The sequence below is a fragment of the Pteronotus mesoamericanus genome, unplaced genomic scaffold (assembly GCF_021234165.1).
Source record: "Pteronotus mesoamericanus isolate MK-2021 breed Mesoamerican mustached bat unplaced genomic scaffold, CSHL_Meso_final scaffold_1186, whole genome shotgun sequence".
NCBI classification, from domain to species: domain Eukaryota; kingdom Metazoa; phylum Chordata; class Mammalia; order Chiroptera; family Mormoopidae; genus Pteronotus; species Pteronotus mesoamericanus.
Window position 1 is genome coordinate 15799943 of NW_026555302.1, and position 67443 is coordinate 15867385.

The 67443-nt window shown below is 66.0% G+C and overlaps 3 protein-coding genes across 3 annotated transcripts; 1 reads left to right on the forward strand and 2 right to left on the reverse strand.

Annotated features, from left to right (window-relative positions):
- The first annotated feature begins 1625 nt into the window (after positions 1–1625).
- CCDC190 (coiled-coil domain containing 190) lies at positions 1626–3762 on the forward strand. The gene is made up of 3 exons (XM_054587605.1): positions 1626–1839; positions 2838–2946; positions 3199–3762. The coding sequence occupies exons 1-3, from the start codon at positions 1644–1646 to the stop codon at positions 3671–3673; spliced, it is 780 nt and encodes a 259-aa protein (XP_054443580.1). The 5' UTR covers positions 1626–1643; the 3' UTR covers positions 3674–3762.
- Positions 3763–4963: 1201 nt separating this feature from the next.
- On the reverse strand, positions 4964–13586 carry HSD17B7 (hydroxysteroid 17-beta dehydrogenase 7). The gene is made up of 9 exons (XM_054587578.1): positions 13491–13586; positions 13136–13339; positions 12483–12575; positions 11516–11630; positions 10772–10966; positions 10166–10270; positions 9414–9470; positions 7848–7946; positions 4964–6053 (listed from the first exon to the last, which is right to left on the reverse strand). The coding sequence occupies exons 1-9, from the start codon at positions 13523–13525 to the stop codon at positions 5961–5963; spliced, it is 996 nt and encodes a 331-aa protein (XP_054443553.1). The 5' UTR covers positions 13526–13586; the 3' UTR covers positions 4964–5960.
- Positions 13587–19034: 5448 nt separating this feature from the next.
- DDR2 (discoidin domain receptor tyrosine kinase 2) lies at positions 19035–47916 on the reverse strand. The gene is made up of 16 exons (XM_054587580.1): positions 47809–47916; positions 38764–38866; positions 37383–37614; positions 36993–37140; positions 36651–36756; positions 33772–33955; positions 32652–32895; positions 31431–31493; positions 30503–30633; positions 28936–29149; positions 27580–27803; positions 26339–26466; positions 24279–24470; positions 23831–24065; positions 22900–23049; positions 19035–20290 (listed from the first exon to the last, which is right to left on the reverse strand). The coding sequence occupies exons 1-16, from the start codon at positions 47888–47890 to the stop codon at positions 20156–20158; spliced, it is 2571 nt and encodes an 856-aa protein (XP_054443555.1). The 5' UTR covers positions 47891–47916; the 3' UTR covers positions 19035–20155.
- Between the last annotated feature and the right edge of the window lie 19527 nt (positions 47917–67443).

A 67443-nucleotide genomic window follows, 5' to 3' on the forward strand; every position in this document is an offset into this window, starting at 1 on the left:
TCCTCTGTGTGGCCCCGGGGGCCCCCGAGGTCCGCTGGCACTCGGGGCTCGGCTGCCGCCCCCCACCCAGGACCACCACGCTCAGGACATTCCTGCGGAGCACCCTGTCAGCTTCCTCTCGCGATGGCCTGGGGAGACAGGCCCTCCCGAGCCGCCCCTCGCTGTCCTCAGCCCCGGTGGCCACCAAGGTTGGAGTGGGGCTGCTCTGGCTCCCATCACCTCCCCAGATGGGGATGAGGAGCCCGCTCTGTCTGGTGACCCTGCCGGAACCCACCGTGGCCCGGGCACCGAGATTCTGGGGGAAGAGGATCCCTCACGGGAAAGAAGGAAGGGACAGGCCTGCCCTCCCCACGGGGGTCCCCTAGTAAAGCCTGTTGGCTGGTGGCGGGGTGACAGGCCGGCTGCGTCCCCCCAGGAGGCTCCAGCAACCCTCGGGGACACTAACGAGCGTTAGCACCACTTGTTCTCAGGTGAAGCCCCCGCAACAGAAAAACCCCACATACTCCTTGTTCACGGACCGGCGTGGCTGGCCCACTGCCGCCTGTTCCGAAGACCCCCCAGAGCACGTGGAGGGGGACCCCCCAGAGCACGTGGGGTGTCGCTCTGCCTGATTCCGTGGTCCCCGCTTGGGAAACCTTGACCGTTAGCGCCCAAACACAGGAGGCGCAGCTGGAAGGCTGGGACAGCCAGCCGGACAGGCCCCTCGGGTCCCGCAGAAACAGGCCCCATCGGAGGACAATAGCAACAACGTGGTGCCTTGTTCAGGGGCCTGGCCTGGTTTCTGAGAAGCCGGGGCGGGGAATGGCAAAGCGGAGGAAAGTGGGGGTGAGCGCCAGGCGCTCCCTGCTTTCACTCTTGCTCCCATGGGCACGGGGCCGGGGCGGGGCGGGTGCTGGACGCTGCCCAGAGCCACTCAGAGCCGGGAGGGCTCTGACCAGGGAGCCCGCATTCCTGAGCGGGGAGGGGCACAGCCCATACCCCAGGCAGGCGGCCTGGCGGAAACAGCTCCTTAACCCAACCTGGGGAGGACCAGGCCTCCTCGCGGCCAAGACCAGGCTTGCAGGTAAGCGCTTGCTCACCTGTCCTTGGCTCCCAGCTCCGGCTGCGCGGCAAGCGGCTTTAACAGAAACTGCCCCGGGCCCAGGGCGGGACAAGCACCACGGAGCTCACGGAGGGAGAGGTCGCCCTGGGCTTGGTCCTGGGGGCAGGAGGGCGGCCGGGCGGGGCCCAGGAGCCTTGCCAGGTCCCAGGGGGTCTCCAGGGCTCCGGGACGCCCAGTCCCGCACGGAGCCGGCACGGGGCTGGGGCCGATTTCCTGGCAGAGCCTGCAGGTCCGGGGAGCGACTCACCCTCCATCCTCCCGGTGCCCTGGGACTGCACTTCACCCAAAAGGGTCGCCGGTTCGATTCCCGGTCAGGGCCCAGGCCTGGGCTGCGGGCCAGGTCCCCAGGAGGGGGCGCACGAGGGGCAGCCACACAGGGATGTTTTCTCTCCCCCTCTGTCTCCCTCCCTTCCGCTCTCTAAAAATAAATTAAAATCTTTCAAAAAAGACAGACGCAGAATCCACACACTGACCAGGCTCCCAGCCGTGTTGCGCGGACCCGTGTGGCGCCCAGGAGCGCCCGGCCCTCTGCCTGCGGGCCATGAGGGGGACAGAGGGGCACACGGCCAGGGCACCGCTGCGTGAGCACTTGGACTCAGAGAGGACACACGCCAGGCAGGCCGAGGCCCGGCTGCGCCAGCACCTGCAGAGGCTGGAGCGGACCTGCCGGCACCAGCTGAGGCTGCTGAGCTGGGAGCAGAGGCAGCTCCAAAGAGCGCGGGAGCGGCTGCAGCAAGGTGGGCCCCCAAGGACCGGACCGGGTGGGGCGGGGAGGGCCCGCTCGGGGCCCCGCCCTCAGACCCTACAGCCCCGCCCCCCAGCACAGCCCCCCTGCCGCGGCCATGCTCAGTCCTCCCAGTCTTCCGAGGGGCTCTCCCTGGGGAAACCCTTCATTGTCTTTCCCGCTTTCTTTTTCTTCCGCTTTCCTTTCGCTGCATCTGGGGTGAGTTGGCTTCCCTGCTTTTTTACGCCTGGTCAACCGTCACTCGCCGAGCGACTGTGAGCCGGCATGAAGTCACTGTCGGGAAGAGACAGGTGGCCCCGGGCAGGCAGGGCAGGGGACACTCGAGGGCTCTAGGTGTTCCCGGTGTCGCTTACACCCTGGGATTAGTTTCTTTTGAAAACACGCTGCTCAACAAATAAAATCTGCAAGCAAAACCTCCCGGCCGGGCCGGTTCACATCTCTGATCAGGGATTTCTAAATCCTAGTTAACACGTTTTGGGTAAACACCGCGTGGCCGAGTTCCTGTTGGTGTCCGTCCGTTGTCCGGCCCGCCTGCGCACCGCGACTTGGGCCAGGCGCACGCCAGCTCCCCTTCCTCCTCGCTCCGCCTCAAGTTTTGGGGCCGTGACCACTAAAGGCAGGGACCGGGGCTCCAACAACAGAACTCACGGTCTCCGTGGCTGAAGGCAGAGACCCAAGATCACGGTGTGGCCAGGCCGGCCCCCCGAGGCCGAGAGCGGAGGCCCCACCGAGGCCCCTGTCCCCCGCCCGCAGAGGCGCCCCCTCCCGTCTCCTCGCCGCCTTCCCTCGGCACGCGTCCCTGCCCAAACCCCCTTCCCTTGTGGACGCCAGTCACACCAGGCCGGGGACACCGAGTGACCTCCTCCGTCAAGGCCCTGTCTCCAGAGAAGGTCACCTTCTGAGCTCCGGGGGGTTAGGACTCATATATGACGTGGAGGGGGGGGCAGGGGGGTGTGATTCAACCCATGACACTTCGCTCACTCCAAGCAGAGATCACCAAGAGGAAGGGCCCCTCCTCTTTCCGGAACGGACTCCAGCAGCGACCAGGAGACCCGGCGCGTGGAGGGGAGCGTGGGGCCCCACGGGCCACGGGGCTCAGGTGAGAGGCCCCTCCGCAGCGCGCACACCCACGGCCCCGCCACGCCCACCGTCCCTCCAACTGCCCCCCCAAGGAAACGCTGCCCCTTCTCCAGCACAGGGACACCCAGCCCCACCCGGCACCCCCTGCTGACCCGCCGTTATGCCGGCTCACACCACATGCAGGCGCCGTGGTCCGATAACTTGAAAACTCAAACTCTGGGCCTCTTCATCGGTCGTCAGAGAACTTTCTTCTTTCCCTCTCCTTCCCCAGAGCACCGGCAACTGACCCGGCCCAAGGGACACACAAGGCCGCGCCCCAGGAGCCCCTTTCCTGTCACGCTGGCCTCAGGGACCCTGAGGAAAACAAAGAGCTGTCACCGTCCCAAAGCGGCGCAGCATCTGACGCCACAGAAGAGAAGCCAGCAGATCCAGAACGCGGGGCCAGCCCAGCAGGAGGCCGCGGAGGGGCCGGCGGGGACGAGGCCAGATCAGAAGACACCGCCACACGGCCGGGCCACAGTGCTGGGGAGCCCACGCCCCCGAGGTCCACGAGGTGCGCGGGAAACGCCAACGGCGAGTCCTCGGCGTTCTCCTTCCCCGAGCTGTTTGCAAAGGCCGCCCACGCCCACTACCTGCGGCACAGGGCGCCCCCCGAGTCAGAGAGGCTGCTCAGCCTGGCAGAGATTTTCGGGCATGGGGACCCGGCAGCCCAGAGCCCGGTGGCCTCTCAGTCACCTCCTCTGTGACCAGCCGGTACACACGTCACAGTCACCACAGAGACGTACTTCTCTGTCTTGGCCTCATTTCAAACCCTGTTTCCTCCCTTTCACGGAATCCGCACGCCAGCCTGTAACAGGTGAGGGAACGCGAGTCTTCCGAGAACAGGTTAGGCAATGCGCCCGTGCTGGTTGCTAATGTCAAAAGTATGGTGCAGAGTGGAGGGGAATAAAATGGAAGAAAAAAATGGGACAACTGTAATCGCATAATCAATAAAATGTTTATTAAAAAAAATCCTAATCCACAGGACAACCGAGCGGTTTCTGAGGCTGGTGGCGCCACCTGCTGGCCACGCGGGGCCCTGGTTCGCGGTCACAGCTGAGGGCTGGAGCAGAACTCCCGGAAGCCAGACCCAGCCCGGCCTTGCCGACTGCCCTCCTTTCCGCGTGGCCCCACTTTGGTTTTCTCATTCCCACCTCCAGCCGGCTCACACCCAGCCTGCACCCTCCTCATGGCGAGAAACATGCTCCCTCCAACGTTTCCTCCCAGGAAGCTAAGTGCCAGGGAAGGTGGCCGGGGCGCCACGCGGATCGTGCACATGGACTTAGCAACAGCGACCACGGCCAGGCCGGCAGGAGCGCGCGCCTGCGTGCGGCCACCAGCCCTCACCACCCCCGGCGCCCCCTGCAGCCTCTGCCGCAGACCCTGCTGGGTCCCTCACTGCCCACCGAGGCTGACCTCCCCACCCCGCTGGGTCCGTCTCCTGCGTCCCCGCTGGGAGCCAGGGCCGGGGCCATGGCCGCCAAGATTGCGTGAGCGCGGCCGCAGCCAGGCCTCTGCGCTGGATGGAACCCGTCCACGACCCCTCGGCCTGCGGACCAAGAAAACTCATTCTGCACGCTCCGCCCTGCACGGCGCTCATGTCCTCGTGTCCTTGGGGGACCGGCTCCATGTCCAATGACATTTCACGCCTGAACGCAAAGCCGGGCACTCACTCAGCGCCCCAGCGGTAGCGTCGGAGCCACGACGCCGGACGTGCCAGCCTCTGGTCGAAGCCTGTCACCCTGCTCAGAAAACGCCATCTCCCCTCACAGAGAGCCCAGCACCCAGTGCCGGTCACCCAGGAAGAGGGGACGCGGAGGGTCACCGCCCCGCGCAGACCGAGCTGGGCTTCCACCGGGCACTGCTTCCCAACCGCCCCCTCCGCCGCCCTCTGGGCTGCGCCTGACCCTGCTGCCACACACAGCACCCAGCGCGCGTGTTCACCAGAAAGGAAGTTTACCTTTATTGAAAATATCTTTAGCGACAAAAGAGAAATTCTAACAAAAATTCATACTTCAAAATGCATAGCAATTATATTTGTAGAGGACTTTTCATTTTTATTGACTCATCCAAAATTTCACTCCCTTTATTATGTCCCAGGAATTGGTGATATTTGAAGTGAAAAAGTCTAAGCATTTCAGCGTCTTGTCTTCCTCTCACAGAAACAAAGTCCGGACGAACCTTCGGCCACCGCCGCCACCAGCAGGCGGCCCGCCAGCAATGACTCAGCTGTAAAACCTTATCGAAACAATGTGAGGAAGTCGTGTTTCATGCGCGTTTACACCCCTTAAAACACAGGCGCGCAGCCCGGGCCGGGGGCTCCACTGGCTGGAGTGTCGCCCGGCGCCCACAAAGGCTGCGCGTTCAGTCCCCGGTGGGCAACCAACCAACGTTTCTCTCCTTCCCCCTTCCCATCTCTGTCAAAGCAATGAAAAAAAACGCCCCGGGGGAAGGATAAGGAAAGGGGAACAGGTGGGTCAGCAGCAAACGCATTTGCAGACAGTGCAGAGTGAGGCCCACCCAACTGCAATGACAACGGGACACTTAAAACGAGGAGGGAGAACCCGGAAGTGGTCCGAGCGCAACATCCCTGAGCTCCAGGACTGGGCCCCTGCGGGCGGCAGCGGGGACCCCGAACCCGAGGACTGTTAGAAGCAGTGGAAGAATAAGGCGAAAGACCTGAGAAAATGCTCGCAGGACGAGGGGCGCCGCTGAGACCCTCCCTCCTCCTGGCAGGAGGATGGGGGCCTGTGTCTCGGCTACCCGAGGCCACGCCCCGTCCGAGTGTGACGGGGTCCCCGTTCCAGGACGCAGCGGAGTGATGTGCGACCTGAGGAAGCTTTTCTCAGGGGCGCACACACAGGCGCCCGGGTTCTCAGAGGGAGTGCCGGGCGGGGGAGGGAGACCGCGAGAGGTCACCGCGCACCCCCAACGACGGCGCCCACACGCCGCGAGGGACAGACGTGGGCGTGTGCCGCCGCGCCCTCCGCTTTGCTAGTCGGTGCCCTGCACGGCAGCCCTGATGCGCTGCTCCAGCTCCAGCAGGTTTTGGAACAATTTTTCAGCAGTGTGTTCGTCGAGGTCCATCTGGAAAAGAATCAGAGACAAGGATGACCGGACAGGGACAGGGACAGGGACAGGGACAGGGACGTGCACACTAACGCTGCTGTGGAAGAGGGAGGCTTCAACGTGGGCAGGACTGCAGGAGGGGCGGCGGGGAGGGGCCGAGGTCTCTGAACCCCAAGACCGGGGTTCACAGTAGCTCTCGGCCCGACTCCAGCACCGGCCGACCCCACGGGCTCTCCCAGACGGGCAGGTCCGGCTCTGCTGGCCCCCGGCTCCCATGACCCGGTCACAGAGGACACTGACCAACTCTGACGTGAGGAAGGACGAAAGAAGACACTCCAGAGGTTTTCTTTTAATGGTCCAACTGCTGTGACCCCCGAACACCCACCCGCTTCAGACAAAGAGCTCACCGTCCCCAGCACCCAGGACGTCCCGAAGAGGGGCGTCCCCTCCCCTCCTGCCAGACCGCACTGTGCCAGGAGAACGGTGCCGGCAGAGCAGGGACAGGGGCCGGGCTGCTGACGTCCGCGGCGCTGCCGCCCCAGCCCGCGGCCAGCTCCCCAAGCTGCTGGCTCACATGAGGCCTCGGTCGCCACTAGGTGGACCCTGCTTTGTGGGCAGAAAATCTACCTTCAACCAACACACTGCCTGTAAATGCAGCGGTAAGTCCTTCCGAGCCCACTGGGCCTGCGCCTCAGACAGAGGCTCTTTCTGCACAAAGCTGGAGGCCGAAAATCAGAGAACACTGGTCAGCGTTTTGGAAATGACATCCACACCCGTTCGGTCGCAGAGGTGGCTGCACTGTGGAGGGTGGGGCTCGCGGGCTCAGGGGGGCCTTTTCCCGGGGGAGGGGGACGTCCCCACATCAGAGGCTGAAACACCGGCTTCCGCGCAGCTCCATCGGGCGCTGCTAAAACGCTTCGGTTCACGGAGTTTAGCAGCGTCTCCCCTTAACGAGCAGGCCTTCCCCCGGGCTGACGAGGAGGACACTCGGACAAGCCAAGGGCCTGGTGGGCCGTTAGGTTACAAGCGTCCCGAGGAGGGCTCGGGGGCATTACCACGTTCTATGCCAAATGTGAAGAACAAAGTTAAGAGTCCAGGGCAGCCTGGAAACCCGCGGTCACACCCTGGACACGCACGTCTCAGTGGTGCGCGCACAGCCCGCGCTGGGCTCGGCCGGAGCGGGCAGGACCCCCGCCACCGCCGCGCCTGCCCGGGCCGACTCTGTACCCCGCCCCAGGCCTCCCACAGGGAGCTGGGCGGTGAGAACTGGGCGTGAGGTAGAAACCTCACGCACGACAAAAACAAACAAAAGGAGTTCTCGTGGGTTCAGACTGAGGCTCCTCATTTCCTAAGAGACAGCTCTGTGTCTGGTTTCTGCTCAGAAGCCTGCAGAGCCTGAAACACACTCCAGGGCTGTTTCTCCGTGCCCGACCCCTGCGGCCACCGAGCACCCGTCCGCCAGCGCTGACCGCGTCCTGCGTGAGGCCGCACCCCCAGGGAGTCCACCTCGCTGCCGGGCACCTCCCGTCCTGTCCTGTCCGGCACACAACCCCCGCACCGAGCACCGACCGCATGCGCAGCCCATGCTGGGATTGGGGCAGTCGGTGTCACGGGGCTCATTAGTGGAGGCAAGAGCCACACAGCGGGAGAAGACGGGCGACGGCCGGCCAGGGGCAGGAGGGAGCCGGAAGCGGCCCGGCCGGTGGGGGGCCCGCGGACGGGCAGGCCCCGGAAGGGAGCCGGCAGCCTCGGGCGCGGCAGGAACGCAGGGCGTGGCGGAAACGTCCAACGAGGCAGTGCAAACAGGTTTACCTTCTGGGTCATCACATAGTTGCTTCCGAAGCCCGTAGTGGCGCTCAGATACTTGGTCAGAGGGTCGAGAGACTCCGGCTTTTGATGGAAGAGCCACACCTGGGAGGGAGAGAGGGCAGCCCTGGCTCCTGTCCTGCCCAGCCCAGCGAGGCTGGCGGGGACTCGGGGCTGGGGCTGGCGCTGGGCTCCAGACGAGCGAGACATCCCCTCGGCCAGCTCGTTTCCATGGACAATACAAGGCCAGCTGTGGGACCAAGGGGTCCCAGCCGGGGCCGAGCGGCGGGGTTAGAGCAGAATCCAGCCCGTGTGCCCCAGGCCCCGCGCCGGGTCCCAGGAGCCACAACTCCTCCGCAGCTCAGCACCGTGCGGGGCTCACACCAGGAGCCGCGCCCACCAGCTCCCAACCTCCCCGAGGGGAGCCCTGCAGGTGGCCGCCCACCCATCGCCGTCGGGAAATGACCAGAGTCACACATGTTTTTTAAACCGTGACACTTGGGTCCGGCTGCCTGTCCTACCAAACGCAGCCCACCTTCCCGTCCCAGACAAGCCTGCGTGGTGGGCAAAGCCTTGCCGGCCCCACGGCTCCCCAACTCCTGCGCACCCCGAGGGCGCTGATGGCCGGCCGTCTCACGCGCTCGCTGCTTGCTCTCTTTTCTCTAAACGTGACTCTGAGCTCCTCATAACAGGGATTTTGTCTTCTATTCGCCACACCCCGGGCTTGATTCTCTGACACACAGGGGTCCATCCCGAAGGGGCTGTTCCCTGAAACTCCTCACGGCTTGGCAAACCCGTCAAGGACGCCCTGGAATGAACCTGGACGCACTTGCTCGCGCAGCCTGGCCACGTCCCTATAGCCAGCGTCGGCCTCGGCACTGTTCGCCAGAGCCGGGGTGCCCGCCTGAGCCCCTCGTTCGTTTACCCCGTCCGCTGGGGCCTTCCCAGCTCCTCCGATTCTGCCACGATTTAAGAATCCACTGCATGTGCCTGTTACCGTGCTCGGTCCCCACGGCTCCCAACGAACCGGATGCCCCGAGAGCGTGGGACAAGCTCACACAGACTGACTCCAAATGAGGAACTGCCCCCAGACGGTGCTCAGCACAGAGGACACGCACGGTCACTATGTGACGCCAGCCACCAGCAGAGGAGCCTTCGGGGACGTCACACGTGTCTGACAGAAACGATGACTACGACCCACGAGGGATGTCTGCCCGGCCAAGGGCACACGCGGCCCCAGGCCACGTGCCGCGCAGGGACCTGTGCCGGCTTCCGGATGGCACAGCTGGACCCCGGCGTGAACGGCCCTGGGCGTCGCTGCCTCGGCCGGCCCCGGATGCCCCGAGGGCCCCGCCCGCCCCGCGGCACCCACACCTCAGCTTCCGTGGGGCTGTCCCTGCACTCGCAGGTCCAGGCCCCTGGGGACACCACCCTCCGGGCGTCCCCCGGCCCGAGCAGAAAGGCGGGTGTCCAGAGCGTGTTCTCAGCTCTTCTGTCGAGACTGAGTCTGCTCCCGGGGAACGGACGGCCTGCGCCTGCTACTGGCCAGACAGCCACGGACCAGCGACGTACCAGGGCCTCGGCTCCGTTGTGTGGCGTCAGGGTGAAGGCGTTCGCAAGGAAGCGAAACTGAGAAAGAGAAAGCGGGTGTCGCCGTGGGTGGCCGGGAGCCAAGCCACAGCGGCACATCTCACCCATCAGGTTACGAAGACACACGCACTCCCCGCCCTCAGACGCTCAGTGCGAAAAACAGGGAGGTCTGATTGGGAAACTTCGCTCAACCTCCACGCGCCGAGCCAGCCCCTGTGACCGCGGAGGCCTACTTCCTCCTGCCCCCCGCCCCGTGCACGACGTGACAGAGGAACGCGTTCTGCGCCCCGCGATGGAAGGGCCTCTCCTCAGGCGGCACTTCCTAGCATGCTGACGGCGCGTTGCTCCCACTAAGGCACTTACAACATGACAGAGCGGCAGGCACATGGCTCTGTGCCACGGAACACAGGCCACCCCGCCCTGGGGGCTCTAAACGCACGTGACCCCATGGAGCCACCCGGCCAGCTCCGTCTGCCCAGGTATCCCACCCTCACGGTCCCAGGACTCAGGGCCTACGGGGCGTGACCCTGCACAGAGGAGACATGTGGGGGGGTCCACAGGGGGCAGGGGGTCAGCGGTCACGTGCTAAGTGACTCCGAATGTCAAGTGACACGGGACTCAGCCACCCCGGGGGTTGTGATTTCTTAAATCACCTGAGCCCCCCATACACCCTTTCGGCCCTGAATCGAGCCGCGTCCGCACGCCCAGGGGGCAGCGCCGGCGGGCGCACTCACCAGCCATATGATGGGCGTCAGCAGGGTCCACAGGAAGTGCGGGATGATCTCACAGGTCAGGTTGGTCACCATGGTCCCCGGGCACACCACGCTCGAGAAGACGCCCTGCGGCCGGGGACCACGTGCACCCTGAGCCCCGGGCGCCGACTCGCCCGCCCGCCCGCCGGAGAAGAATACACCAAGCGAGCCCGGACCCGGGGCAGTGTGATTCTGTCCGGGCTGCACTCAGAGGTCAGGGACCACCTCTCCACACTGCGGCGTCCTCGCAGGACGGCACACTCGGACCCCTCCCCAGCCCCACAGGCACCGCACGCCCGCTGGGGAGCGCGTGCGGTGCCTGAAACACAGCCGGTGTTTCCCAGCGGCTGTCGTCACTGTCGCTCTGCTGGAGACGCCACAGCTCGGGCAGACGTGCAGGGACCCCTAGGCCTCAGGTCCGGTGCCCCACCCCTGCCCGACAGCGTCCGCGCACACCGACCGCCTGCCTCCCTCGCGTCTCCTCCTGTCCTCGCCAAAACCCCGCCCAAGAAACAGTACTGCGCCTGCCAACCCGCGCCATCCGCGCCGTCACAGGAGTCCGCGGCGGCGGAGCACCGAGGGCCTCACCTGCTGGTTGCAGCGCCGGTTCAAGGCCACGCTCAGGAGGTCGACCGCGTACTTGGAAGAGCTGTAGGGCTCCCGGCCTCGGCTGTGCTGCATGTCCTCCAGGCTGAAGTTGGACTTCCGGGCACTGCGGGACGACGTCCAGATGAGCTGGGATGGGCTGTTGCTGTGGCCGAGGAGCGGTTCCAGCTCACGAATCTGGATGGAGAAAAGAGAAACAAAAATGGCATCAAAATCCCCCGAGAGGCACAAGCAGCAATTTTGAGACCACGCTCCTGTCCGCTGGAATGGAGCAGCTCAGTCACTGGGAGAGCGGGCAGCCCAGGAAAACACGCGAGGGGCCGGACACGCCACACAGCGCGGGGTCAGCGCAGAGACAAGGCCCAGCCTCAGTCGCCTCAGTTAGGGTGCCGATGGTCAACCGGGGAGAGCCGTACAGCTGCGTGTCCCCACACGGGCGCGAGTGCACAGCGGCATCCACTGCTGTCTGCTGGAGGGCCCAGTGCACCTGCTGCCGTGACAACAAGGAGCAGCTGGGAGGCCAGTGGCCTCAGAGAACGGCCGGTTCCAGACCAAGCGCGGGTCACACACCGAAAAAAATAGTATCTTGCTCGGCCGCTGCAGGGAACCAGTGTTTTCAAAGCAAACTAACCCTCCTATTTAAATACACAAAAAACGAACATCAGCAACATGCTACTGAGCTTCATAGCATGCCCAGTGCTACGTGTCGGTTTGTTGACACCTTACCAGGAGAAAGTGGCCAAAGACGTTGGTGGCAAAGACCTCCTGGAGCCCGTCGGCAGTGACCCTGTCCTCCTGGGTCAGCAGCCCTTCAGCTGTGGAGAACACATGAATCACTTTTCTGAAACAACAGAAGAAAGTGCACGACTCTCAGTTCCTGCACCTGGAGACACTGAGGAGACCACCCCCGCCCCACCCCAAACCCCACGTCCTCATCCCGGGCGGCTGTCAAATGCACCGCAAAGATGGTTCCTCTCCCCCGGAGGCGCTGCCAACAGGACCCCGGGCCTCTAAAAATCTGCTAAAACTCTCTTCACCTCTTCCCACGCCAGAGTATACAGGTCAGCACCCCCAGGGACAACAGCTACGCGAGGGGGGTCCTCCCCGCACCAAGCACCGCCCAGCGAGGCCCCACACGGGCGGCCGGGCATCGGCCAGCGCTCTTGCTGGGCGTTCTCGGAGCGTGACCACACTAACGCGGTGTTTCCTGTGAGGTCAGCTCAGCAGGTCATGGCCAGTGGGGGTCTGAGAGTGTGCGTGTGAAGCGTTTCAGGGGAGAGACGAAACCCGGAGAACGTCGACGTGCGATTACGTACTCTAGCGCCCGAGGTAAGTTGCTTCCTTGCTGTGGGTTGGGGTCAAACACTCTGGAAGCCACCCCACTGCACAGAGAGTCCCCAGGGACCCAGTGAGTGCTCACCCCTCCCCCGCCGGAGGCTCAGAGCACGTGACACGAAGCCGCCCTCGTGGGGGCCGGAGTCCTGCCGCCACCTGCCTGGTTCCAAGGGGCTCTGCTCCCAGACACCGTGGACCCAGACACGCAGAACCGTGCCGCGCGACCCGGCTGCTTTTCTTTCCCTGTCTCTTCTCCTCAAAGCCCCTTTTGCCCCCCAACTTAACGTACCCAGGGCAAAACGAGGCTAGAAAGTAAACCCCTTCCCGACCATCGCTGTACCTGAAAAACAGAAATTACCTTGAGAAGAGGCTGGAGAAAAGCACTTTGATGTTCAGGTGTGAGCTGGGCATGATCCCCGCGTTCAGATACACACAGTCTAACCTCCGGAACCTGGGGGCAAGACACCGGACGAGAGCTTCAGCCCTGGGAGGGTCCTTCCCCGGCGGTGGCTTCCGACGGGACTGGGGAGCCCCAAGGGGCTGTGATGCCAACTCACCAACTACCTTGGGGCTCCCTTCTCCTCCGCAGCCTCACCGCCTTAAATATTGGGCTAAATTACTAAATATCTTGCTAGATACTAAGTTGCTAACGCGAAATAACTACGTGTCTTCCCCGAAGACCCGGGGAGGAGTCCTGTGACCACCTTGGCACATTACTCTCCCTTCCCTGTCTGAGCCGCTCCACCTCAGCACCCGCCCGACCCACCTAGTGACCCAAGTAGGAAAAAGTTAGAAAGCGCACTCGGGTGTCCAAGGAGTGGCGCTCAGGCGCGCTCCTGTACTAACTAACCTTCGTTAAAGCAGCCTGACCGCGATGAGAATGAAACACAGACCTCGCGAGCGTAACTCTGACACCCAGGTGTTCCTTTCCAGGGCTCCCCACCCCTGCTCGTTTGTCAGTGGCTGCGTTGCACAACCACGCGCGAGAACGCCCGTCAACGGAAGGCCCACCTGTGCCTGAGCTCCGCGGCGGCGCGCAGCACCGAGCGCGGGTCGGAGACGTCCACCTGCACAGCGCTCACCAGGGCGGAGGGCTGGGCGGCCACCAGCGCGGCGCGGACGGCCTCGGCGCGGCCCGGGTTCCTGCATGCCAGGCACAGGTGCAGCTCGTTTTCCTCCTGCAGCAGCCGCTGGCAGAGCGCTCGGCCGACGCCGCTGGGTTCGACATGGAAACGGCGTGAACCCCGCGGTGCCTCGCTCGCTCAGAGCCCGAGCCCAGGCGCGGCAAAGAAGGGGGCCCAGGCACCGCGGGCCGGACCCCGGGGCCCATCCCCCGACCCGCCGCTGCGACCGCACGAGGGCTCACCTGCTCGCCCCGGTGACCAGGACCACCTTCCTCATCGCGGCGCACGAAAGCCCAGCTGCCGGCAGGGCCCAAGAGCCTCCGGGAAAAAAGAGGCCGGATCCCGGTCGGCCCCGCCTCCCACGCCCGTTGCCCAATCGGGGCCCGGTGATACCCTCACGGTTAGGACCCTAGGGCACGCCCTCCAATCAGAGCCCTGTAAACCCCGTCCTCCCCGCCCTCTGCCCAATCAGGGGCCGGTTATACAGCTCTGCCACGCCCCCGCTACTCCCCCCAGTCGGGGAACTCTGCGCGAGTCGCCGGCCCAGGTCGGGTGAGATAGGCCGAGGGGCGGGGCCAAGGGAGGCCCAGCCCCCAGCCAACTCGCGCTCTCCCGCCTCCGCCACGCAGGTGTCCCGCCCCCGCCCGCCAGGTGGCGGCTGTGGCAGCGGTGCGCGCCTGAGCTCTGGCCGCTCGGGTTGGGGCTTCTGCAGCAGCGTCCCGTATTTCAGGGAAGGTTCGGGCCTAGGAGCTGGCGTTCGGGGACCGCCCCCTGGTGGTCCCCTCCTCTTTACCTGAGCTCCTGCCCCCAGGCCTCCTCTAAAGAGTCATCTTTGGAACATTGGCTTGTTGAAGAATTGCGTGTAGTCAAGCAAGAATCGCCCGTGTTCAAACCTTGGGCTACCGGGCGGAACCAGAGGGTCCCAGGGCTTCACAGGGCGACCCGCGCCAGGACTGTGGCAGCCGCCTCTGGCTGCGCTCGGAGAACTGCACGGATTCCCTTCTCTATCACCAGTGGGGGCGGGGGCGGGGGCGGGGCTCACAGCCTTCGGGAAAGCGCAAGTATTGCGCAGAGTCCAGGCTCCGGCGAGAAGCCCGTGGCTGCGGGTGCTGCCTCCTAGTCGCTGTTACGGAGCGGCCTGATTCCGGTTGTCGCAGCTTGTGTCGCTCTGTGATCCTGGGCTGGCGAGAGGTCGAGCCAGAGCCTGTGTGAACTCAGGAGGGGTTTCTGTGTTATCAGGCTACTCTGCCGCAACAGGAAATGTTCCCCCAGCTACTTCTGGAACAGATTCCCCGGAACTGGACGAATGTGGCAGGAAAAATCCCAGTCCCTAGTGGGGTTGGATTCCCAGAGCCCAGGACGTGTTTCTCCCAATGAAGTCGGATGACAGTGCGAGGCCTGGATCAAAACCCCCTGCTGAGCACCCCGTCCCCGACGAACAGGCAGGCTCTCTGCGCCCGCCCGGGGCGCATGCAGGGCTCACCCCGCGCCCCATCGCATCCCCAGAGAGGACGCGAGGCCCACGGGGGAGGGTGACAAAGCCCAGAACAGGCGTCATTTGCACAGAAAGGACCATTCATTCATTAGTAGCATATTTCTTTAATCGTTGTTATTTACAATGTATCATCTGACAGACTTACAGAGAATAAATAAAGAAAAGAAAATATACAATTGGTATCTCGTGGGTTTCTTTTTTTTCTAATACAGAGAATTCTTATGTATTCTATTTTGGAATGACTAGGATAGTGTTAAGCAGAAATCGAGTCAGTTTGCTCTCTCGCCCTCGACCCGACACCTCGCCCTCCACAAGCCTGTGGAGTCGGCCTGGGCCCTCCCCCCTCGTGACGCCTGCTCCGTGTGGCTTCTGCGCAGTCACCAGACGGCAGGGGAGAGTGCCAGGTGTCCCGGAGGCGAAGGGCACAAAGTGAGCAGCTGGACTGCAGACTCGGCGCGTGGCAGGGATGGTCCCCTCTTCAGTTAGTTCCAAGCTTCTCCGAGAAAACAAGTTTCCATGCGAAGGCACTACCTTACCCCACTGGGCTCCCCTGCACGTCTCTGCTGACCCTCCCTCTCTGCCGGTGGCTGTGCGGGCGGGAAAGCGTGGGCCAGCTCTCGGTGACCCCTGCCCCTTTGCAGGCTCAGGCAGTCGCAGACAAGGCGTCTGTGGGAGAAACTACAAGGTTTTTTTCCAATGGGCTGAACCAGGGGCCAGGCCGCAGTGCCTGCTCTGGACGGGGCGCCTTGTACAGAACGACCTGGAAGTGGTGTCTAAAGGCCTCAGACGCCGACTTCCCCACCAGCAAACAGGCAGCTGGTAAGATGTGGGCCCTCCCTCTCCCTCCTCGTTCGAACCCAGCGGAGCGACTGCCCGCCATTGCCGCAGGCACGCGGCGTGACAAGTTTCTGCTGCTCCATTTTCATGCAGAAATAACACTCAGCAAACACGTGTGGAATGACCGCTACGTGCTAGGAACTCCGCGGGACGCAGGTGTGCGCAGGCGAGCAAGGTGCAGTCTCGGGGCCCCCACTTGGAGCCGTCAGACCACTCCCAGCTGCGCGGGCAACGGAAACTGAGACCTCCTCACCGCGCCACCCCCTCCCCCGCCCGCCCGCCCCAGGCTACGGTGGGTTTGCAATTGATTTGGTCCAGTGTGGTTGGCGCCCCCTTTCAGAAGAGATATTTATACAAGTGAAACCGCTCTACTGTTCTGAAAATAGCTTATGGCACAGCACTCTGGCCCTTCCACAAGCTGCCCTGGGGCCATAACTCGGTGCCACCTGCTTCTTGCCCAAACACTGGGCCGCTCTCAAGCTCTCCCTGCTGCACCTCCAAGCCCTTGTCACTGTGGGGGTGGCAAGAGCCACCCAGGTTCCCCGCCACGCCCGGCTCTAGCCAGCAAGCCACTGGCAAGTCTCACTGCCCTGAACCCTTTCAAGTGGTTCTGGATTGTTCCAGATGCTAGACAGCCACACTAAGTCAGCAAAGGTAGACACACAGCCTAGGCAGGGTACGTCTCACTGATAAAGAAACAGGTTAATTTGTTACATTCTCTTTAGGATCTCATACAATTGTATCCAGATGGCATCTTTCTCAGCTGCCTCCAAGCAAGGCCAGGTTATGAGGCAGCAGGGTTAAACCTACCCAGAAGCTAAATGAGTACACGTAGAACACTGTTGAAATCAGACCACTGTTGAAACCAGAACGCGGTCTGTGGTGTAGTTACTACTGTGAGGACAATGTCCGTTTTCTGGCTCTGGAAGTGCCGGCTGGTTACGGAAGACGTTACCAGTGGGGTCAGGGTGGGCCCCTCAGTGCTGCTTTTGTAACTCCATGTGAGTCCTGAAGTGTTTCCAAACAACAAGCCTTAGGAAGGGACACGCGCCCGCCACTGCCCACCTGACAGCCAGGTCCTGCCGCAGGAACCTCGGGATGCCCGCGGCCCGATCGCGACCGGCCTCTTTCCTTGTCAGGAGGGCGTTCCAAGGCACTCGCCGCGCGGGAGGGACGCTTGTCCATTTCTGTAAAAATGTTCAATCAGCTCAGAAGGATTTCCCAGCATACACCAGGGTCTGAAACTTCCAGAAACATTCAGGGCCCTGCTGTGGGCACGGCCAGAGGTCAGAGGCCAGAGGTCAGAGATCTTAGTGAAAGACTAAGGTGCCAAGGCATTAAGTTGAACTTAGGACCAAAGACGTAATAGCCCTGTTTGGGGAGTGACCTAGGCCTAACTGTAATTGTCTTCATTTTTTTTGTAGTTTTGGGCAAAACAGATGCTATTCTACTTTAGAATATTTCCTTGGAGCTTCTGCCCCTGTTTTCCTCTTCCAGACACTCCCTTTCCCTGTTCTCCTTTCCCTCAACACGCTAGGCGGAGCCCCTTCCCCACGGGGCGGCTGGGGGGGGCGGCTGGGGGGGGGCGGCGAGCACCGCTCTGGGCTCCCACAGCCCCCGGCACCCCCCTCTGCGCGCGCCGCTCGCGTGAGCCCACTGCCTCTCTGTCCCCGTGCCCCCCCGGGGTTGAGACCAGAAGCAAGGGCCGGGAGCACCGAGCCTGGCGAACCCCGAAATCTCCCCGCGTCCAGCTCTGCGTCCAGGGCAGCTCCGGAAACCAGGCGGGGGGCGGCGCCGTCGCTCCTCAGCTCCAGCGCGTGGGCACTCAGGCCCCGCCTTGCCCGCTGCCTCCGACACGGGAGGCTCCCTGCCAGGCGCACCCACGCGGAACCTTCTCTCTCCGAAAACTGCGAAGCCCCCTCCAGGGTCCTGCGCTGCCCCCCGTGTCTCCTCTTGTCACCAGCACGACCTCCATCCCCGGCCCGGTCCTCAGTGCGCGCGTCTCCCGCCCCGCCCCGCCCCGCCCCCTGCGCCGGCAGGGAGCCCGGCCGCCTGCTCGGTCCCTTCGGCGTTCTGCCCACCTGCCCCCGTCCAGCCACCTGCACGTTCGTTCACTCCTCTGCCACCCCCTCCACACATGCTGTGACCTGCCGGTGTTCCTGTCCCCGCGCCAAAGCCGCGTCCCCCTCGGGGCCTCCCCAGTCCCGGCCGCTTCAGAGCACGTGAGCCCGGGCGGCGTCCAGGCCGCGCTGAGCCCTCCGCCCATCGACCGCTGTACACACGCTGGCCTGACTCCAGAACCACAATCTGGACTTCAACGTTCCACGTTCCCTGACCTCCTTTCCTAAGTCATTTCTAGCTCCATTCTTCTAACTCAGATCCGAGTGACTTTTAATTCGTCACGCTCGGCCTCCGCCCCACACGCGCCCGTGGGACCTCCCAGCTCTGTGCTGTGAACGCCAGGGCCACGGCCAGGCTCCAGCGAGCCCCGTGTGGGTCACACACAGGGGGCCTCCCTTCGCCCAGACAGGGTCACGGTGCGTGACTACATGGTCCGGACAGCCGCCCGAAACCGGCCACCCGTCTGACGCACCCCAGGAAACCCAGACACACTCCGCTCCCTTCAGGGCTGACTGTTCCGTGGGGTCATGGAAGGCAGGGGCGGAGGGCCGTTTTGGCGCGGCCTCCCCGGCCCCCGGGGTGTCCAGCCGCATCCCCCGGGGGTGTGCGCTCAGGGCCCGTGAATTCCAGGGAAACGGGCGCACCGAGCTGGGCGTGTTCACTCCGCCACACGTGGAATTCCACGTGGTGCTGGGCGGGTCTGTGAGCTGGCGCCAGGGGATCGGCACTCAAACTGTCGGGCCCAGCAAGGCCGAGGCCCTCCCGGGGGGCGGGCCTCGCTGCCCCGGAGGAAAGGGGACGGGAGCACGTCCTGGCCTGACACGGGCTGACAGCCCCGCCTCCCCCCGCGGCCGCGCCAGGGGCCAAGTCCCAGTCACGGGATGGACGGTGTGTGCCGGGGGCAGCAGGGGACCTGCCGAGAGCGCCCAGGGTGGGGGACTCCCGCTTCCGTGGAGGCCGGGGGTGAGGTGAGGGCGGCAGAAGCTCCCCGCGGGCCAAATGCTCCTCTGAGCCTAGGGCGTGGCCTCTGCCACCTTTTCTGCGTCTTCGTGGCAGGTGCTGGGGGGCCCCTCCCCTGCGTCCCATAGAACCTGTTCTGACAGGGCTCCGATGGGGCCACGCATCGGCTCCCGTGAGTTCCGGAGACAGAGCCCCCCCCCGCCCCCGGCTTCTGTGCTGGTTACGGCACCGCCACGGCATGCGCCCACCAGGCCATCGCAGTGGGAGGCGCCTCCGTCACGCCTGACCTGCGCAGAAGGCCACGCCGCGCGTCTGCGCACCGAAGTCTGCGCCTGCCCGCCTCCTGCCCTCCCTCGCTCCTCAGCCTGGTCCGAACGCCTGCAGGGCCCAGGGCCCCACCTCGGCAGGCAGCCCGCCATCCTGGAAGCTCCCTGTGAAGAGGGGCCGTCAGTGTCCCCATAGCTGCCCCTCCTGGTCCGAGGCCAACCCTCCAGAACGCTCCCAGCAGGTCTGCTCCCTGTTGGACAGGCCTGGGGACCTGGACCCCAGCCCGCAGGGGCCGGGGCACTCCGCCCTTGAAACGCGGGCCGCCAGAAGCTGGGCCACAGGCCCTGGAAGGAAGCTACCGAGACGCCCGTGTTCACGGACCCCAAAGCAGGCTTCCCTCTGACACACGCCTGCAAGGAACTGAGCAGGAGGAAGAGGAGGGAGGACCCTCCCCTGCTCCCCGGCCTCCGCGGGCCTCCTCTCCTGGAGAACCCTTCCGCACACGAGGTCCGTTTCTCGCTTTGCAAAAGACGATCCGCTTCCAACCACCAGCAAACATCCTTTCCTGCGCCTTCCTCTGCGATTCCTGCATGCGCACCTCCCCCTGACCCACCCGCGAGGGGACCAAGTGCCTCCCAGGAGGCTGGGGGCGCGGGGGCCTCGACCAGGGGTCAGCCATGTGGACGGGGAGAGAGGCGCAGAGTGCGGGACAACCCAGAGGCGGAAGGACGACGAAACGGAGCCACTCGCCGCTCGCCACGGACGCCACGTCGCCCGCGCCTCCACACCCGCCCGGCGTCTCCCTGTGACCTAACCTCAGGTTCCCGGAGATCTTCGTATTCTTCAAGTTTTTCTTGCTGAAACTATTTCTTTAAAGGCAACATGGAAAAAATATGGTAGCATCTGCACATCTATAAACACAAGCATATTTAACCTTTATAAATTATCTAAATTACCTAGCCTTTGTCTCCAGCTCTGTGGTATATCAATGGAGGTTTCTTTACTGCATCGTATCTGCCCTAGGTTTTTTTTTTTTTCCTTTTTTAGTTCTTTAATGTAAAAAAAAGTATATATGGGCCAGGGGTGGAGCGTGGGGGTGCAGTGGTGGGAGCCGAGGGGCAGAGGGAGGCGCCGGAGGAGCCCCCGCCCTCGGGCCGGGCGGCGCGGCTGCGGGCCGGGTGCTGGTGCTGGCGCTCGCGAGGAGGCCTGGGCGCGGGGCGGCGGGCCTCACTCGTCCGCCTGCTGGAGGAGCAGCAGGTGGATTTCCTGGAATGAGGGCCGGCGCCGGGTGTCCCTCCTCCAGCAGCTCAGCATCAGCTTGTACACGGAGTCCGGGCAGATGGCAGGTTGGGGCAGGTATGTCTTTGGAAACAAAAGTAAACAAGAAGGGAGAACATTAGGGAGGGGGCAGGGCGAGCACGGCCCCGCTGTGTGATTGGCCCACGCCCCGCTGTCTTGAACGGGTGCCTAGGTCAGTGTGGCGTGCTTTCTCCGCCAGCCCATCCCCACCCTTGTTGCCTCCGCTGCTCTGCCCAGGGGTCCCCTGAGGGCTGGGCTGCGGGCCCCGCCACCCAGCGGGAAGACGCCCCGGCCTGCAAACCAGGAGGCTGGCGCCCCTTCCCTGGAGGCCATGAGCATCCCAGAAAGGGGTCACCTGGAAACGCTTCACAGTTTGTCAAGAGAAACTGGAAACAGAAATGTTGAGCACGTTTTTTCATGGGGGAAATGATCGCTCTAGACTCCGGGGGCTTCCAGTGGAATTCAGACGCCTTAGGCTTTGCCTCAGCCGCAAGGCCGAGCAGGAGGTTCCTGGCAGAATTCAGGCCCCAGGCGGCGTCTTCCGCATCATACCTGCTCGGCTCACGGCCGCGGGGCCACTCGGAGGAGAGCCCGGTGCCCCCTGAGCGGCCCGCGACCGCAGCCGTGGGGAGAGGTCGCTGGCCCCTGCCCTGCGGCCAGCCTTTTACAGCCCCAATCCCGAGGTTCTAACAATAAAATTTAAAGCAACCCAATGTAACGTATCAATGTGCATAAAATGTTTCTATAGTAATATCTAATAAAATATAATATCGTGTAATAAAACATAACTCTAGTACATTACGTTTAGTATGTCCGTGGGTTACATTTAATAAACTTTTATGGAAAATGTAAGCTTTCGCTTAGCAAGGCGCTTCCTCAGCAAGCAGTGGTGACACATGGCTTTGGCACCGGCGTTAGTCAAATATTTGACCTCACTGCTCAGCCATTTGATGGCCAGTCAGAGTGTACTTGGTTCCCTACCAGCATTTAACCGCGCTGAGACGGGGGCTCCCTGAGAGTGTGTATTTTTAAATGAGTGAGGAGATTTAAATCCCAGAGATTAGAAATGGAAACTCCGTTAAGTGACAAAACTGGTTTATTGTGAGACTGAACAGCCTCACCGTTGATAATTAACGTGTAACCTTTTAGTGCTGAGTCAGGCCTACGTCGCACCAAGAGCATCTGACACGCAGACTGAGGTGGACCTACGGGGACAGGTTTGCTGTCGCTGCATGTTTGACGGTCTGACGCCGCCTCGGGCACATGTCTTTCCTCGGTGGGATTTTAGTCCCGAACCATCAGCAGATGGAGCCCAAACGGCTTCCCATGCCCGTCCCTTTGCCTGTAACTCCAGGACGGACTCAAGGGAGAACTGCTGCTGCGATAAACAAGATGGCATCTTCCGGCGGAACACAGCGCTTCGAGTTGGCCCCGGGACTTCCAAGGAGTGAACTCGGCGGCCAGGACACGTTAGGCCGGGCGACAACGCTGTTCTGGGTCCCTCACTTACCCCCTGCCCACGGGGTAGGTGGGCCTTTGCTGTGGCAAGAAAGCTATGACCCCCTAACCAAGGAGGAGAGTTCAGGCCCCACTGCCACTAGCCCCCAGGGCATTGGGAGGGCGTGACGCCCTGGGCCTGCCCTCACGCAGCCTGCACGCCCTCGTCCCCTCGTCTGTCGCTGGCTTGGCGCCATCTAAGCCACTCGGGATTTGTTGTCATTCTCCGGCGTGAGGTGCCATCGGCAAGCTCTCGCTCCCACAGCACACAGGAAGCCCACCCGAGTCGGCCACGCATGCCCCGGGGCCAGAGAGTGGGGTCTGTGAGCCCAGCCACCTGGCTTGTCCCCGGTCCTGCTGGGCCACAGCAGCCGGCCCCGCGGCGCCCCCGGGAGCCGGAAGCCCAGGGCACACCTGCCTGTCCCTGGGCAGGTGCATCTAGAAACAGCGCTGGACAGGCCCGGCCCGATTTCTAAGGAATGTCAATAAAGTTGCTCGCTCCCTTTCAAGCCTGCAGTTTTCAACCAGGAGGACACACCTCGTGGTTCAGAATCCGGGGTGTCCAGCCTTTTGGCGTCTCTGGGCCGCGCTGGAAGAAGAGTCGTCCTGGGCCACACGTTAAATACACAAACACTCACGAAAACTGATGCACAAAAAACGATTTTAAGTAAATTTACGATTTTCTGTCGGGCCACGTTCATAGCCCCCGGGGCCGGGGGCAGCCCGCGGCCGCGGCGGGGCTCCCTGGGCTGCGGATCCGGGAGAGACCCACTGGGCCGGCGGCTGGGCCGGGCGGCGCGCCGCCCCCCACACCAAAGGCTGCGTTCTCTACGGCCCGTCAGGGCGCGAGTCGAGGCAACTGATGTTTCTGTCTCCCTCCCTCTCTCCCTAAATATCAATAAACGTGTCCTCAGGTGAGGATTGAAAAAAAGAGAAGTAGAGACAGGGTTTTCATTCCCAGGCCATCTGAGTCAGGGGGCGCCCTCCCCTGAGCCCGGCGGCCCCAGAGGCACGGGGTGCGTGGGGCGCCCGGCGGGCAGCCTGGGCAAGGCGTGCCGGAGAACACCGGGCAGGCAGCCCGCCTTCCAGCCCGGCCACTCCTGCCGCGCCGGGACCGCCCTCGGCCTCCCGCGCAAGCACCGCGTCCTGGGCCGCGCGGCCCCAGCAGCGCTCACCTGCCGGCCCTGGTCTCGGAAGAACTCCCCCGTGTTCTCGATGACCTGCTCGTCGGACAGCTGAGAGTAGGGCTGCTCCTGGCAGAAGGTGAAGGTCTCCCACAGCGTCACCCCGAAGGCCCACACGTCGCTCGCCGTGGTGAACTTGCCCTGCGTCCGCAGGGACAGGAGAGAGAACGGGACAGGTTAGGTCTGCCTCCGTGGGTGTCATCCCCGCCCCCGCCGAGGGCCAGGCACGCGGGCACGGGAGCCAAGAGGCCACCGTGAAGGTGCGCTGGCCCCACCCTCCCCTCTCAGCACAGGGCCGCCTCCCGCGGACACGCGCGAGCCCGCGCCGGGGGCCGAGCCACCGGCTGCCGGGCCCCTGCTGAGCGCCGCTGGGTCAGAAGGAATGGCTCTGACACAGACGCTTGGAAAAAGAAGTCTCTCTTCCCCACTCGTGGTCCAGAAGACCAAGTGTTGAATAAAAATCATAAAGCAAAGAATGATGAACTTAAAGTAAAAAGTAAAGGGTAATAATCCCTAAAATAAAAATATAGAGATCAGGGCAAATAATTACAAACACGGCTATGAAATTGATACAGGATTCTGTGTGAATAACATTTCTTTTAAGTGATTTTTTTAATATCTTAAACTAATGAAGACCCCTCTGTAGGTAGAAAAGGGAGAGAGTGAAAAAAAAACATTAAATCTCTTATCACGATGGGTGTATTTTTAACCCACTTCCGCACATTTTCTGTAGTGACGATGTCACATGTCCTGGCAGAGGTGGGTGAGCGTTAAAAATGACCGTCAGCGCTCGGAGGCCATCGCCCCAAGTCGAAGCCGCCGTGCAGCCGGCAGTGCGCGCCGCCTGGCCGCCCCTCCTGCCGCGCCCGCCCCTCCTGCCGCGCCCGCGGCCTGGCCCGCCCCGCCCCGCCCGCGCGCCCACCAGCAGGATGCTCTCCCAGGACATCCAGCGGATGGGCAGCACCGCGCGGCCCTGGATGCGGTAGTAGTCCCCGCTGTACAGGTTCCGGCTCATCCCGAAGTCGGCGATCTTGATGGTGTAGTTCTTGCCCACGAGGCAGTTCCGCGTGGCCAGGTCCCGGTGGACAAAGTTGAGGGAAGAAAGGTACTTCATGCCAGATGCGATCTGAGTCGCCATGAACTTCAGGTTGGCGTAACTGAGGCAACACAGAGGAGAGCGAGCTGCCGGTGGGCGGAGGGGGCCCGTGACGGGGGCCCGTGACGAGGGCCCGCCCCGCGGCGGGTCCCAGCCTCCCCGCTCTCCAGGGATCTCTGCCTCCCCCGGGCAGCCGTGCGCTGCGGGCCAGCCGGCCACGTAGAGTGCGGCCGAGCGAGCCTGGGGGTTCCCTGCTCCCGTCTGCACTACACACCTGACCGTGGGAGCCTCGCTGGGGGCGGAACCGGGGGGCTCGTGGCGGGAGAGGAACTGGTTGAGGTCCCCGTTCTCCATGTACTCAGTGATCATGCACAGCGGGTCGTCGGCGATGCACACGGCGAGGAGGCGGATGATGTTGGCGTCCTTCAGCCGGGACATGATCTTGATCTCCTTGAGAAAGTCATTCCTTCGGAGGACACAACATGAGCAAGCTCAGAGCGGCCAGAGTCACGGCCGAGAGGGGCGAGCGGGCACGGCCGCCTGCGCCCGGCCTCACACCCAGCCTGGCTCCCTCGGACGGACGGACGGACGGACGGACGCCTTCGAGCGGCCGGAGCAGCAGCCCCCGGCTGTCTCACGCTCGCACCCTGCGCCCCCCGAGAACAAGGCCCGTGACCTGGGCACGCTTGCTCCCCAGCACCCGGCGACGCGCCCGCCGCACAGAAGGGGGTCCGCGCTGGCTGGACGAGGTGCCCTGCACGACTCTCTGAAGGGACACTCCTCACGGCAAAGCAGCCTCAAGCGCCCTGGGGCGTCCACCCCGTAAAAAGCCCCCGCCACTCCGCTGGCGAAGCAAGGAAACTTTCCATAAAGCGAATAGTCGCCCTCGGCTGATCTGTTAACTCGGCACTTCCTCACGCTGGCTTCCCTTCGCACAGGAAGCGCCAGCTGCCAACGCGCGCCGAGGGCAGCTTCAAGTTCACGTTGGCACCCTGGGTCGTTCAGAAAGAGCACCCCGTGGCCAAGGCGAACCTCTGTGTGAGCGTCTGGAGACAGCTAGAGGGGCTCTTGGGCTCTAGGCTTCCCCGTAGCCACATCGGGCCCGTGAGACCGTGAGCCCCCATCCCCCAACTGACGGGGCAGGTCAGCGACGTGTCCCAGGGGTTTCCTAAGACCCTGGGCTGGGGGTCTGGCTCTGCCTATGGAACCCCTAAACCACGTCAACCCCAAGCAGGGGTCTCCACGGCGGGAGAGGGGCCAGAGCCCCGGCCGCCCCCCACGGCCCGGCAGGCGTGGATGCGGGACCGTGGACACCACCCCCACCACAGCAAACAACAGGCAGAAGCGCGTCCTGCTGGGTGGCGTTGCGTCTCCGGCCAAGGCCTGCGAGTAACGTCAGGAGTCGATCCGCCGTGTCTCTCTATGGGACCTGGGGGCCCTGCCGGCCGCTGGCGCCAACACCTGTGAGGCTGGCGCGCTCAGCTGAAGCTCCAGCCCCTCCCCGTGCGAGTCCCTGGCCTCTCCCCTTCGCCCCACGTCCTGCCATTCGCGAGAGTTTTCACGGTGCCCGTCCCCGTGTGGGGCGTTTCCGGTGACCGGGAGAGGAGGGTGAGAAACTCTCACTCTGAGCCTCGCGAGACCACGCGGCCAGCGCAGGCGGGGCAGCGCGCGCCCCCAGACGGCCTCGCCCGGGCCGTCCCGCAGCTCTCGGCCGCGCCCCTGGGTGAGGAAGCTCACCGTCGCGGACGGGACGCGGAGAGGCTGTCGGGCCGAGGCGCGGCGGGGCTGCGACCTACGGAGGGGGCCCCGTTTGGGACACGGCTACAGGACTACGGGTCCCGTGCTTTGCGGTCCACGGGCACTGCTCCAAGTGGGGGTGGCTTCTCATTGTGGGGGCTGCTGGACAGAGACGAGAAGGAGCATGAAAGAGAAAAAAGGATGAGCACGTAGAGCGAGAGGGGACAGGAGAGCACAGGAGGCGGAGCAGGAGCGCGTGGGGGACCGGAAGGCGAGGACGCGCGGGGCGCATCCGTGGGCGGGGCTGTGGCGGCCCCACGCCGGCGGCCCAGCGTCGGCGCTCGGGCCGTGCGGATGGTCGGGGGCGGACGGGCGCGAGTCCGGCCGTGGGGGGAGGGGACTGTGCGTTTGTGCTTGGCGACCACAGAGGACCAAGGCGCGGGTGCTGGCCTGGCTGGAGGGAGCGTGTAACCGCGGAAACGGAGGCGGCTCCCAGGCCTTCCCCTCGCCACAGGGGGCGCTGCTCAGGCGTGTTCGGGGGGGCCCCCGATCCGAGGGGGAAACGCGCAAAGGACGCTCCGCAGGCCGAGCACAGACCTGGCGTTCTTGTTGGCGTCGGCCCGGAGCATCTTCACGGCCACCAGCACGGGGGGCCCGGTGCTGGCGTCGGGGGCGAAGCCTCCGTCTCCGAGCCTCTCCATCGCCTCCACTTCGCAGAGGTGCACCTGGGCAAGAGGCGGGACTCAGCACCCTCACCACTGCGGCTCCAGAGGCGTCTGGGCGCTCCGCGGGCGCCCCCCGGGGGACGCGCCCGCGCGGACTACGCAGCCAAGCCGCCGGCGGCCCATCGAGGGCATGCGTGACGAGGCTGCAATTCGAATCACTGGTAGAAGCAGTGCGGCACGGGGCCGCGTTACAAAGGGAGTGCGCGTGGATTGCGGCACAGCGACATGCGTGGACAGGGGGCTCTGCGGCACAGCGACATGCGTGGATGCAGTGGGACTCGGCAGAGACGCCTGAGGTTTTCTGGGCCCCGCGACTCCCTCTCGAAGCTCATGGGATCGGCAGCCCGAGCGGCCTCTTCAGCCCAGGGACAGACGGGGACACGCCGCACCTCCTGCCACCCCGAACCGGCGCAGGGAGGGGGGAGCAGGCCCCTGTCCGTCGGCAACCCATTCCCCTTGACCAAGCGTCACCGCCGGAGAGCAGAGGACGGCGCCGAGCTCCCAGCGCAACTTCAGTCCCCGCGGTGACCACTCAGGGGCTGGGGGACCGGGGACCAGGGGAGGGCGGACACCGCGGCCCTGCCTCTGAGGCCGCAGAGCGGACTGCCTGCTGCTCCGTCTTATCTCAGACAGAGATTCAGCCCCGAGGGGCCACTTCCGGGACCGAACGCCCGGCGAGGTTGTTTTTGACTGTTTTACACACAAAACTCCCATTAAAGTGGAAACACACAAAGTGGCCACCAAGCAGCAGGGTGTCCGTGGGCGGCTCATGCGGGACGATCACGCTGTACGCGGCCCCGCCCTCTGAGAGCCACCGGGAAACATTCCAACGGATTGAATGCTTCTCGGGAGACCCGGAAAGGCCAGCGGCCACCCGCTGTGACGCCGCCCGCGCGGCCGCTGGGGGCGCAGGGAAACGGCCGGAACGCGGCCAGGATGGGGGCCCGGCACTGGCGTGCCCGCGGGGAACATGGGGGGGGCGGGGGGGCACATGGAGGAGACTCCGAGGGCAAGTCCACGCCGGAAGGGGCGCCCGGCTCTTTCTCCGGACACTTGGGTTCGCCCCGGCCTAGAGCGAGGGAGGCCTGGACGCCCCGCAGGGATCCGACTCACCTCCCCAAACTGGCCTTCCCCCAGCTTCTCCTTGAAGGTCAGCAGCTTCCGGGGGAACTCCTCCACCGCCACGTCCTTCCCGGACAGCAGGTCCATGGTGAGCGCCGGCACGGAGTAGGTGTTGCCCCCGGTCACGCCCTGGAGGTTCACGATGTCGGCCTCTGCGTAGTGGGGCACCCCGTCGGGCCCGCTGGGCGGGGCCGGCTTCACGAGGCCGCTGCAGCCTGGAGGCAGGGCAGGTCGGTCAGCGGCTCTGCGGGGAGGGAGCCCTGAGGGGCGGGGCGGGGCACAGGCATGTGTCCGCAGGGCCCCCCCTCCCGGGGCCCCGGGTCTGGCTCTCGCCCCCCTCAGGCCACGGGAGCTCGGCCCCTGCGTGGCCTTGCGGGGAAGCTGCGCAGGGAGGCTCGCGCCCCGTCAGGCAGGAGTGTTAAAGGCTGACCATCTAACAGCCTGTTTCTCTCATCGCGAGACACTGTCGCGGATTTAATAACCTAGCTCAGGTATTTAAAAGCTTTCTGATTGCATTTATATGACCCAGTGTAAGACGCTTCCTAACTTTAAAAGAAAAACATTAAAATATGAGGGGGGTGTTTCAGACTTCAGAAAACGGGCCGCGTCCTCCAGCCTAGAAAAGCCTGTTGACACCCTGCGCCTGCCGCCTGCGCGGCCCCGAGTCCGGCGGCCTCTTCGGCGCCCGCATCCCCCGGGCGCAGCCGCGCGCGAGTTCCCTCTCCCCTCAGAGCGGCGGCCCCCGCGAGCTGCCGCTCCCGCAGCTGGTCTGTCTCCCCGGGACTGTCCCCGTGGGGCGCGCTTCACAGCCGACCTCACGGGCAGCCGGGCCTCAGCCGCACCCCTAGCGCCCCCCGATGCCGCCCACAGACCCACACGAGTTTCTCAAGAAACGCTGGGGTGTGAGTCAACCAGCCCAGTTTGACCAAACGACGCTGGGAAAGGGTCATTGTCCTAATAAAGTCTCGTGGGAGAAGTCAGCTCCGAGGAGGTAGCAGGGATCCGGGGGGAGGACAGACGGGGACTCAAGGGCGCGGGTGGCGCTGCCGGCTTTTTCCTCCGGGGAGACTAGGCCGCCAGGCCCCCTGGCGAGGCGTGGTCTGGGCGACCCCATTGCACGTCCTCCGCTGTAACTGAGGCAGTCGCCCGGGGGGGCTGTGTCTCTTCCCCCGGCCTGCGTGCTGGTTCCCCGGCCCCCCCTCCTGACACAGGTCCTCGGTGCAGGACCACAGGACAGGCGCCCAGATGAGGGGAGACTCCCAGGGAGGGAGGGGGGACTTGTCCCCACAGACCCTAGGACGGCTCCCTCTGACCCAGGCCCCTCCCACGTCCCCGTGCCGGCCCCACCTGGCTCCTCCTCCCCTGGCGAGAACTCCGGGAGCTTGCGGATGAGCCGGGAAGGTTCCTGGTAGTCGGGGCGCAGGGGGAAGATGCGGTCGTAGGTGGAGTTGGACTCCGGCTCCTCGCTGGGCGAGGAGGAGCGGTTGTTGTTGAACATGCTGGACTCGCTGGGCAGGGACAAGCTGACGGTCATCTCGTCGTCCAGCATCCGCCGGGAAGCCTGCGGGGGGGAAGGGAGGGGCTCGCTGCACAGAGGCCCGGGGCCTCCTCTCGGCCCGGCTCTCCAACGCCGGACGCCGCGGCACCGCACGCAGCACGGAGGGGAAGCCGTGTGACACAGGACGGCCCCGCGCTCCTTCGCGGCAAAGGGGACCCGACTCCGTGCTGCCTGCGCCCCTGAGGCCCCGTCGGCTTCGCGGGCCTGACGCTGTAGGAGCCTATCGGGCTCGACGGGGACCCCAACCCTAGGCTTGTGGACAGGCCCGCAGAGAGGGACCCGACGGCCGCCCTGCACGGCGCCGATCCGGTGTAAACGCAATGCCCGTTCACACACCGGACGCGCCGTCGCACGGCGGGTCGCTGGCTCCCGTGGTCACTGGGGCCCCGCAAATTTACGAACCAAAAAATAAAACGGCTGCAGGACGGCCAAGGGGCCCCGAGGCGAGTTACACCCGACACAGGAACGGAGCACCCAGCCGTCACCCTGTCCGAGGCGGCCGGCCCGCTGCTCCCAAAGCGGGCCAGAACCCGAACGCACGCGGCTCTGCTCGTCCCCGCGCACAGTGGGGGTCACCAAGAAATTCAGACGCCCGCCGCGCCCCCTCGGCCTGGAAGGCCCCCCACGTGCAGAAGAAACCCAGCACTCAGCGGGCGCCCCGCACGCCGCCGGCTCAACGCCTGGGGCCGAGCCCCTCGAAGGACACGCTCGGAGCCGCCGCCCCCGGGAGTGGCCGCAGACAGAAGGCCTCCCAGGAGGGACTCGGAGGGACAGGCGACCCTCGCCTTCTGCACGCAGAGAAGTAGGAGCAGAATTGGGAGGGGCTTGGCGGGGACGTTGGGGAGGCTGGATGTTTTCTAACCCCCCACACACACGTACACACCCCTCAAAACACCAAACAAGCCAACAGCAAAGAAGAGAAAGAACAGTATCGTCAGCGATTTCTGGTATCGGTTGTCCACAGAATCACTTGTTAATATTTTATTTAAAATGCACGCGCTGGCTCTGGCCCGGGGACTCGGCTGGAGCATGGTCTCGCCCACCAAAAGGCTGTGGGTTCGATTCCCTGGTCTGAGTGCGTATGGGAGGCAACCGATGATGTTTCTCTCTCACATCGCGTCTCTCCCTCCCCTGCCCCCCCCAAACTCAGCACTGTCCTCGGGGGAGGACAAAGAATGCACACGCCTCCCCCGCCCGCACCCCTGCCCCGGGAACCAGATCCTCAGAAGGCAGCGCCCAGGCTGAGACCTAACACGCGGGAGGGGCTCCCTGGGGAGGCTCCTCCTGAAACGAGGCCATGGACACGGCCCTGCCTCCCCGGCCCCGCGCCCCCCGCGCTCCCCGGCCCCGCCCCACCTTCTCCAGCATCTTCTGCCAGAACTGCCTCCAGAGGATGATGACGATGATGGCCAGCAGGATGAAGATGATGGCGACCAGGCAGCCGATGAGGATGCGGGTGCTGCTGTCGTCCGCCTTCAGCATCGGGTCTGGACCGGGGAGACAGAGACGGGGCCGCGGCCCTCGGCTGGGACCGGGACGGGCAGCCGAGCCGGGCCCTGCAGGACGACCCCTCCAGCTGCCACCCTGGCTCCTCCGCTTCATCCCGGTCACTGATTCTCAGCCGCTGGGTCCCGGGCCCCACAGGCCGTCCCCCGCCCCCGGGGACAGCAGCCACCTCCTGCGCCTCCTCCCTGGGCGTAAGACTCGCTAACGGGCAGGTTTCTTATGCTTCACAAAACTCTGTTTCTTGATCACCACGGCCGGTCTCCGGGCCCTGATCACAGCGGGGCGCACGGGGGGCGGCGGGGGGCACCTCTGAATCAGGGGAAGGTGGCAGCGGGGCCGCTCGGGAGCCGCGGGGTCACGGGGCCCCCAGACGGCTGCCCCTGGGGCCAGGGCACCCGGGGGCAACAGGCACACGTTTGCATGTTTGTCTCCCATCGGAGGGCCTCACGGAGCCCCGCCCACTCAGGGCGCCCCCACCACGGGGCGCAGGTGGAGACGTCCCCTCCCTGCCTCTGCCCCTTGGTCCCCGAGCTCACAGGGAGCAAGGGCAGCGACTAGCGCCTCCCCTGGGCTGGGCTGCAGGGCCAGTGACCCTGCGGCGCAGGGAGTGTGCGAGCGCCCTGAACTTTGGGGGTGAGCGTCTGCGTCCCCGGGGCCCCTCCTCCCCCTGGGGCCAGGCCCCCCGCACGGACGGCCCCCCCCCGCGCCGTCCAGCCCCCACCCCCTGCAGGAGCCCCTCCCGCCTGCCTCTCCGAGGAGGATGCGCAGCTGCACCTACCGTAGGTGGCGGGCGCCGCGGGCGCGGTGGGCGGGGCTCCGGAGCTGTTGTACATGGCGGCGTCTGTTAGAGACGGGGAGGTGGGGGGCGGTCAGGGCCGCGGGGCCGCGGGGAACGGGGGGCAGGCCGCGGCCCAGCGCAGGAAGAAGTCCACTCTGTGGGCTGCCGCCTGCCTTTCTTCAAAATGACCTCACGTAGCTTATTAGATAAAAATATCACCATTCATCTGCGGTGCGGGCAGCTTGCCTTTTGTAACGCTTTTGTCTACATTATTACGCACTAGGTGCCACGGTACAAGAAAGTTTAAGGAACGGTGAGGGGGAGGTTTGGTTGTCATCACGCTTGTGTAAGACGCAAGATCTAAAGTCCGCAAAACGGACACAAACGCAGCGGGGCCTGGGGCAGGGGCACTGGACACTCCCGCGGGCCAATCGGGCAAAATTTTCCCTCATAAAACAATCGGCTGCTCCCCTCACCTCGGAAAAAAAGTTTTAAAAAGCAACAGACTGAAACTAGCCCGTAGCTACAGCATCCCGTCTGCATGCCTGCGCCGTCCGCCAAACCAGACGCAGCTTTTCAAAAAGGGCTGGTTCTGATTAAAACAGACATTTAGGACTATAATTAAGGAAATCCCCCAAGAGGGCCCATTCGGATCCCTACGCCGTCCAGCCAGCTGCAGGGAGACAGCGCCGGGCAGCCGGCAACGGGCGTGGACAGGCCCCGAGGCGACAGGCGGCCATCGCCGCGCTGATGAGCGAGCGCTGGCAGACGCTACGTGCGGACAAAGACGCCGTTACTTTCTGAGAGGTGTTCGCACATCTTTAGGAAGAAAAGCAGGCAATGTCTTAGATTTGCCTTAAAATACGGCAGCAAAAGGGACAATAGAGCAAGCGGGCGTGACAGTGAGGAGACCTGAGGGGGAGGCGCCCGCTGTTCTGACTTTGCGCATTTTTAGAAATCTTCATTGCAACACTGTGCCAGGGGCTGGAGGGCGCCCCCCAGGGGGCTCAGTGGGTCGGGCGTCTCTAGCGCGTCCTGCTGTCCTTTCCAGCCTTTCGTGCTCCGGGTCCTCTAGACAAACCCGTGAGAGCCCAGCGAACACCCTGTCCTCTCCGGCCCCCTCGCGTCCCCCGCAGGTGCCCGTGTCCCCAGCGAGGAGCCGCCGGCCCGGCCGGGGCTCCCACCCGCCCCCCCGCCGCTCCCTGGGGCCCGAGCCCCCACCGGACTGGAAGGTGATCTCGCTGAACATCATCCAGGTGTCGGCGAAGTGGTACTGGCACTTGAGGGCGCTGGCCATGCGGTGCTGCAGTGGCACGGTGACGAAGCGGGCGCTGGGGTTGACGTCGTCCAGCACCAGCGGGAAGGAGACGGCGTGCGGCTCCCACTCGCTGGGCTCCGAGCGGAAGTAGCACTGCACCTCCTTGAAGATCTTCACGCCTTTCTCGAACATGTTGTTGCAGTGCACCTGCGGCGGGGCGGGGCCAGGGCCATGAGCGCGGGGCTCCCGGGGCCGGCGTCCCGGCCCCGCAGAGGCGCACACGGCCGCTCCCTCGCGAGGCCTCCCTTCGGAACCGGCTCCCCTGGCTGGGCCGGGCCCCTGAGCTCCTCCTGCACGCGTGTGTTCACGGGGAAGCAGGCGCCGCTGGGGGCCCCGGCCGGGGCAGCTCCGCGGGCGGAGCGCCGGCCCGTGAACCGAGGGGTCGCTTCCCAGTCAGGGCACCGGCCTGGGTGGCGGGCCGCGTCCCCAGATCGGGGGGCATGGAAGGGACCACCACACACACGTCAATGTTTTTCTCCCTCTCTTTCTGCCTCCTCTTTCTCTAAAAATGAATAAATAAAATCTTCAAGAAAATGCTACTTGCCCGGGTCCTGTTCCTGCGACCTGCCCTCCCCCTCCTTGTGCCCAAAGGACACAGAGGTCCTCAGCTATGAAGGCGAGGACAGGGGTCAGGGAGCACAGTCCCCACCTGGGAGGAGCCTGAGGTCCCAGAGAACCACCGGCGCAAATGACCACAGAGAAGGACCGAGGGACAGAGGAGCAGGAAGCTTCTAGCAGGACCCCAGCGCTGTGGGTGGGGAGCGGTGGAAGTGCGAAGCCCCAGGCTCTCCGTGGAGGTCGGCCTGCGGGGGGCCCCTCCCTGGGGGGGACAGTCAGCGCTCCGCCCCACGGGGACAATGGGCCACGGAACCGCCTCCACAGCCCTGGGGCTTGTGCCTCTCTGGGCCCCTCCCTCCCTAGACTGCGTTGCTAAAATCACATTTTACGGCTGCGTTGTTAAAAGGTGGAGCCCCGAGCAGGAGGGACGGCGGCCTTGGGCGCCCGCCCCGCGGCCCCGCGGACCTTCATGGTGGTGAAGTTCCGGACGCGGTCGAACTCAAACACGATCTCCACGTAGCCGCTGGCGGCGCTCTCGTTCCTCCAGCCCACGTAGTCGTAGCCGGGCCAGACGTGGTGCTCGTGGGTCTGCGTGAAGTCGTCCAGGCCAGACACCCCGTCCGTCAGCTGGCCCAGCCCCTCGGTCATGCTGCTCGGCCGGGGCGGGGGGAGAGGGACAGGCGCCGCGTGAGGGCCCGCCCGTGAGGGGCAGGTCTCCCCCCGCGGCGGCCGGGGCCCGGGGAAGCAGTCCCCACGGAGGGGCCGGAGACCCCAGTCAATACACGGGGTCCGGCGCGAATACGCCCCCTGTTAGCACAAAACCTCTTAGTACAAAGTCATGCGCCTGCCCTGTGGCGTCACAGTATCACACTCAAGCGCACCATGGACATTGTAGGGGAAGCGTTCAAATTGAAACTGTAAATTTTGACACCTGTATCGTGACTCTACCCGCCACAGGCAAGCAGCCCCCGCTCCTGCCGGACCCCGTGCTTCGAGCACGGACCCCCTCGGCCTGCGTCCGCGCTCGATGCCCTGTCACAGACAGGCGTTGCAGGAAACGCTCGGTTTTGGTTCCCTCTCCCGGAGCAGAACGCTTCAGCATCATTGAGTCATTCCCCGCTCGCTCTAAGCTACCGTAGCCTTGCCTATTCTTAAATACCGACTCTAACGCATCTCTTTATACGGACTCAATGCTGTCAACTGCGTTCATTCACGAATCCACGAGGGAGGGAGGGACGGAGCGAGCGAGCACACAGCCCCGACCGCCGCCTGCACGGCCCCGGGGCTGCTGGGCAGCTGCCTCGCCCCCGAATGGGCGGGGTCCTCGTCCAGCCCGTGGGTTCCCGACTCAGCCTCCGACGCCCAACCGGGCATCACACGGAAGGGCCGGGGCAGGCAGCCCTTTCGCCCCGTCTGCGGAAACGGGGGAGGGGTTAAAAAGCGCAGATTGGCAGTTGCAGAATCGCACAGCGACGTGGAGTCCCACCCAGGGAAGAGCCAGTGACGTCCTGACAACCGTGCGGGGCCAGGCGGGCGCCCGGCTCCCCCGCCGAGCACTGCGGAAACCACGCACGTGCCCGATGACTACGCCGGACACCTGGAACCGACGCACACTGACACCGAAAGGAAACTGTAGTTGCAACGTGTTTTTGAAGCCCTGCGGAATTTCAGCGCCCATTTTAATCCAATTTGTAGGCGAGGAGATTCACTGAGCAGGACGGATGCTGCGCCACGTGGCCAATGTCCCCGCGCGGGTAGCCCTCCCGGCCCCGGCCCCAGAGTCACCGCGGGCCAGCGCGCTGTTCTTCGCCCCCGCCCGCCCCCGCCCCGCCGGCCCGGATGTTCAGGCCCCAAACCAGGACACCGTCTGCCTCGCCAGCGTCGCTCCTACCGGCCTGGCTGATGGCGCGGCGCCCCGACTGCTCACCACGGCGATTCTCCCGCCCTCACGTGCTCTCGGGACCCAAATGCCCTGCGAGCACCCCCTGCCTGGGCCGCCCCCATCCTGCGGGGTCCCTTCCGAGCTCCCCCCACAGCAGGCCAGACCGGCTCCCCTGCGTGGAGGCAGCCCCTCCCCGGGACCGAACGCTCTCCTCGCCCGTCTTGCCGCCTGAGCCTCGCGGCCGGGGCAGGCGCCCTGGAGGCAGGACCGAGGGTGCCCAGCCCCGGCTGCACTGCCTCTCAGCTCACCCCTCCTCAGACCCCGGGGCACCCGGGCACCGCTGGCTCCTTCCTGTGCACGGTCCCGCATCCCTGCTGCGGCCGCATCCCTGCCTGCGAGCTTTGGGGCCAAAGGCGGCGCCCGGCTCAAGTACCCACCGCGCCCAGCGGGCCCGGTGCCCGCCCTGGCGACGGCTGATGCGCAGAGACAGCGGCCTGCGCCCCCATGTCGGCCCGCGGGGCACTGGGCCTCCTCGCTCCAGGGTCACCAGCCTCCTGCCTCTGGTCTGGGCCTCGCTGGGCTCTGACCACTGTGCCCAGGTCCACCTCTGCAGGTCGAGGCTGAGCCAAGCGACACACAGGCGCTGACACGGTGGACGAATGGCCGGGCTCGGCGCCCGGGGGACAGGTGGGGCGGGTGTCCCCCAGCCCCAGCCCCAGCGGGGGCTGAGCAGGCTGCCCCACGGGCCCACCCGGCCCGGTCCGTTTCTGGCCCCGCTCCCCCGCCCCGCTCTGACGACCGGCTCGCCCCCAAACCGCGCCCTGTTGATGCCAAGCCTCGGGGGTCCACGGCCCCTCACAGTTTCTAAGGCATTTACGGCTGTGGGGCCTCAGTTCCCGAACCTCCTGCCCGTCCGGCGGCTCACACCGGTAACTTCAGCTCCGGCGGCCCCCTGCCTCCGTACGTCAGCCCCTGTTGGGGTCGGACCCCGCGCCCGGCGGTAAGGGTCACAGTACGTGGCGGCCTCCTCGGAGCCACCTGGGAAGGGGGTAGTTCCCAGTCTCCCCGTCTCTGCTCTGTCCCCCCGGACCGGGCCCTGCCCTCCTGCCAGCAGAGGCTGCGTATTCGAGTTCGTCCATCAAGGAGTCCGAACTTTGGGCGTCTCTGGGCCACACAGGAGGAAGCAGCATTGCCTTGGGCCCCACGTGAAATACATTGTGATGTGTCATCACAAAAATATCTCACGATGTTTTAAGTAAATGTACGCGTTTGTGTTGGGCTGCGTTCACAGCTGTCCTGGGCCACATGCGACCCGCGGGCCGCAGGGGGGACACCTCTGGACGCTAAATGATCTCGCAATGCCCAGGGCAGGTTGGCTGATGGATTGATCGATTATTGACCCCAAGGATTCTCTTCTAGCGGCCACTGTCCCGTTCTGATAGGCAAAGAGCCCCGCGTTTACCTGTAGCCCACAGCTCCGTCGTAGACAGAATCGTTCAGGTAGATGACGGAGCCCCCGGGGAGCACCAGCTGCTGCCCGGCCGGGGCGTTGTAGGACACCAGGCCATCTGCCGAGGGAGACGCAGGCGGTCAGCACCTCCAGGAGGGCGCGTCCGGCCGCTCGGGCCGGCCGGCCAGCGCCAGGACCGCACGCGGGCGTGGAGCCCCGAGAAGGGGTCCGCCTGCTGCCGGGGGGAGGCAGGGCCCCCGCCAGGCCGGCTGCGCAAGGCCCCCTGCTCTCCAGCGCGCAGGGGGGAGGCTGAGCCCCCGGGGGTGGGGCCGCGAGCCCCTCCTGGACACCCACCCAGCCAGACGCAGCCGTACAGCTCCACCCGCATGCACACGTTCGTGGCGTGGTCGGTGACCGGGACGAAGCGCACGAGTCTGGCCACGATGGGCGGCTCCAGGTCCTTCAGGAAAATGTCGTAGGGGTTGCTGTTCCCATCCAGCACCTGGGAGAGGGCGGGGACAGCGCTGGGGTGACCGAGCCTTCGCCCCGTCGGACCCGCGCCCTGCGCTTCGAGAAGAGAATTACCCCTCAGCTTGGCCAGCGCTCTGGGAGCTCCGCTCCGGCCCCACCGCCCACGCCGGGTCCCCCGCGGGCCAGGGCGGGGCCGCGATGCGGATGCGCAGCCGCGCACACAGCCCGGGACGCCCCCCCTGCTGCCGCGGGGGCTGGGCGCCCGCCGCCTACCTGCCTCCCGTGCCGGTTCCGCCAGGAGATCCAGCGGTTGCCGTCCCGGCTGTAATTGATCTTGTACATGGGGGCAAACTCGATGCCGTGGCCCCCGGCGTGGCGGCCCTGGGTCCCCACCAGCGTGATGAAGTGCAGGGTGTGCAGGTCGATCTGCAGGAACTCCTTGAGGTCGTCTGGCTCCACCGGGACCTCAGGGCACCAGGCCCCGTCCCCTTCTTCCGAGTCCAGCCTGCGGCATGAGGGGTGGGGGACAGGGACACCGTGCGTGAAACCCTGGGCGTGCGTCCCAACCCGGAGCAAGCAGCTGCCCGTCCTGGGGAGGGGGCGGGACTCCGGGCCCGGCGGACCCCTTCGGTTCACCCCAGTGGTCAGACGGCAGCCATCGCACCCACGTTAGGCTGCCCCCCGCCCCCGCCGTGGGCCCAGGGCCCGGAGGACGGCCACCACTGGGGGCGAGAGGCCTCTGGGTCGCACGGGGCCCAGTCCCATCCTGCCCCGGGGTCTCGGTGGACGTCCTGCACTGCGTGCCCCCCGACGGCTGTGCACGAGCCCATGCCAACTGTCTCAGCGTGGTGACGCTGGCCGCGCCACCAGGGGTCAGGTCCCGGGGTGGGGAGGGACAGGCCCTGGGTCCCCGGCGTGGGCCGCGTCGCCGGCAGGAAGGGCACGGCCGCCGGCAGAGTGGAGGCGCATGGCGGGCCGAGGGCAGGCGCGTGTCGGGCTGCCCGTGAACGGGGCTGTGAAATCGGCGCCAGGCCCGCGTGGGGACGTCTGGCCGCGTCCCCGCTTCCACACAGTGCGCCCTCACCCACAGGCGTCACTGGCTCCTTGGTGCCCGTTTCCTACCCGCCCCTGCTCGCCCTGGGCTCTCGCAGGTGGGATTTAGGGGGCGCTGTTCCTGCGGCGATGCCAGGGGGGCAGAAACCAACGCTGCTCCCCCAGGGGATTAGATCACGGGTCGGGGGGCGGGCCCAGCGAGCAGGTGGCTTTGACAAAGGAGCTTGAGCCCCCGGAGGACCCCACGCGCCTCGCTGGGCTGCCCGTGCCTGAAGGGAGGACGCGTGGGGGCCTCACCACTGGCGTGTGGGCGCTTCGCTCAGTGCGCGAGGCTTCACGGAGAAGCCGGCGGGGAGAGGCCCAGGTCTCTGACCCCGGGGTCCTGCCTAGGCTGCCCCTTCCCGCAGCATCCCCGCCCACCGCGAGGAGGCAACGCAGGCCCCTGCGGGTCCGCGGACCCCCGCCCCGTGGCGGCTCGTGGCCGCTGTGGTCGGGACATCGCCCGAGCAGCACCCACGGCCCAACCCGGAACCCTCCCGGCGCAGCGGCGCCGTGAAGCCCTGCCCATCCCCGCCAGCCCCGCCCTGGGGGCGGCCCTCACCTTCCATATCGGGCAGCCGTGGACTCCGACCACTGGCTGGACGCGGTGATGTCCTCGTCCGGAATGTGGCCCCCCGACATGCCCAGGGGGTAGCGGCACACGGCTGGACCGGGAGAAACCAAAGACAGGACACCTTCATTCGTCTCTCCGGAGGCCCCGGAAGAAGGGACGGGGTCATTGGATGTGGACAAGGTGGCCTCAAGTCTCCCGAAGTCCCCTGTGACCCCGGCCACATCACGATGACCCTCAGCCTCTTTCTCCTCCGGGCTGCGCCCCCCACCCGGGTGCCCCTCGATCGTCTGTGCCCTGACCCCAGGCCCGGCTACGCTCCGGGCCAATCTCTGACAAGCACCCAGCACAGCACACTGGCTGACTTCTCCTTCCCTTCGGGCAACGCCCGGGGCCTCGCCCTCCTCCCCCTCCCCCGTCATCAGCAGGTGCGCGGGTCCCCAACAGTTTTTCTGCGCGACCCGGGCCCCCGGCGACCCAGAGCATCCCCTCCAGGGAGCCGGTTTCCGGGGACCAGGGCGCAGATCCGGCGGACGCTCCCGTGACGGCGCCGAGCTGGGGCCCCGGACGCTCAGAGACAGGCCTCCCCTCCTGCCTGGGGCGGGGGCCGGGGGCCAGGCTTGCTCTCCTGGGTGAACCAGACGGGCAGAGAAGACACGGGCAGAGTGCGGGGAACGCTGGGCTTCAGTGCGGCAGCTGTCAGACAGCCACGGGCAGCGCCCCCCGAGAGACCGGCGCGAAGGCGGCGAGTGTCAGGACGGCACCGGCGCCGCCGTCACAGCGGCCGGCTGCCCGGGGGGCAGCGGCGCCGGCAGAGAAGGCAGAGTGGGCGGAAACCCCGCGGCAGCCCGGGCCCTTGCGGGCCCGACCCAGACGAGAGCCTGGCACGCGATTTAGGGCCCATGCGTGCAGAGGAGATTTCCAGGGTCGAAGCCGAGCGCCTGAGACCAAACGCGCGGGCCGGGACGAAGGGCGGATGATGCACGGAAGCAACGGTCTCCACGGAAACATCCACGGAAACCACCCAAAACGAGGCGAGACAGAAAGCCAATCAATCGGTCGACCCAAAGCTAGAGCATCAGTAAGATGCGGACGGAGCGCGTCAACCTCCCGGCTCGCAGGTTGACAGACCCCTTGGAGGAGAGGAGGCAGGAAGACAGGACACTACGTGAATCAAAGACGGGGGCAGCGTTTTCGCGTTTAATGAAAATTCTACACCCAAGAAGCTCTGTGACACAGAGCGCAAGAAACACGAAGAAAACTGTGTTATAGGATGTCAGGGCCCAATTGCTAAAAGCTGGCGACAAAGAGGAACTTTTAGGAGACAGAGAAAAGAGACGTGTTTTGAACGTAGGACCAGAAATAAAGATGGCAGCAATTCCCCGCTCAAAGTGGCAATTCCACAGGAAATACAGGAGATGATTTTAAACGTTGTTCATATCTCTAAGTGGTACTTGACCAGTTAAACAAAAATGATCATATAGCGCGTGGCTTGCAACATACACAAACATAAAATGATTGTAACAGCATAAAGCCTTAAAGGCGAAAAAGCGAAGTTATCTGTTCTGTGCAGGGACGCGAGGACGCCCGGAGACCGGCGGAGGGGCCAGCGTGAGGGCAGCCGGGCGCGCCGGGCCCGCCGGGCGCTCCCAACGCTGCTGGGAGATGACACGCCGCACACGCGCGACGTCGCGGGGAGAAGCGCTCGGCGGCGAAGACGTCCGCCCGCCCCCACCCTCGGAGACGGGCATTTCTGTCTCGACAAAGCTGTTCCAAAGCTCAGAAGGGAAAGCGAGGGTCCCAGACCAGTCAAAACAGGCTGAGAAAGCACCAGTGGGAAAAGAAACCACCAGTGAGACAGCGCGAGGAGGGGCCCCCAGGAGCCCGGCCCGTGCGACGGCCCACGGAGGGAACGTCGCTCGGAGCCTCCGCCGGCTCAGGTGGCCGGGCCTGGGACGAGGGCCTCCGATCCCTGGCCCCTCTTTCTCCGGCCCAAGGCTACCACGGCCTAGTTCCTCCAAACCCAGAAAGGACGGGGCGACCCGTGAAAGCAGCCGGCACGCAGGGCGGCCCCCCACAGCCGCGCTGCGGGCTGCCCGGTGTCCGCGGGGCGCGGAGGCTGTTCGGCCAAGGCCTCTGCTGCCCCAGCTGCAGTCCCCTCCGAAGCCACAGAGGCGTCCCCGGACCAATTCCTGCTGAGCCCCAGGAGGGGACCGAGCTGAGCTGGGTCCAGAGCCGGGGGCCGGGGGCGGGGGGCGGCGTCACAATGCATCGCCCCCCCCCATGAGGAGGAGGCCAGCGAAGACGGCTCCGCGGCTGCCCCTGGGGGCGGCCAAGTGGGCGGAACATGCCGAACTGTCCACGCGCGGCACTAGGTCCTGCCACTTCCGGAGACGGGCCCCCGAGGCAGGTCACTACGCCCCTGCACCTCTGTTCCTGGCCTTGTGTCGGCAGCGCCGCAGACCCAGCCCGGCCCAGCCGAGCTGTCCCCCGCGAGCCACACACGGCCCAGGATGGAGGCGTCACTTCACTTAGAACAGGAGACTGTTCTGTGATGACGTGTCCCAGTGTATTTAATGTGTGACCCAAGACGACTCTTCCTCCTCCAGTGCGGCCCAGGGACGCCAAAAGGTTGGACACCCCCCGCTCAGAACGTCAGCTCCTGGTCCCCGTCGCCGCGCGGTCCACGGCGCTGTTTGTAGCTTGTTAATTCACCTGCAGTGGCTGTTGACGCCCGACTTCCCACCCTGACCTGGGAGGGGTCTCAGGAAGCTGGGGGCAAAGAGGAGAGCGGGCGGGAAGCCTGGGGCCGTGGGGGAGACGTGGCGTGAGCGGGGGGACCCGGAGAGCTTCGCCCTGGCGAGGGGCTCCCACCCGGCGGCCGAGCGCTGGCCCCGAGCGTGGCGGACGGGTCGCCGGCTTTTGCGTCCGCACAGCGACGGCCTCCTTCCCCCGCGCAGTGTGCACGAGCCTCAGCTGCGGCACCACGTGGCTCAGAAGAAGGTTCCGTGCGTGGACTCCCAGGGCCGGGTCGTCAAGCCCGAGAAGCCAAACGGAATCAAGATGGAGAAGTTCGTCTTCGACATCTTCCGAGACGTTGGACACCCCTCTAGACGAAGGACTCGGAGCACTGAGGGCAGCGGGGCTCAGCCGCTGGCGGGGGAGGTCATTCCTCGTGGATACTGCGTTCGCGCTTTCTTAAGCGGCTCCGAGGTTTTATGGCTTAGGGAGGCCACTTACTTACGCGCCCAGCCTTGCAGGTTAGTAGCTATAATGGTGCTTCTTTAAGGAGATTCTGTGAGAAATTACGAGTTCACGTGTGTCCACTACTGGGGGCCACGGCACTTAGCAAAGGTCAAGAATTATTCATTGTGTAATTATTTTCACTTGGACACATTCTAAAAAAAGATTGGAGTCAGCTTCCAAAGCTGTATAAGACAAGAAAGGAAGGAAGGCAGGAAAGAAGGGAGGGAGGAATGTAGCACAGGGGAGAGAAAACGGGGACTAGGGCCAGCTGGGCGATTTCAGGTTAATAGCCAAAACGCGTGGCACCAGGTTCCAGATGTTTGGCTGGTGACAAGCCTCAGCAGGGCTCTGAGCTTCCTAGCGGCCAATTCAAAAGTAAAACTTAGCACGACTCACGCTGGCCACGAGGTACCCGTGTGGTGGACCTTTTGTCCCATGTGGTGGACAGAGAATCTGCTGCCCCCGGAGAAGAAACAGAAGAACCAGGGCAACCCCCCGGTGGTCTCACGAGGCGCCGACGGGCACCGAGGCCGCGACAGCCAAGCGGCTCTGGGTGGAGGTGGAGGTGGAGGCGCCGGGAGGGGACGGAGCCTCCTCTGTGGCCGCTTTAGCCGATGGTCAGTTTGGGGCAAGGGGTGGACCGTGGGCCCAGGCAGACGGTCGCTGCGGGACAAGCCCAGAGCTTCCAAAGGGACCTGGTACTGTCCCCTCGAGGGGCTGTGTCTTTCCCGCTCAGCACGTGGCAGGTGCCGGGCTGTGGAGTTGGCAGCGCAGACCCCTCGGGAGACGCGCTGCGGAGGCTGAGCTGCGCTTTGAGTCGGACGAGACAAATGTCAGAGCTCAGGGCCCGCCAGGGATGGGGCGCCAGACGACACACAGGAGTCTTTACGAAGCAGCGCAGGACCAAGCTCCCGCCCGGCCCGGGACCCAGAGCGAAGAGGACCCTGCTCCGCCCGGTGGAGGCGGGCGCTGCGGCTTCTCGGGGGGCCGACCAGGACGTGGGGCCCAGAGCCCCCGCGGAAGCCCAGGGCGCCGGCCCGCGTTGGAAGAGGCGACCAGCCCGGCGTCACGTGGCTGCCCGCGGCGGGGCACCTCAGGCCGGGGGGCGGGGGCGCTCAGCACTGCAGCCCAGGCGACGTCCGTCCATTTGTGCGTCCGTCCCTCTGTCACCTCCTGGCTCACTCTGTGCTTAGCACCCCCGCCATTTAAAGGAGCCTCGCGAACTCCTCCTCAGCTTCCTGTCACCTCTGTGAGCTCACGTCCCTCGCGGCCTCGTTTAGATCGTCTTTTGCAGAGTCCGCCGTACCCCTCGCTTGCTGTTGGAAGCAAGTGCGGTGACCGGTGTCGGTCACGGGTCCCCCACGATCGCCCCCACACACCCAAGACAGTGGCCGAGGCCATAAACCTCTGGGAAGCAGGGAGCAGTCACAGGTCTTTAAACAACTCGTCACCTCCTACTCGAGGTCAGCTACCCCCATCCCCACAAAACCTCACAGTTTTCAATGTCTGAACTTTACTGCGTGTGTGTCCAAACCACCAGAAAATTCTGGGAGGCCAGTCCTGCCACATCCATGCTCTGCCGAGGCCAGCTGCTCAGACCAAGAGCCAAGTCAACAATCAGGCCGTTCTCCCCAGAAAAATACACCGTCGCAGAATTGCTCGGCCCGGGCCCTGGGCCCCAGGCCCGGCGTCCCCCGCGGTTTGGCAGGCCGACGCGGGCTCGGCAGGACACCCCCAGAGGTCGCCGAGTCCCCCTCGAGGCCTCGGGGACCACAGTGGTCACTAACGAGCTCATTCTCTCTCTCTTCCTCCCTTGGCTACTTGACAGAAGCCATTGTTGCACGGTGTTGGGGTTACTTAACTTCCTTCTCTTCCAAAAGTAACGAATCCCAGCCCTTCATGTTTGCTCGTGACTTCCCAAAGCCCGTTGCCCTCCGCGGCCTCCGCTGGCCCCTGCGAAGCGAGAGCTGCTTATGCTGCCCATTCCCTAAGGGAGCCGAGTGCGAGCCACCTAAAGCCACAAGGCTGGAGACAACAGAGCTGGGACAGGGGTCCAGGCCTGTCCCCTCCCGCTGCCGGGCGGAGCCCCGAGCTCTGTGACCCCAGGCTGCCGCCGCCACGCCCCCTCCACAAGCAAGGCCTCGAGGGCAAGAAGAACCGAGGTGGCGACGGTCCGGACGGCGGCTGGGGGACACCGCTGCTTGTCTCAGTCCCAGGACGCCCTGGCCCCGGACGAGCTGACACGCGGCGGCAAAAGGAGCCCACAGCCTGTCACGGCGCCCGAAACCGGCACAGGCACGGGCGCTGTGCTTCCGTGCGCCGAGAGCGGGCTATCGGGGAAAGAAACGAAGAAAACAATGCCATCGGCAGTTGTGTGGAGAAGAATTAAAATGCCTCGGGATAAATTTAACCAAGGAAGTAGAAGACCCCCAGGTATCGAAAACTACGGAACGTGGACGAAGACAATCGAAGAAGACACAAAAAAGTGGAAAGATATTTCATGCTCATGAGTGCAAGAGTCAATAGTGTTTAAATCTTCTGCCCAAAGCAGCCTACAGATCGAAGGCAACCCTTGTCAAAACTCTGACTGCATCTTACAAGTAGAACAAATAACCCTACAATTTGTATGGAATCACAAAAAAACCCTCCAAATAGCCAATGGAGTCTTGGGAAAGAAGGACAAAGCTGGAGGCATCACGCTTCCTGATTTAAAACTACGTCACAAGGTTACAGGAATCAAAACAGCATGGTATGGGCATAAAAATAGACACACAAATCAATGGAATACGATCGAGAGCCCAGAAAGAAATCTGTGAATATGTGATCATTAATTAATGATAAAGGAGCCAAGAATATAAAATGGGGAAAAGACCATTTCGTCAGTAAATTACATTGAGAAATGAACAGTCACATGCAAAAGAATGAAACTGAACCTCTACCACACAAAAACCAACTCCAAACGGATTAAAGAATTGAACATAAGATCAGACACCATAAAACTCTTTGAAGAAAATGCAAGCAGTAAGCTCCTTGATATGGGTCTTGGAGGTGTTTTTTTATTTTAATTTGACACCAAGAGCAAAAGCAGAAAAAGCGAAGAACAGCACGTGGGACCACGTCAACCCAAAAAGCCTCTGTGCGGCAAAGGGAACTGTCGACGGAATGAAGAGACAGCCTCCCGGATGGGAAAAAGGGTACCTGCAAACCGTCTGTCTGTCAGGGGTCAATATCCACTAATATCCAAAGCATGTGAAGGACCCATACAACTCGATAGCAAAAATAAAAAACAAAAAAAAATAATGGAGGGGGGTCTGATTAAAAATGGGCAGAGGGTCTGAACAGACACTTCTCCAGGGAGACACACGGGCAGCCAACAGGTGCACGAAAAGACCCCCAACATTTCTGATCACCAGGGACAAGCGAGTCAAAACCACAGGGAGGTGCCACCCGCACAGCGTTAGAATGGCCAGCGTATCCACAAGACAAGAAATAGCAAGCGCTGGCGAGGACGTGGCGAAGGGGACCCCTTGCGCGCTGTCGGTGGGGTGTGCCTTGGTGCGGCCACTGTGGAAAGCAGTGTGGAGGGTCCTCCACAATTGAAAAACAGCACCACCGTGTGACCCAGCGATTCCACGTCTGGGCGTTACCCGTAGAACACGAAAGCGCTCACTCCGGAAGGCGCCTGCTCCCCGCACCCCGTGCAGCACTATTTGGAGGTGCCACGGCCTGGGAGCACTCTCAGCGCCCGTCGACAGATGAGTGAACAAAAACGCGGTGCGTTTGTTCAACGGAATATGACGCGGCCACACGAAAGAATGAAATCTTACCATTTGCAACAATAGGCGGGGACCTGGAGTTAGGCTGCGCGAGACGGGTCAGAGCAAGACAAACACCACGTGACATTTCTCATGTGTGAAATCTAAGACAGCAAAAGCTACAGCGAAAACGAAAATAACAACAACGTAAAACACTCGGCTCATGGAAAAGCAAACCTGCCGATGGCTGCCAGAGACGGGGAGCGGAGGAGGGGAGAGATGGCCGGAGGGGGTCGGCAGTTGTTGAAAAATTTAAAAATCACATGAAATCCAGACTCTAACTTAGAAACCCAGAACCCGCGCCCTGGGAGGCAGGGTGGAGGCGGAGCGAGGGAGCCGAGACGCCTCCTCAGACCCTCAGGATCCCAAAGTCACAAGGCGCCTGGTCCGGGCGCCACCGGCCTGGGGCCCCCCCGCCCCCCGGGGCCGCGCACACTCTCGTTTTCTACACGGGCCCCTGGCCTTCCTCGTCTCCGCTCGGACGCTCTCCTTCCTCCGTCCGCCTGACCCGGCGAAGGCTCCGCCGCCAGCTCACGCTCACACTCTCGTCTCTCACAAGGGAGACACCTGAGACGGCCTGGCTGGGCGACACCTGAGCCGGGGCTGCTCCGCGGGAGGCCAGGGCACCGCGGCCGGGGCGCACTGCCCGGGGGACCGGCAGCCCGGCTCCGCCCCGAGCCCCGCCGGGGGCCTTGGGTAAGTGACCCGATGTTTCGGGGACTCGGCTCCTCCTCCGCGAAGCTGACCCAACGGACGACCCGCCGGACAAGGCCACCCGGAGGGTCACAGGGGCTGGCGCCCCGGCCAACGGCTCCCAGCATGCACTGCGGGCTCGGTGCGTGTCTGCCGCCGCGCTCCCCGAGTCCTGCACTCTCTCGCCCCCTGCTGGCACCATCGAGGGGCGGCAGGGGCCCACGGGTTTCTGTGTCCCCAGAGGGAGGCACTTTCACTGGCAGGAAGGAGGCGGGAGGCCGCCCCGGGGGGGGGCGGGGGCTGAGCCAGCAAAGGCGCAACCAAGGGAGAGCCAGCCCAGGCACCCCTGGCCCAGCTCACGGACGAGAAATTCGACCCGGGAGGCCTCGCCCTCCCCGGGCCCGCTCGGGCCGCATCAAGCCTACACGCACACGCCACACGCACACACCGCACACACCATGCACACACCCTCGCGCTGCGCCGGCCCCTTGGGGGAAGCCCAGCCCTCGGTGCGCTCGCAGCAACTCTCTCCGGGCAGCAGGGCGGGGACCGCAGGCAGGGCCGCAGCAGCGGGTGTGCTGGTGTAGGAGGGGGCGGCAGCCTCGCGGGGCGGGGGGCGGGGGGAGGCGCCCACGGCGCGCCCGCCTCGTTAAACCAAACCCTTCCTAGGGACTCTACCTGCTGCTGGCTACGCAGCGCCTGGGAGTGGAGTTTCTGCAAGGACAAGGGGGGCATCTCCGCAGAAGACCTCAGGCTGTGGGAAGGGAGCAGCGAGAGCGCCCCCCGGAGCCCAGTCCCCACAGGCGAGGCCCTGACCCTCCGCCCACCTGGCCTGTGGGCAAAGGCGCCTGCGAAGACTTGGTGGCAGGATGCAAAGAAAAGGTCACGGGGGCCCGCGACCCAGGAATTCCCCTCTGGGGACACCCCCGGGGAACGGAGCCCGCACATGCACCAAAGGCCTGGATGCACGAGGTCACAGGACATCTCTTCACAACAGGCCCGGACTGGACGTGGCCCAGACTCCCCCCGCGGCAGACGGCGCGGCTAAAACACACGCAGAGTAACGGCACGACAACAAGAACCGTCGCAAAGGCACCAACAGCGTGACACCCGTCCGAGACAAATCGCCGCACGAAGGAAGCCAGACACGGAGGAGAATTTACGTGTCATCGGTTGCCACTTACGCAAGCGCGAAGCCGGCAGAACGCGCTCGGGCACCGAGGGGGCGCCAGGGCCTTGCCCGTCGGGCCGGTGCGGCGGGCGGCGCGCAGCGGCGCGTTACCTGGGTTGACCTGAGCTTTGGTAGCAGTCCAGACGGGCAGCAGCAGGATCAGCAGCAAGGGCGTCCTGGGCAGCGGGGCCATCTCCGGGGCGGCGACCGACCTGCAGCCTGCAGCCCGCCGGGGCCGCGGGGAGCCGGGGAGAGAAGGACAGGGCGTGAGTGAGGCGACGCCGTGAGACCGCCGCGCGCCCGGCCCGCCGCGCGCCCGGGGTTCGCTTCCGCACCTCGGACTTCGGATCCCAGACCCGAGAGCCGAGGGGCACGTCGGCCGTCTCTCGGTACCAGGGTTTTCCTCGCACTCAGGGGTCGAACGGCGCCAAACTCCAGGCGGGCGCGGCGTCTCCGAGACCAGCACTCGCACAAACCGTGAGCGACGAGGCAGTAAAACCTACACTTACAATGTCTGCATGACGTTGATGTGGACGCCAACATCACGCAGAGAGAAGCGTTCGGTGATCTTACCATGTTGGCCTCTCATAAGGTGCACGGTCGACAGCATCCTGACTCAGGAGCTGCGGGTGGCACCGTGGACGTGCGTCCCTGGCACGGCCACAAGGTGACGGGTCGGAGCGAGGCACCGCACGCGCTCATGTGCACTCAGCAGAGGCGCACGTGACCTCATGCGCGGGGATTTGTAGACATGTGTGCACATGCGCAGGTCACGTACATGCACATGCCTCCTCGCTTCATTCCCCGGGCAGGTCGAGAGCAACGACGCCCCAAGAGCAAGGAGCAGACCAAGCGCCCAGACCCCGTCCTCAGCACACGGGCAGCCCCGGCACCCCCGCCCCCCACGCCCGCACCCGGCGGAGGCGCAGTAGGAGACCAAGGACGATGGGTAAACCGTCCAGAATACCAGCCTACGTAAGAAGCTCCTGCGACTCAACAGCAACAGTAAGAGTATGAAGAAGAATCGGATTAAAAAATAGGCTAAGGACTCAAACAGGCATTTCCCCGAAGACAGAAACAGCAGACAGACATATTAAAAAGTGCTCCGCGCGGCTCACCGTCTGGAAGTGCGAATCCAAACCGCAGTGAGCTGCCCCTCCCGCCCGTCAGGACGGCTACGGTTAAAAACATAAATAAAAAACAAGCGCGGGCACGGATGTGGGGCAAGGGGGCCCTCAGACACTGTCGGTGCGATATTTTTTGAAAGCAACAAAACGTGGAGCAATCCCCCGCATGACCTCCCGCACCCGCGGCCGCGGGCGGGCTCTGGGCACTGCGGGACCACGGAGCGTCCGCGCTCCGATCCCAGGCCCCCAGGGCAGGTCTTGTGTTGCTGCCGCAGCGAGTGCCGGTGACAGAGAGAGAGGGGTGCTTGGCGGGTCGATTGATTGCTAGATGCATGAGTAACAGACCCACGGGCAGGACAGATAGGTAGGGGGTGGACGATAGATAGATAAATCGATAGATGATAAATAGACAAATCATAGATATCACAGACAGACGGAGGATGGCAGCTTACAGAGAGGTGACAGATACGTCAGGTAGGATACGCGGAGACGATGCACAGACAGGAGACAGAATAGAGGAGGATGACAGACAGAGGCGGCAAACAGCCACGGAACGGGCAGGCATCACGGACACGCAGGTGGATGAAAGGCAGACGGCGACGGAGATTTGGGCGCGGGAAGCAGCGCCTTGGGGCGCGGCGGGGCGTTCACCGCGCGGCCCGGCAGGAGCAGGCCCCGCCCCCTGGCGCAGCGTGGGGAGTGGGCAGCGGGCGGCCTGGTGCTGCAGACCCTCGTCCTCAGCACACGGGCAGCCCCCGCGCCCCCGCCCCCCACGCCCGCCGGGCGGCCTCGCGGGCGTCGCGCTCCCTTCTCTCCCCCACGTCTGCAGAGCAGCAAACGCCGCCTTTCCCCCCGAAGCCGCGCTGGGTCCCGTGAGGGGCAGCTGAACCTCCACACTCGTCGCCATGGGCTGTCTCTGCAGCTACCGAGGCCTCCGTGCCCGAGCCTGCAGGGCGGGTCCCTCGGATAATGACTGTGCGCCGTGCGGCACATGGAATCCGGCCTCCCGTGGGCAAAACACGGGCCAGACCGCTCCCCGCTGTGTGCAAGGACGGGGCCAGGGCCTTGGGAGAGCAAGCCCTCCCAGCGTCCCCCGGGGTCACGGAGCCTCGGCTCTTCGGGAACACAGCCCCGCCCGGCGCTGGGCGCGTCTGGCCGGCGGACAGTTGTCCCTCCAGACAGTCCCCCTTCCCGGATCCGAAAGCTAGAGGCAGTCTGGGGTGCCTGCCGCGGTGGCGGAGACACGGGTCACCCATTTCTGCAGGGCCCATCTCTGGGCCTGCGCAGGCCGGTGCCTGCCTCCTGCAGAGTCAGTGGCGGCCGGCGCCTCTGCCTGAGGCCGGCCAGGTCTTCCCTGCGGGCAGGAGGGGCCCCGAGGTGACGAGCCCGCATGGGGCTTCCGCAGGGACCGCGGGGGCTGGGCCCGCCTGCCGGGGGGACGAGGCCTTGGTGGGGACAGGGAACCTGCAGGCTTTCGGGCTTCGCGGTCCCCTCAGGGGTCACTCGACACGGGGCTTTCCTTTCTGCTGAGTCATTTCCATTTCAGATTCACCAGCAGGGAAGAGCCCTCCAGGGAGGATTCAACCGTCAGCACACAAGTATGCGGAGCTTGGCTTTGGCAGGAGACGGCCCCAACACACACGCGCGTGCGCACACGCGGGCACAAGCCCGCAGCCGCCCCTGCGTCCTCGCGTTTCCCCTTGGTTCTCAAGCTCTGCTGCAGCCCCCTCGCTCCCAGCCCCCGGGGGCCCCCGCTTGTATGTGCTGAAGCTGGACTGGCACGATGACCCGGGGGCCCCCGGCCCTGTGCCACCCCCACCCCCGCTGTAAAACGCAGCCCCTAGGGCAGAGCCAAGGTGGGGACGTCGGTCCCGTCCAGGAGGCGCAGAAGACACCGGGAGAAGCCGCCGACCCGGGGCACGGGCCGCGGGACACAGCCCGGGAGGCGTTGTTGGCGCGTCACCCGCTGGCGCCGAGCGGGGGCGTCACCCCTTGCGTCCTCGTGTGATGAGGGGGCGGAGGGGAGGACACACAGCGACAGCCGGTGCCGTCCAAGCGCAGCGTGGCCTGCGGCTGCCCCGCGACCAGCGTCCCTGAGCCGGGGCCCCGCACGGACGGGCCCCCTGGCCTGCCCAGCCCAGCCTGGCCGTCCCGGCTCCGCGGCACCAGAAGCTCCGACCCCGCCGGCTAAGGACACGAAGCTGCAGGCCCCGGCCCGGGGCTCGGGCTGCAGACTCCACCACCCAGTGGGCGCGCAAGGACGGCAGACAATAGATGCCCCCCCGAAATCAACAAACTGGATTTTAAAAAATACTAATAAAATAAAATCAAAAGAAACGTGCAATGACAGCTACAAAGTTAGGTTCTGGGCCTCAGGATGCTCTCACGCCAGGAGGGAGGGCTCCCCAGTGCGGGGGGGCGGGGATCGCAGCCACAAGCTCCCACGGAGCAGCCCCCGGCCCAGGAAGGCTCGGCTCCCCGCTGGTGGGCGTGTCGGGGGTGCGGGTGGGAGCAGCTCCGCCCCGGCACCCGGGCTACCGGCCCTGGTTCCAAACAGCCGGGCTCAGCGCACGGCACGGCGCCGGTCCGGAGGTGGCCCCCTCCCACGGCCCTGCCCACAGGGTCTCACGGGAACGAGAGCTCTGCTGTTTCAAATGTCGCAGAACAAACACAGCGGCTGCCCGGCCCCTCGGCCCTCCCCGCCCTCCCCGCCCTCCCCGCCCAGGCCACAGAGGAGAGAGAAGCCGTAGCGTCCCCTTTGGGAGCCCGCGGGCCGTGTCTGGGAGGAGAGTCACCAGGGCCGTGCCGCTGGGAGCCCCGTGGAGGAGAGCGGGGTCACTCTGGGACAGGGGCCCGGCCGCAGCGATCGGGCCCTGCCAAGCACGGTGGGCGCCAAGCCCCAGGCCGCAGGGCCCGCGTCCTCAGCTCCAGGGCGGGCAGGAGAGTCCAGCCAAAGGTCTCACGGCAAGGAGGCCAGCCCCCGGCCGAGGCGGCCCCGCGGGACCCAGCGGCCAGCGGCCCTCAGCCGGCATGGAGCCGCGGCCACTGCAGCAGGAAGGATGCCCCCGGCCGCAGGCGCATCTCCGGGGGACCGGCCGCCCCCACGAGTGTGCTGGATGCAACATCCGCAGAGTCCCCGGTCGCCCCGCATGCGGAGCGCGTCCCTGGCAGCTCGGACGCCCCCAGACTGTTGCTGGATGCGGCGCGGCCTCCGGGGGAAGGGCCCCCACCCTGAGACTCAGGCCCACGCACTGCCCCCCACAGGCCTGGCTGCTGCCCTCGGCGCCCCGATCCCAAGTGCTCGACCCGCAGAGGAGGTGGCAGAGGTGTGACAACAACGTGAGTTTAATGGCAACGCGTGGGCCGCCTTCCCAGGCTTCAGGTTCCTCTCCGATCAGCTGGTCTGTGGCGCCTCGAAGGCCCAGGACAGGGAGGCCTGCGGTCAGTGAGCTCCCGCTGGGACCCTGCTCAGCGGTCACCCGGCAGCCGGGCCGGCGGCAGACGGTGTCACCGTCCCACGGGCTCCCAGAGGCTCTCAGGTCTCGGGTCGGGCCGGCGGCCAGGGGCACATTCGGCCACTGGGGCCAGGACACCGCGGCAGGTGCCCAGGGCTGGGCGCCCGGAGGCTGCGCACAGGGAAGCGCGGGGCAGTGGGAGGCCCGCGGCGCTGGCATCGCGGCTGTGGCGCGCGTGGGCACCCGCCTCCGTGGGGCGCGGCGGCCCGAGGCGGCCCCTCCTGAGTGACGACGCTCGTCCGAAAATGGTTGTGAGCGTCGTCGCACTTGGGGGTTGTTCGTCGTGGCTGAGAACAGGACAGGTGGGACCGGACGCTAAGCCGGGGAAGAGGCCCTGCCGCGTGTCGCCTGCGTATTTGCAAGCGCACACATCTTCCTACGGCTGAACTTCCCCGCGGCCCCGGGCTCACCCACGCGTGGCTGTGCCACACGACGAAGCCTGGGCTGCCACGTGGACAAAACTGAGGGCTTTGTAGAACAACGTGATCCGCGTAGAGAGGAGAAGAACGAACTTGAGAGAAGCTGGCCGTGCACTCGTTTCCTCGTGCTTCCCGTGGACCAGACAGACATGGGGAGGGACACACGGCACCAGCCCAGGGGGCCCTCGCAGGGGCCAGCCTCGCGGCCACGCTCGGCCACCAGCTGTCATCCGGCCGCACCGCCCTGTCCGCAAACCGACGCCGTCTGCGCAAGCCCCCCGCGCTACAGCGATCTCTGCGCTTCGTCTTCCACAGAAACCGCACCTTCCACACAGGACCCACGACACGGGACAGGGCGGCGCGTCCAGAATCAACGCAGAACCGGGCTGTGGGGCCGGGCCCCGGCGGCGTGTTCGACGGCACACGGGCCGCGGGATGAGCTCCCCGGTCGACGCAGAACAGTTGCTCCTGACAGCCGCCGCCCCGCCCCCTGCCCCCGCGCTCACGGGCACCGCGGCACGTGCCCGCGCCCGACCCCTGAGCGGCCCCCTCCGCACGCCCTGCCCAGCGGGTGCTGGCGGAGACCCTGGGACCTGCCCACGGTTCCGGGCAGCCCAGAGCCGTCCTCGCGGCCCAGAAAGCGCAGGCGCGCAGCTGACAAGCTCCTCCTCCGGTGAGTCAACGGGGCGACTTCAGGCTTGGGAAGCACACCGATCTCCCCCACCCTTGTCGTCTGAAAGCCCAGGACAGGCCTCCGGGGACAGAGCCCATCCCTGAGAGGCCGTGACTGGAGGGACAAGCTTGCAGGGGACCGCGGAGGGGCTCGCCCTGCCCCGACACTCAGGACACCCCCCGGGGCAGGGGGCCGGGGCCGCGCAGCTGGAGCCAGGGGGGCGCCCACCCCACACTCAGGCTGCTGCCGCCGCCCCCCAGGCAGGCACAGCAGCGTGGCCGGCGAGGGAGGGTCCCTTAACTGCAGTCTCCACACCGGGCTCCCTGAAGGCGCCCTGAGCAGCCCCCGCGCGCCTCCGGGGGGCCGCCCTCTGGCAAGCGGAGTGTGCCCCGCTGCGTCTGGACGCGCGCCCCGCGAGCCTGGCCACTCGTCGGCTGCCCCTGCGTCCCCGCTCCCGCCTGCCCAGAGTTCGGCCTCGTCCAGCCCAGCGTCCTGGGAGGCAGTCCTCAAGCAGACGGACACGAAGAGAAACGGGAAATGCCGGCCCCCCGCACACCAGGGGATTCGGCTCTGCCTCAGACGGGGTTCACTCAGTCGGCCGCTGCCCGGCCTTCGTTATCAGCAAGTGTTACACAAGCCGTCGGGGCGAGAGGGGTGGCCCTCTGACTCTGTCTAACACCGCACCCCCCACCCATCCCCCCCCCCCGGCCAGCTCAGAGGGTCAGCTCTAGGCCGGGTCGCCCGGCGTGGGCTCAGCTCTCAAGTCACAGAACGCTCATGCCTCGGTGTCCTCGCCTGGAAACGGGATTTTAACAGCAGCTGTGCCCAAAGGGACCGTCGTGAATAAATGAGCTAATACCCCGGGGAGCGTCTGGCTCGCTGCGCAGTTTCTGCGGTCGTCGACCCTCGTTATAAACACCTGGGGCTCGTCTCGGGTCTCGGGGACTGTGTTTTGACCGCCCCGAGGCCATGGCCGGGGCTCACACACATTAAATAGTCATGACACTGCAGCCCTTTGGCAGCAGAAAGCCCCCACCCCCACCCCGCAGCTCCAACAGCGCGGGGCACCGGCGCAGGCCTCCAGCTCCGGCCCCTGCGGGACGTGCTTGGCCCAGTCTGTCGCCCGCTGCCCTCGCTGCCCACGGCCTGGGCCCTGCAGCTTCCCGCCGCGGGAGGCCCCGCGGCGTCCGGCGCTCCTGGCTGGGGTTCTGGTGCCCTGGGCCGCACAACACGCCAGGGCCACCGCGCCTCAGCCGTGAGCCACTCCGGGCTCACCTGGGAGCATCCATTCCTGGTTCTTCTTAAAAGCTGCCTCTAACTGCACCCCGGCTGAGAGACACGTTCTAGCCCACGATCCCAGTCTGGGACTTCCGTGAAGTTCAACAGCAGATGGAGGGGGGGGTCGGCGGGGGCGGGGGGGAGTGTCCCTTGCAAAAGCTGCAGCTCACCCATGGGGTGAAGCTGGGGCTCGGGGCCGCTGTGCCACCACACCCCAGCGAGGAGGAGCTCGGCAGGAGCGGGGACAGCTCAGAGGGGCCGGTGGGGGCGGCCCCCACGGGAGGCGGGGGCTCTGGGTAGCTAAGCCAGGGCCTCAGGTCCAGAAATCAGGGTGGGCAGGAAGGGCCGGGCAGCTGCAGGAGGTGGGTGGGCGAGGGCAGGGTGGGAGGGGGCCCCGAGGCAGGGGTGGGCCGGCCCCGAGGGCGTGGCCGGCAGCTGCATTTCCAGCGGAGGGCGGGGGGCCGTGAGGGGCTGGCCCTGCAGTCGCCCACCAGATGGGCCCTGTCGGTGTCTCTTCCCAAACCCGCCCTGCGGCCGCCAAGGCTCCGGGACGAAGGCCAGGGGCTCGGCTTGGCCCAAGGCGGCTGAAACAGGACACCGGCCCACAGGGAAGTGCCGCCGCCAAACACACACACCCTGGGCCAGAGCAGGCCGCGCCCGGGGCCAGAGAGGGGCCGGGAAGGGGGCCGGCCGTTGCCTCCCCGCCGCCCAGGAGCCCGGCTCCCCAGAAAGGAGGGCCCGGCTCCAACCCGCCCCCCGCCTGCTCACGCGCCCCCGCCCGTGGCTGAGAGATCCACCAGGGACCCTCGCCGCTCTGCGGAGCTGCTTCTGCTCGGTGCGAGGCGCGTCGGGTTCCCTGGGGGGCTCGAACCAGCGCTGGGCACAGCAGGGGGCCGGAGCCGAGGGCGAGCCCCAGGGGCAGGCAACCTGCAGGCACACGCGGGTAGCCCGAGAACAGGCTGGTCGCTGATCTGTTGCTGCGGAGGCTGCCGAGCCAGCAGCCGGGAGCCTCGCATGCTCCAGGCGTCGCCGCTCAGCGCTCCCACGGGCTCGCGGTGCGACCCAGGCAAGTCCCTCGCCCTCTCTCAGCCTCACGCCTCCGCCGCGCAACGGGGCTGGGACGGCGGCGCCTGGCACGAGGCAGCGCGGCCCGCGAGGCTGCTGTGCGCGTGTTTGAAGCACAGGCACCCTCAGCTCTCCAAATAACCCTTTAAGACGACTTTTAAGAAGTCCGCCTGAGAGGCGTGGGCCCTGTGCTGTCCCGTCTGAGTCCCAGCTCAGCTGCCTTTGGCCCTCGGGCCCAGCAGGTGGCCCTTGTCACCAGGGACAGCGCCTCCCTCTTCCTCTTGCCTCTCCCGCTGTCTCACCTCGTGAAGAGCTCCCATTTCCGCGCGCAGGGGCCGTGGCGGATGGGAGACGACGCCTGCCTGGCCAGCCGAACGCTCAGTGCCGTCCACAAAGTTTGACTCGTTTCTAGACCTTACGTCTCCGCTTTAGCGCTCAGTCGCCACGGCGATGCCACGGGAGCTAGAGTCAGGTGTCAGAGCCTCTCCATTTCCCCGGCAGGTCCGCATCCTCTGAACGGACCCTTGAGGCCGGACTGAGGGAAGGAGCGCAACGTGGGAACTGAAAGGCAACACTCGCGGGAGCGAGACCTCATGGAGCACACGGTTGCCCGGGTCGCCACGCGGATCGGGCCTGGCTTTGTGAGCGAAGAGCCTTGTTCGGCCGGCACGGCGTCCCATCCGCGACGGCGGAAGCTCTCGCAGGCTCCTGAACACGCATCGATGGTCCCGCAGCCGCCGGGCAGCTTCTGCCCGCCCGAGAGCTCGGCCGGAGGCTCGGAAGGCAAAGGCACTTCCAGGGCGAGAGCAGCGGGGCCGTGGGTGCAGCGGGAAAGGAGGCGCAGAGGGCAGCGGACGCCTCGTCCGGCCCAGCCCCGGGCAGGGGAGCCCGTCCGAGCAGCCCACACGGGGCAGGCGGGCGGAGCCGCGCGACAGTGGCCCAGGTCGCCGGCCACAGGGGGACAGGGTAAACAGGACAGCGAGGAGACATTCAGCTACAGGAGCGAACGGTTTGTGATTTGGGTTCAATACGAGGGTGAGGGGGACAGGAGCAGAGGCGGCCGCGCCCAGCGGGCGGTGGGCCTGTGCTCAGGGCAACCGGCCCTCGGGCGGCGCCGCGGGGTCAGCCGTCTGCACGCACGGGAGCCGCCCCACGGATTCGGGGGCATCGTTGTGCATGCGGCTACCTGGCAGGTGTGTCGCGGGCTCTCTCTGCAGCCGTGGGCCACGTCGCAGCTGCCGCCCGAGCCACGGCCCCAGCCCACGGCGCAGCCCGACCCCCGCCTGAGCGAGCGAGCAACCCTGAGTCCCAGCAAGGCAGGCACCGCTCGGGCAGATCGCAGCAAGGGGCCCGGGGCCGGGTCTCCATCGCCGGCGGCAGCAATTCGCCGAGGCGCCGACCCGTGGGCCGCAGTGTGGGGCCCGGGGCCCCCGCCAGCACCCGTGGCGCTGAGGACACGCTCGAGTCGCCCTCGCCCCCGGCTCTCCTGGGCCTCCTCCAGCCCGCGTCCCAGCGGCCACGGCGGCGCCGTGTGGCCCGGGACGGGGTTGGGGTAGCCGTGGCCCTGGCGCACGCACACGGCCCCGCTCCGTGAGTCACGCATCGTCGCCCTGATGGACAGATTCGTACCCCACACACGGCGTTTCCACAAACAGAGCTTAAAACCAGGAAACCTGCAGATTTTACGGAGCCAGTGTGGCCTGTGGTTAAGAGCACAGACTCAGAGCCAGCGCCGCCCGAGCGCAAACCCTGGCTGACCCGCCTCTGCGCCTCGGGCCAGACGTCACCCCTCCGAGCCGCGGGCACCGCCACAGCTACCTCTCGGGGGCCTGGTAGAGCATCGGCACCCGCCTCACGCTGAGGGCAAGACCCCGAGGAAGCCGCGCCGGCCCTGACCGGGGCCGCGGCCACGTGCTGGCCCTCACCGGAGAGACACGGGGGTCCTGCGCGGGTCCGTCCGACCCCAGCCCGCGTCCCCGGGGGCCAACGCCCTCGAGCACCCCAAAGCAAAGGTCGTTTCCACTGCCCGTCCTGTCATTTGCACGGCACTGCCATCTCCGAACCCGCCTCCATCCAACTTCCCAGAACCAGCGCTGTGGCCCCGGTCGGCCGGGGGCTCCGAGCAGGCTCGGCCGCCGCGTCAGAACAGCCCGCGCGCCGACCCCAGGTGCCGGCCGGCGCCCACGGGCACGGCCCCCGCCGCCCCTTGCGTGCTTGGTCTGCGCACCCTGAACTCTCATCATTCATCGCGGGGCCGGCATTGAGGAGCTCAGGGTCCCAGGACCGACGGCTCGCTGTCCCCAGCCCCGAATCTCTGGGCACCAGGCGCCCCCTCCCTGCACAGACTCCGGGTCAGAGTGTCCGTCCAGCGCCACAGTCAGGCGAACCCGAACCTCGGGCCGGAACACCAGGGCGCCTCCCTGTGGCAGCTGGGCAAACGCCCCCCAGACCTTCTCCACCCCGACCCCCGCCCCCTGCCCCTCCCTTCCTGCCCAGCTTCAAAGCCCCTGTTCCAGCCACAAGGCAAGTGTCTGTCACCCGCCCGGGAGCGTCGGCCCAACCGTCTGCAAGGGGCCGGCCCGCGTTTCCCGTGCGCTCTGCTGGGGTGAGCGTGGAGCCTGCAGGCGCTCGGCCCAGGGTGGCCGGCCCCGGCCCCCCCACAGCATCACCGGCCCCCGACCCTGCAGATGTGGCCCGGTGGCCCGTCCTCTCGGCTGCCATCTGTGTCCACCCGCGGTGCGTGGACGCGAGGATGCGAGGTCCCTGCGCCCCCCACCCCCCACTCTCGCCGCGCTGCCGACTGAACCTCCCGTCTTCTCCCAAACCTGACACTTTTTATATGACGTCCCGCCTTCTGGGCTCTCGCAGCACCAGGACCGTGGGGCCCTTGCAGTGTCCCCTGCCCCAGGCTGCAGGGCGGGGGTCCTCCCCCACTGGGGACCCTCAGAAGGAGCGGGGTGGTGAGAGAGAGCCCGGGGTTGAGGACAGGGCGCCCCCTTCTCTCTGCTCTGCCTGCCGCCTGGGCCTGTGAGGTTTCATCTCACGGCTGGAGACCCGAGTCAGAGGCCGCAGGCGGGGCAGTGCCGGGGAGACGGAAGGACACGGGCCGCGGGGGACCAGCCCCCAGCGGCCGGGCGGAGGCGCCGTCTCAGGAGCAAAGCGGGCGCGCGGCGTTCGCAGCCCTCGGCCCCGCACGCTCCCACTCGGAATTTCCTGTGGGCTCTTCCCACTCTTGAGGGAAGCTGAGCTCATCTGGAGCCCTTGGCGGAAGGAGTCGGCGCGGTGGAACCCGATCACAGCTTCGGCGGGGCGGGGGCGGGGCGGGGCAGGGCGGCCTCAGACCGCGACGCCACCACCCAGCGCGCCCGGGCGGGGCCTTCCCTGCCGGCGCGGGGTCGACGCGGGACTGGGCCTCGCCACGGTGGACGGCGGAGCAGAGGTGGCCCGGGGCCGGACGTCACCGCCACTTCCTCCCCTTCAAGGCAGCGACTTTCAGCCTCTGTCATCTCACGGCGCATAAACTAATGATTGAAATTCTGCAGCCCACGAATAAATATATTTTTGCCAACCTGACAAAAAAACAGATGGGACTCTGATTCATTCCCACCAGGCGGCTGTCGCTGGGTTGGCCGCCGCCACTTCTTATTCGACCATCGAGGGGAAAAGAGGCCTGGCCCCCACCGGACGGTCCGGCGGCGCAGGTTCTAAAATTCCTGGTGCGCGCGGGCCGAAAAGTCGCTGGTGTCGGGAAGTCTGCAGAGTCCGTCTCACCAGCCAGGGCCCAGCTAACGTCCCCCGTGGAGCCACCGACAGCGAGCACTTCCGGCCTCGCCTCTCGCTGCCTCTCCCCGGCCAGCGCTGCGCGGACGGAGGGGCGGGGCCGTGTCCCCGTCCGCCTCCCCTCACCAAGCAGGCGGCCACCGGACGCAGCTCCTGGCCCTGGGCAGGACCGTCCGTCTGGCGAGGACAGTGCCCAGTGACGCCCTGAGGTGGGGGGTGGTCGCTGCTTTGGTTCCGGAAACCCTGAGGCCCAGAAGTCTCACCGTCACCTCCGTGACGTCAAACAACATCGGAACCAGCCCCGATGGCCCTAGGTGAACTGTGTGCCTCTCGTCCGGGGACCGTGCGTCTCCTGCGCCAGCCCCGTGACCGATTCTGAGGCCCAGGTGTCACCGACGGGCGTGGGGCAACCCAGACGCTGGCGGCGGATGGCCTGCCCGTTAGGGAAGGTCGCACGGCCCGGAGCCGGGGCGGCTGGACACCTGCAGCCGGGCTGCCGGCCAGTGTCTCTGTCCTGGACAGGACGTGCGCGTACGCGAGCGGAAGCACCGGATGGGCTCGGACCTTGGCCACGCGGCCTCGAGGCCCTTTCCATGGCTCCTCCCGGGCCCTGTGGGTGTCCCGCACGTCCCGGCAGGTGCTGTGCCTGCCCCGCAGCCCTGGGCCCCCCTGGGGGGAGGACAGAGCGCCACAGCCCGGGAGCAGGGACTCTGAGCGGCTCTGTGCTCGGGAGTCGCCGGGCGGGTGCCGTCAGCCGAGGCCGCTCGCCGTCTGTCCGGCGGCCCCCAGCCTGGGCCGGACCAGCCACAGCAACTCGAGGACCGGGAGGCGCCGCACGTCGACTCGGGAAACTCGGGCCGCTCTGAGGGCAGTGCCGCCGCTGCGGCTGCCCCTCAGGCCACTCCGGTGAGCGGCGGACGCGGCGGCAAAAGGAGGGACGGAGAGCTGAGGACGCGGCGGCTCGCAGTGTCTCACACGTGAGATGTTAGGACCCAAGTGTCCCCTTGATGGTCCGTTATTATGAGACCCTATCTCTGGCCCAGAGCCACGCCCTCGTCCCGCCAGACGGGCGTCGGGGACGAGTGTCTCCGGGGCTCACAGCCCTCCCTCCCTCCGGGCAGCCGCCACGTGGACGCTGCGTCCCCGACATGGCGCCCAGCTGCCCCGGCCCAGCCGGCGGCCGGCGCCCCCTCCTGCCCTCGTCCCCTGCAGTCCTGCCACGCTGCTCGGCTCCACCAGGGGCGACGGACTCCCTTTCTCCTTCGGGAAACTCCCGTGGCCTCCCGGGGCGGGGGGGGGGGGGCCCTAGCTCCGCCCCGCAGCCCCGGCCGACCCCTCCGCCAGGGCCCACCTCCCCGTGCTCCTCTCGCCCCCGAACCCCGTGGGCGTCCGACCCTGTCGGTCCCCTTCTTCCCTGCTGGCCCTGAGCAGCTTGGGCTGAGGTTGTCTCCCACTTACGTGTGGCCCCTTCGGGTCACCTCCAGAGTCCCTCACGCGTCACAGGTGCTCAGGGCACAGCTACTATTCGCAGCGGCTGGAAACGGCACCCCCAGCCCTCAGACCCCAGGAGCAAATATGAGCGCGTCGATCGCCACACGCTGCTGGGTCAGCCCCGGCTTGGGCTGTGCACGGTCCCGGAGCCGCGTCCACCCCACAGGTCCTGGCCACCGGAGACCCAGGCGCCCGCCCTGCGGCCACAGGCACCTCGGCGGCCCGGACCTTGCCTCATCACGGTCCCCCGGCCCAGCCGAGCTCCGAACTGCCCCGCCGTCTCCCAGGCGTGCAGCCCGCCCTGGGGCCGCAGACGCTGCGGGCCGCGCCTGTCCCAGCCCCCCGCCCCCCCCCCCGCCCTGGAAACGCCCTCCGGACACAGACACACACCAGACGCCCGTCCCTGAGCCGCACGAGAAACAGACGAGGGACAGAGGCCGCTTCCCGCTGCTGAAGGAACGTCCCGCTGTGGCTGCCGACGCAGGCCTCTCCTTTAAAGGACGCGCTAACCGGGCAGCCTGCTCCCAGCGCCGCCTTCAGCGAGGGGAGGAGAAGGGGCGAGGGACAGGTGGGAAGGGGACCGAGGGGGAGACACAGAAAGAAAACGGAGAGATGGGGACGGGGCGGGGCCCAGCGGGAGGCTGCGTGCAGGGGACTGCAGTGGGGGGGGGCACCCTGGGTCTCTCCTCCTGGCCGTGTCCCCGGGCGCCCAGGGGACGCGGGACGGCTGTGGCCTACGGGAAACGCTCCGGGCTGTGAGCCCCGAGCCAGGGCCCCCAGGCCCGAGACGGACGACGGAGCGGAACCCGGAGCTTCACTGCACAGGCTCCGCGTTTTCGACGGGCCACGCGCTGAGGGAGCCTCGTGCCCCTGCGTGAATTAGCGACTCTCTTCCCTCGCCCTCCCTGTTCCCATTCAGATGCTAAATACTTGCTCTTCTTAAGGAGACGCACAGGAAACCGACACGTAAGTCTCCAAACGGGTGGACCACCAGCCCTCATGGGGTCCCCAGAGGTGTCCTCCCTGGGCGGGCCCCCCGGCGCCCGCTCCAGGCCCAGGCGGCGGCCGAGGCTAAACATAGCACAAGCCTGGGACGGCGCGGCGATAATTTCTGAAACAGTCACTTAAGATTAAGTGGCAGGGGGAGAACAGACCACAATGATAGTGTCTGCAAGGCAGGGCAGCGCGAACCAGAGGGCTCATGGCCGAGGCGCCCCGTGTCGCCGAGGACCCTGCAGCCGCTCCGGGGCGCCGGCTCTGGGTGCCCGTGGGTTGTTTGTCCTGAAACGCGCGTCCCGGGGGCAGGTGAGGGCCTGGCAGGTCTCCAGTGGGGGAGGCTGTGCAGGGAGGGGGCGGGGAGAGGGAACGGGGTGCAGGGAGGGGCGGGGCGGCGTCTGTTCAGAGGGCTCCCCGCGCGGACCTTCTTCACATCGGAAATGAACACTGAGGACGGTCCACTCACGATCTCCTGAGTCTGTGAAAACGGCAATCGCGTGTGCACATGAATAACGACTTTCCCTCAGAAGTCTCTTCAAAAACCTTTCGTGGGGAGAGGGCTGCTGGGCGTCCGCTCAGGCGAGCGCGGGCTCTCCCCTCTGCCCCTGGACTCAGCCACGGCCTCCGGAGACCCCGCCCCTCCGCACACCTGGGAGAGCGAGAGCAGGCACGGCGGACGCCCCCGGGGCCGTCGCACCCTCCGCGCTGGCCCCGCGGGTCCCCCAGAGGCCCCTGGGGGCCCCGAGGACCCGATGACGCCGGCGTCGCTGCTCCGTGCAGTGCCGAGCCCCTGCCACAGCTCAGACTCGCGTCCCCTCTGCCGGGGCCGCTGGTCGCCCGCGTCACCGCCTCGAACGGCCCCCCCCACACACAGTGGCACCTGCGCAGTTCACCGCGGCTCCCGTCACCCGTGCGGGGACCGTTGCCCATCTGCCAGGCTGTGGCCACACACGGCTCCATGGTGCCTCGGCCAGCGGGCTGCTGAGTGACCGGCGCCAATGCCACCTGCTGCTTCTGCGCAGGACACGGAAGTTGATGGGAATAAAGAGGCCACGCGGGGCCGGACAGATGTCCCCTGTCCTTGCACAGCTGTTCTCTGGCTTCCGGCTCCCTGACGAGGCTGCCGCCACCGTAGGAGAGAGTCCCCGACTTCCGCCAGACTGCCGCCCGCCACACCCACGGTCCCAGGAAACCCCTGGGGACCACCGCGTGCCTGTTCTCGCAGGAAGGTTCAGAACGCTGACCCCTCTTCATCCCGGGAGGGAGCACCCGGCCCCTCCCTCCCTGGGCCCACAGCCCCCATGTCCCCAGACGGACGGCATGCTGCGTCCCCGGGCGCCAAGGTGGCGAAATGAGAGACTCAGTCGGTCTTCCCCCTCGTCCGGCCGGCCTCCTGCCTCAGCCCCCCCCGGCCCCCGCCCCGTCTGCTCACCGCACCCGGAGGAGCCCGGCGGTGGGGGCGGGGGCGCCCTCGGGTGAGGACGCAGGAAGAGACCATCGGCTGAGCGGGTCCCAGGGGAGCGCCTACAGCCGCCGAGGTGCGCGAGGGTCAGGATTCGCAGCCCGCCCGCCCACCGCCAGCTCAGGCCCCGCCCCGTCACCGGACGCGCCGTCGGGAGAGCGCAAGGCCCAGGGCTCAGAGACAGCCTGTCCTCACCCGCATGCTAACGGCGTCCCTGACCCACCGCTGTTGCCGAAACCAGGATTCTTCAGAAAAGCGCCGGACCCGACCCCACAGCAGGACGATGGAACGCCAGAGCCAAGGGGGCGCCAGGCGGGGGCTCGTAGGGGCTTCGTTTACTTAACGTCGGGTTGCAGTCGTTGAGATTGGCAGGCTGTTCCGTTCTCTAAGTGATTATTTTGGAGGGTGGGTGCGCAGCTTAACGTGGATTCATCGCACGGAGGGTCCCGCTGCCGGCCGTCCCCAACACACAGGCGCCGACGAGACGGGTGGGCGTGGGGGGCAGCGCGGGGGAGCGGGCAAGGTGCGAGGGGAGCCGCGCGGCGACCGGAGAGGCGGCCGCGGGACATGGCTGAGCGACGCGCAGCCCTCCCGGCAGCGACGGCGCCAGGACGGGGGCGGGGGGGGGGAGCACGGGGGATGGGCCGCCGCGGGGAGGGGCGCCTGTCCCCGTGAACAGAGCCTGGGGCCGCGGAGGAGCAGCTGGCGTGCGAGGAAAGGTCGCAAGTGTGAGCGTAGAGGACCTGCTTTCTGGATGAGGGAACAGGGGACCCATCGGCAGAGCCAGAGCGGGAGAGCCGGGCTGCGGCCTCCGCGGAGCCGGCGGCCTGGGGGCAGCCGAGGGGGAGCCGGGGTAAGACCAGGCACGTGGGGGTAGTTCCTCCTCCCGATTCCTCGGAGTCCCGGCCCAGCGCCGCCCACCCCCCGCCCCGGCTTCGGACGAAGGAGGCCCAGGCCCAGGGGGTCACGGCCCATCCGACGCCCGCGGCTGCCTGGGAGCCGGGAGGCACAGGACCGTTCGGGGACCACTGCGCATCAGTGCGTGGCGGCTGGGAGTCGGTGTTGCCTTGGCAACCGGGCTACCTACAGGGGCCCCGTGACACGGGGCTGCAGGGAGGCCCGGGGACCGACAGGACACCGCCTTCCCCTGCGCCTCGGGCCAGCCCGTGACCGTGCCGGTGGCAGCAGCCAGCTCAGGGGTGGCACCGCCACGGCCGGCGCACCGTGTTCCCCTGCCCCGGCCCCGGCGCGGGGACAGGAGGAGCCACAGCCTCCTGTCCTCCTCTGCAGGCGCACAGGGTCGCGTGTGGTGGCCGGAGCGCCTGCTCCCGGCCCCGCCCCCAGCCTCCCCCGCAAGGGGCTGGTTCTTCAGGCACCGCCTCCGCTTCCCCGAGTGTGAGCCGCGCGGCCCACCCCCGCAGGGGCTGCCCATGGTCCAGAACGGGCACAGGGTCCCCCAGGCCGCCCTGCAAGAGCGTCAAGTGCTTATTACCGGACCGAGGACCCCGGGGAGTCCTGCAGAGAAGCCGTTCTCTGGGAACGTCCCCAGCTTGCTTTAGCCCGGAGCCAGGCCCTCGCTCTCCCCTTAGTTCATTCGGAGCCTGCAGGCCCCACGGACCCTGCTTGGGGAAACACTGCCTCTGTCCAGTTAGCGGTGTCTCCTGTGGGCCTGTCCCGTGCAGAAGCATCCATGCCAAGGCCCTCCCTGGGGGAAGCGCGTAGCTGTACGAGACCGAGGAGGAAGAGAGAGACGCCCGCCCATCGAGGAGGCCCGCACGCCCTGCGGCAACCGGGGCGAACAGCCGCTGGAGGCCCCGCGGCCCCGCCCTGACCCTGGTCTCCGGCCACGAGGTCCGGCGGGCGAACACGCTGCAGGCCCTGTGTCCTGCCCGCTGGCTGCGACTCTCTCTGGCCTCTGCCCCCCATCGGCAACAACACCGGCTCCTGGGGTCCTCTCAGGCCCTTCCGCAGCCGCCAGCTTGTCCGAGCCCATCCCCCGCCTGGTCTGAGCACGACCCCTTCGCTTCTGGATGGGAGGCGGCCAGCAGTCTTCTCCTGGCGCGACTTCGCTGCATCTCCCCAGAACGTTCCTCCCACGCTGCTTCCAGGTGAAGGAAGTGCTCAGACTGCACGAGGCCTGGAGCCCCCGGGACGTGACCGGGCAGGCCCGTGCGGGCGATGGTGCCACGTCCAGCCGACCCCCAACCCAGGCCGCGTCCTCCCCGCAGAGTTGTCTGTCGGTCACCGTCGTCCGGTCACCGTCGGTCCCAGCAGCCTGAGGCCAAGCCTTGCTCCCCTGTGCCTCGCCTCCCGCCCGACCAGTTCCGTCCGCCCCTTCCTGCGCCCCGAGCCCCGCCCGCCCTGTCCCCTGTTCCTGCGCAGACGCTGCGCCCACGCTTGCCGGTGTGCCCTTCCGCCGCCTCCGGAACTCTCTACCGATGGCAGATGCAGGAAGGAAGGCCTGTGCCCGTTCTGTTCAGGGATGTAGGACACACTCAGACCCTCTTGCCAAACAGGAGCAAGTCCGTATTAACCTCAGAAGGGAGTTAAGAAAACCTCACGTCTACTAAATCTGTTCAAACCGTTCTAGTTCTGCTGATCTCAGTTTTAGAAAAGGGAAGCGACTGATCCTTGCCGCCCTCGCCGCCCCCGCCGGGGGGCCCGGGAGTTTTCAGGCTTCTCTGCAGGGACAGAGCCATGCTTCCCGCGCTGACTGGCCTCCGGGAGAGTCCCGCGGAGTCTGCTATGGGAAGCCCACACCGGTGCCTCTGGATTTGCCAGGGGCCTGGCCAGCGGCGTGTCCTTCCGCGACCATGTTCTCTGCCGACTCTCACTCCTCCCTCCGTCCATTTTTCGAAGGGCCCGGCAAACGCTCGGCGAGCAAGTCCGTGAGAGGAGGGGTGGACACAGCACCGCCCAGTCCTCGCGGCACAAAAACGCCCTCTGAGGACCGGCTGCCCAGACCCCCCTGAGGGAGGCAGCTGAAAAACGCAGGCGCCGGTCGCAGACCACAGCAGTTCGGAGTGCCGGTCGGCAGGGAACCTGGCACCCGCTTTCCCACGAAGCTCCGCGGGTGACCGGGACCCTGACGCTGGCCAAGGTCGAGCCCAGTGGCACAGAGACAGGTGGGCAGGGCGGGGGGAACTGTCCCACTGCCGTACCCACGCTCGGCACAAGGGCGGCCCCCGGCGCGCGGTGGGAGCAGCTGGGGCCAGGGCCCTCGTGGAAGGAGAGTCCTCGTCTTGAGTGCGCACGTGTTTAGTGATGTCCGAATAATCGAAGTGATCCCCCTGGGAAACAGGTGCCTGCGGTCCGGGTTTGGGGGGCAGAGCAGGGGAGAGACTCGGGCTGCTCTGTCGGTGCCCCTGTGGCCGCCCTGTGAGGCCCTCCTCGCCCGTGACAGGCTGGTGGCTGCTCCCCGAGGCCTCGCGCTGGCCTGCCCGGGGGTGACCGCAGCTCGAGGAGCTGGGAAATCCAGGACGTGGGTGACAACAGCTGGTGTCACTACAGGGGCCTTCCAGGCACCACGCCCTGAAGGGGGCCCCCACCCGCACTTCGCTGTGGGAAGACCCGCCGGCGCCTCAGACGCCTCCGTGCAAAGCGACACTGTGCACGTGTCTTCCGGAAGAGTTCGGAGGGGGACACCGGGACGCCGATCCTGCGTCACCCTCGTCCCAGACAGCGCAGACCCGCGCAGGGACGAGGGCACAGCATGGTGCCTGCCGTCCGGGGAGGGCTCGTGGCCAAGCCGGCTGCCGGCTTCAGCCGAAAACCCGGAGGGCTGTCCGTGAGGAGCATGGCTTCGTTGGAGGAGGCGGCCACGGAGGCAGGCCACCCGCATCGGTGCCACGTGTGGCCGCATGCACCCCCTCCCATCAGCAGACCCCGCGCAGCCACGGCGGCTCCCGTTAGGGCCCGCGTTCGGTGGCCGCCCACGCGA

Bases quoted from the DNA above. Each gene is read 5' to 3' on its own strand.
- CCDC190 (XM_054587605.1), top strand. From the start codon at position 1,644: ATGAGGGGGACAGAGGGGCACACGGCCAGGGCACCGCTGCGTGAGCAC. The intron at 1,840-2,837 runs GTGGGCCCCCAA...CACTCCAAGCAG, and splicing joins GCGGGAGCGGCTGCAGCAAG to AGATCACCAAGAGGAAGGGC. The intron at 2,947-3,198 runs GTGAGAGGCCCC...CTCCTTCCCCAG, and splicing joins CCACGGGCCACGGGGCTCAG to AGCACCGGCAACTGACCCGG.
- HSD17B7 (XM_054587578.1), bottom strand. From the start codon at position 13,525: ATGAGGAAGGTGGTCCTGGTCACCGGGGCGAGCAG. The intron at 12,576-13,135 runs GTGGGCCTTCCG...TCTTGCCCCCAG, and splicing joins GCCGCGGAGCTCAGGCACAG to GTTCCGGAGGTTAGACTGTG. The intron at 9,471-10,165 runs GTGAGTGCGCCC...TCTCTTTCTCAG, and splicing joins TGACGCCCATCATATGGCTG to TTTCGCTTCCTTGCGAACGC.
- DDR2 (XM_054587580.1), bottom strand. From the start codon at position 47,890: ATGGCCCCGCTGCCCAGGACGCCCTTGCTGCTGATCCTGCTGCTGCCC. The intron at 29,150-30,502 runs GTGGGGCGGGGC...TCCCCCCCGCAG, and splicing joins GGCAGAAGATGCTGGAGAAG to GCTTCCCGGCGGATGCTGGA. The intron at 27,804-28,935 runs GTGGGGCCGGCA...CCCTGCCTCCAG, and splicing joins GCCAGGGGAGGAGGAGCCAG to GCTGCAGCGGCCTCGTGAAG.